General features: G+C 34.9%; 1 pseudogene; it reads left to right on the forward strand.

Annotated features, from left to right (window-relative positions):
- Window positions 1-9,748: 9,748 nt before the first annotated feature.
- On the forward strand, window positions 9,749-59,015 carry LOC130456957 (solute carrier family 25 member 16-like; annotated as a pseudogene).
- Window positions 59,016-72,089: the final 13,074 nt, after the last annotated feature.

The following is a 72,089-nucleotide window of genomic DNA, read 5'->3' on the forward strand; positions in this document are numbered from 1 at the left end:
CTTTGAATATAAAGGATCTCTACTTGAATGTAATTTACTGGAATTTTTGGTTTTGTTTTTGAAATCCTTATTTTCCATCTGAGAAACTATACTATGCATTGAATCCAAGGCAGAGGAACAGTAAGGGCTAAGCAATAGGGGGGTTAAGTTACTTGCCCAGCGCCACATAGCTAGAAAGTATCTGAAGTATTTGAACCCAGGACCTCCAGTCTCCAGGCCTGACTTTTTATGCACTGTACTACCTAGCTGGCCCTTTGAATATAGTTTTAAAAGATGAGTAGTTGGTTGACTCCAACATTACCTTTGGGGGTGAGAAGGCACTGAACAATAGTATGATAATCTCAATCTAGAAATATCTTTTGGGTTCCTTTAGTTAGGTGGCTTCAGTGCTTTCTTCAATAAACAAAAAGATATCACTGTACTAATTAATCAGTGAGGAAATGCAACATCTGAATTTTCCAGAAGATGGCAATCTACTTAAGTTAGTAGGCCAGATTTGTCAAGCCATCTGTTGTACATGAAAAGCAGATCTCTTCCTAAAATACAGAAGTATTTCAACAGCCCACCAAAGAAAGTCTAGTTAATTTTCAAATAACTAGCTGCTTTCCCTACTACAGAAGTGACACAGAGACAGTAGTTCCTGCATTGATTCTTCAATTAATTGGGTCCAAAATCCATGTACAAAAAGAGATGGAAAAATACTCAAAATGTATTCATATAAAATCTGCTATCTGGTCCTGTGGTTGAGTTTTCTTTCCATCTCTTCATTCACTCTCAGATCTTTCACTTCATTTTCTTTTAATTCAGTTCTTCTTAGCATTCATACATTTTCTTCCCAATCAGACTCCAGGTTTCATGCCATGTTGCCTATTCTCAGCTATCAACCCCATCTCCTTTCCATTAGTAATATGATCTCTGTTTATGGAATCCCCATCTCTGATAGGAAAGTTTTCATTTTTCTTCCCAGGTCCCAGGCTACAATACTATATCGCAGTTGATTCTGTAGCATATGGTCTGGAGTATATATAACTCTCCTTCCCCTACCACACCTCTTCTCTCATTAGAATGTGAGGTCCTAACATGGAAAGACACTTGAATTGATAAAAAGTGAAGTAAGCAGAACTAGGAAAATATTGTACACAATAATAACAATAGTGTATGATGATCAACTTGTGAATGATTTGACTGTAATCAACAAGGCAAGGATCTAGGGCATTTCCAAGGCACTTATGATGAAAAGGCTATCCACCATAGAAGAAGCATATGGAGTCTGAATGCAGATTGAAATATAAAATTCTTTTCTTTATTTCCTCCATGAACTTTTCTCTACTATAAACAATATGTGCCTTGTTTCATAACATGATAAATATAGAAAGCATGATAATATATGTACTACCTATATATCATATTACCTGTCTTCTTGGAGAGGAAGCAGGAGTAGAAGGAAGAGAATATGGATTGCAAAATGTCAGGAAATGAATAATATTAAAAATGGTATCAACATGTATTCTGGAAAAAAATTAAAATAATATTAAAAATTAAACTTGTAGTGAGGAAAAAAAAAACACATGAGCTCCTTGAGAATAGGAATTGTTTTGCTTGTCCTAAGAGCTTGCCACAATATCTAGTATATAGAAAATTCTTACTGCTTTCTCTCCCTCCCTCCCACTTTTTTTCCTTCTTCTCTCTCCCTTCTCTCTCTCTCTCTCTCTCTCTCTCTCTCTCTCTCTCTCTCTCTCTCTCTCTCTCTTTCTCTCTCTCTCATTTATTTAGCAAATTAGCATTCTTTGTTCATATTGGGTTACTGTACATAGAATTAAGAGAAAAATAAAACTAGACCAAACAATATTGTATGAGACATTTTTCCCTCCATCCACATTTGAACTATATTCCTTTATCCTCTTAGTTCTTTAGGTGTGATCCAGGGAATACATTAATAGTAGGTGGAAAAGAAATATAAAATAGGTATTTGCTTTTTTCAATATTTCAATATTTCAAAGGCAGTGTGAGACAAAGGAAAGAGCATAGTATATGGAATCACTGCTTCTGTTACTATCTGTGTAACCCTAGATAAGTAATTTCATCTCTCTTGACCTTAGTTTTCTCATTTCTAAAATACTTTTCAGTCATTTTTCAGTCATGTCTCTTTGTGACTCTACCTGGGTTTTGTTTTTTTTTTTTGCAAAGATACTAATATGGTTTGCAATTTCCTTTTCTAGCTCATTTTACAGATGAGGAAACTGAGGTAAATGAAGTAAAGTGACTTGCCCAGGAGTTGCACAGTTAGTAAGAATCCGAGGCCATATTTAAATTCAGAAGATCAGTCATTCTGACTTAAGCCCTGGCATTCTATCCATTGAACCATTTAGCTACCCTTTCTAAAATGAGGAGATTGAATTAGATAATCTCTGAGATCTCTTCCTCCCCTAAATCTATGATCCATTGTGACTTCAATGATCAAGGGATTAAAGAGAAAATGTAGAAAAAAGATGGAGGCATTTTAATTTACTGTCTGAATGGATTAAAAATTAAGTAACCTTTCTCAGCTTGAGAGAGAGTAGGAATTGTTTGGATTAACAATAACTAGCATGCGATAAAAATTCTGGCACTTTTCTCATTGAAGTTCCTGGCTACTGTCTATATTCCACTCTCATGAACTCTTTTAGCTAAACTGGCTTCTAGGTACATTCTTCTCAGTCTTGGCTTTAAAGCAACCTTGGTCCTGATGTCTATGATCCTCTTTGTGGTTTCTAGCTATTCCCCCTCTTTGCTCAAAGTTGAAATTGAAAGGAGAGAAGATGGAATGGAGAAATGGAGAAAACTAAATGAAACAATGTACAGCTATCCTGTTCTCTGACTTCTACCCTTTTGCAAGGAAAATAATAATTCAAAAAAAATTCTCTAGGGTTATATTCAAATAATTCAAAGGGCAAATTAATTCAGAATTATTCAAAAGACAAATTCTCCAGGGCTACATTTATTTGGGATGTGGTAGATAGGACTTAATGGAAAGAATTTTAAAGAGTATTCTACTTATATGAAGTGATGTCCTGTAGAGAAAGTATAATCAGGGTAACAATGTCTGTAAAGAAGGCAGCAATACCAAAAATACAGAGAAAGCAAAGAGTAAGACAGGGACATGGAAGCAACCAGAGTATTTGGTTGTTTATTTATTAAAGATAATTTAAATTTTGGAAAATTTAGAAATTATTCGGAGTTTATGGTTTTATGCATAGTCTATTTTTTCAATTTCCTTATTTAAACAACTTTTGGTTAATGGTTTGTAAGTTTAGAATTTTTAAAAAAGAATATTGTGTGATAAAGCTATACTGAAGAATTTTTCTACATAGTGTTTTACATCAGCCAAAGGAGAATTTTTTAGTTGAAATGAATTAAATAAAAATCTGAAGGGAATCTTTAATAAAAGAATATAATGTTCTCCTCTTTGTAAGCAAGCCCTAAACTGCTTTTTAATTCAAGACCATGAAGGTCTTAGTATCATGAAGGTAAGAAATTAAATGTTTTGTTTTGTTTTGTTTTTTCTGTAAATAAATGCTAACACCACACCCATATGCTAAATCCTTCAGTTTAGGCTTATTGTTAATCAATTAGTCAATCAGGTAACCAGCATTGATTAAGCTTCTACTAATTCTGGGAAAATAAGTTGAAATAAAATTGTTAAGGATATTAAGTCAACCAAAGGAATTTGCATTTTATAATTAGGGATAATAAGAAGCAACTGAAGATGATTGAGAAAGGGTTTGACAAAGGCACAGTAAAACTTTAGGAAATTTATTTCAACAGTTCTGTGGAGGATAGATTGGAGAGGTGGGAGACTGGAAACAGGGAGACCAGTTGTGTGAATATCATGATCATGTAGCTATTAAGTTATGGGAAGGTTATGTATATGAAGAATTTTGTGAAGGTCAAATTAGTAAATTGATATCTAATCAAATAAAAGAGGGGTAAAGGAAAACATGAAAATGACTGTGGGATTTTGGACTTGAGCATCTAAAATGATGGTAGGGGGAAAGGTTAGATTAGATGATCTCTAAGGTCCAAACTATGAGTCTTTGATTCTATGATCTTTCAGAACAACATAGGTATGTTTGGAAGAGAGATAGCATCATGGGGAATGAAATGAACTCCATTTTGTCCATGTTGACTTTGCAATCCAAATGGGACATCCAAGTTGTGGTGTTTAGTAGCCAGGTGGTGTGCTAGAGTCTGGGCTCAAGAGAATGGCAAAACCTTGATTTGGAAGTCAATCAATCAGTCAAGAGATATTTTTTTTTTTGTCTATTGATGCATTTGATGGCAATGTGCAATTAAATACAGTAAACTGCCTTTTCAAACGTTGTGGTATATCATTTCGACCCCCTCCTGGATGTATCATTGCTGCTATTATCTGTACATCAACAATTGTAGTGAAGTCTCCAGGTTTATCCAAGCTATACATTCCTTCCATTTCCATCATCTGTCGTACAATCTCATTAGTTACCTGATCTCCCCATTCATTAATTATTGGCATATTAATATCATCAATAAATACAGTCATTTTTCTCCCTCCTGGTGGTCCATATGTGCTTCCCATTCGCTTATCCACATAGCTTTCAATCGTTCTCTGAAACATCATTGGTTCTGTGGCAGATGAAAAGTTTAGTGATTTAGATAACTGTGCTTCAGGATCATACTTTTTCATATAACCTTTAATCATGACAGTTTTTGCTGTTCCCTGTTCTCCTATGAGCAAAACTGCTTTGTGTTGCTTTGCTATTGTATCCATCAAAAAACTAGATCTAACATTATCAACATTTGGAACCAAAATTGATAAATATTCTGGAATACTATCAGTTGGATAAATATATGGCTCAACTTTTTTGTTCCAATGCTCCCAGTCACCATAATCAGTGACAAAAAATTCATACATCGTTTGATTAGTTTCTTCAGGAATATCTGGCAAACTTATTTTGCTTGAATGTTTTCTCAAAAAGGCTTCAAGCTTTTCTCTGTTATCCAACTCCAAAAGGGCTCCTAAACTCCACATGAGGCCAAACACAAATAATTTCTCGAGATGTTCACTAGAAGCAATACCACCTTCTTCCTTGGAAGGAATTAAACCTTCTAGAAGATTGAGGGACTGCATAATGTAGTTACACTCTAAGAGTTGCATTTTTGGTTGAAGATTTAGGTTCATATAGACATATGTGTCTTCAAACACTTTATCGTACAGAGCAAGTAATATAGTGGCTTCCTGTGAACTGCGCTTTTTTAGCCATGCCCATCCTAGAAACAGTGGCAGGAGAGGCATTCTCAATGTTGTGCACTTCAAACAATAGTTTACAGCTAGGAGCCATGGGAATTCGATCCCCATTGGCTAATGTGAGAGTTTTATTGTCATCCAACACAGAATTCAAGTTCTCAATCCAAATGGCATCAACAGGTCCATCTAAAACCAAGAAGATATTTTCACCTTTTTTAGCTTTCAAGATTTTTCTCCATAAAGTAGAAAAAATTCCATCTGTCCAGTCATTAGTTGCTGTGTCCAGTCTGCCAAACATTTGAGGAGCTGTAATAGCTTTTGGATTCATGCGCATCTCTCTGTGAGGACGTCCACATTCTGTCATTGACTTCATCAGAACTGTTATAACAGTTGTTTTTCCAGAACCACTGGGTCCAAGAGTCATCAATCCATGGCGTACTAGAGATGTCTCATATAACTGTACCAGTTTAAGATTCCAGGGTGGGTGGTTAATTAATCCTTCTTCTTCAACCTGATGACTTACTGCATGTTGTAGGTCTTTATAGGTGCTGCTATCTAGCTGCAATCCTGGAAACAGGTCATTAATTAAACTGAGGAAAAGGGGTTCATCCTCATCAACCCAAAAGATGGAAACCTTTTGGAAAAGAAAATGGGAGAAAGCTCAAGAGATATTAATTAAGAATTTATGATATTCCAGCCAGTGTTAAATCCTACAAATATATAGAGAAAGAAAAACACTGCCCCTTCTCTCAAGGAACTTATATTCTACTGGGAGAGGTGACATGGAAGTAACTAGATGGTACATAAAGACATATACAGAGGAGAGGAAGGTAATATGAAAAGGGAAAGCTCTAGCGAATGGGAGGTTGGATGGGTGGAGGGAGATATCCTATTGCATAAGATGGGATTTGAACTGAAACATGAAGGAAATAAGGGAAGCTAAGAGACAGAGGGGAGGGAGATGAAATGGAATGTTTGAGGAGGCTGGAGGGAGTTTTTAATTTTTTGTTTTGTTTTTAAGTATTACTCAGACATTACCAATTGAAACTGCCATTTTCATTAAGCTCCGTAACTATTTTTTAAATGAAGACTTTAATGGAATAAGTACATTTAAAACATAGGAAATTTATCATGTACTTTAGAATGCTAACATTATACATATACATTCATGTGAAATGTGTGAAGGCATATGTTTGTGTATCCTTTGTATTTGGTACCTTTATATAACTAGCACTTTCTATGCTTATTTACTAAAAAGCCATTCATATATGATCATTTAACAATTGGTACAGTTTCCCCTGTGAGATAAATTCTCTTCATACTGAGAGTACTCAACAAAAAGTTACTTCTCCTTAAATGTTTAGCTTAATCTAATGTTCTAACAAGAGAATTTATCTAATTTTTAATAGATTTCTTGGTATCAGACTGTCTTGTTTGGTTTATAGTCTTAAGTGGCTCATCATAAATGAGGCAGGGAAATATGTTAAATATTATAGTGGTTTGGACTTAATATTTAAATAGTGGTCTCCAGGGATTTAATTTCTAAATCCCAAAATGAATTACTAAAGTAGAAATTATAAGTCCAAGCCAGGGGAAAGGAGTATCAAGACAATGGACTTTTTCCAGAGGTTCACACCTCCAGGAAGGCAAGGAAAGTAAGTCAGCCTTTCACTCACCAGGGTGAACATCTAAAAGGAAGCAGTTTGAGGTCTCTTGCAGGAGCTCCTCCAGGGGTCCAGTTCCACAGCCAAGTGTCTTCACTCCAAGTCTCAGCGTCTGTCTTCCAGTCTCTCCTCAAGTGTCTGTCTTCCAGTCCAACTCTTAGTGACTCTTCCAGTATCTTCTCCGAGTAACTCTTCTTCACTCGAAGCCCAAGTGACTGTTCCTCCTCCAGTCCAACTGTGAGTGACTGAATCATTCTTTATTCTCCCCCTTGTACCTTTGTTTCCTCTATTTAAAAATCTATTTTATCTTGTGTCACCTCCCCTAAATTTTATGTCTACCAATCACAGCAGATGCTTCTCTCCAGGACTGCCCACTCAATGTATGAAATGGGTGGTCACACCTTTTTAATTAGTTATACCTTTTGTGGCTAGTTAACATCTTTTTTGGTTAGTTCACCTTTTGTAGTTAGTTAACACCTTTTTGTAGTTAAAATGGGTAGATCTACTTTAAATACTGAGTTAACACTTTAGGGATTAAAATCTAAAAATAGACTGGGGATTACAATTTTATCTTCACTATCAAGGAAGAGCTAAGTACCTTCATTGTTACAATCAGGAGCCAGTCAAATTCAGTCTTCACAGAAAAGAATGAGAGGATGATCATTCTGAAGACTTAATTCTTCATGCCCCAGATGAAATCGCAACACACAATGATCTCAAACAATGTGATCTTAGAATGTATGGAGAGAAATAAAGTATGATAGGAAAAGAAAGGTGCTTATATGCAGTTTATATGAAGAACTCTAGATGTCAAGCAAAACAGGTTATATTTTATTCTGGAGATAATGTAGAGACCCTGCTACTCACTGGACATTCTAGAAACACAGTTAAGACTACACTTTGAAAAATTAGTTCATCAGCTGCTGTATGGATAGAAGTCAAAACAGATTCATGGAATTTTAGAGTTGGATAGGACCAGAGGCATCATCTACTCAAAATCCTCTCTGGAAAATGATCACCTATTCTCATAGTACCATCAACTCATCCAGTTTCTGCTTTGAGACCTACAATGATGATATCACCTCCTCCACCTCCTGAGGCAGTCTATTTCAGTTTTAGATAATTTAATTATAAGGAAATGTGTCCTGTCATGAAATTCAAACTCCTTTTTTAAAAAAAAAACTTTTATTCATTGTTATTAGTTTTCACCCCTGGGTCAAACAGAGCTAATCTCTTCTTTCATGTGACAGGTCTATTGAAAACTACTTTCTCAGACATTATGTAATCACAAAGAATTTATATTATTTTTATGGAGGAAATGAAAAAATATTCCACATGGTTTTGTTAGAGAATTTTACTTTATGTATTAAAATGAAATCCTACTTCAATGAGAAATTTCCCATGTCTTCCCTCAAGCAGATAATCATCTGATTTTAAAATAAATTTCTTCTGGAAATTTTGCAATGATTTGCAAATCTTGGAAAGTGAATACAAGTCATGACAACTTCCTTGCATTACATACAATATTCAGATAGATAATCTCATAGTACACTTATTTTAATTTTTTTTTACAATTAGATATATTTGAGTGGTACAATTCTTCTTCCAGTATACGTATTTTTGAGCTTATTTTATAGAATAAAAAGAGAAAACAAATTCAGTTCTGACTCAATATGTTTTTCTTCTGTCTCTTCTAAATGTCACTCCATCATTCTTTTTGGCTGTCTATTTCTAGTTTTGTTTCCCTCTATCTTTCCCCCCCTCTGTCTCTCATGCTGTCTCTATGTCTGTCTTTCTATTTTCACCCTTTGTCTCTGTCCCTCTGCCCTTCCTCCTCATCCTCACTCTTTTTTGCCTTACTCTTCTTCCTCATTCTCCCATTCCCCCAACATACTTAGGCATTAGTTTTGCTTAATTATTCTGTTACTCTTTCTTTTTTACATTATTTTTCAAGGGTAACATCCTCTGTGGGACTCCCCTAGCACAATGTTCACTCACAGATTGAGACTTCCAGGTGTTGGGTATGGCTAACCACAGGTTAAAAGAACTCCCTGGGTCTGCATTCCTAAACTGTAGCTCATGAGCCCCCATTGCATCATTTACATTTAAAAGTCAGCAAACAGGCACAATTGACTCAAAGCAAAAGGAATTAATTCAGATGACAATATAACAAAACATTTCTTATGAAGAAATGGAAGACACTTTCCAACAAATATAGATATCAACAGTGGGGGTAGTGGGTACACACACATAAATAACTATTAGAGAAACACACATGTAGGGAACACATTGGTTTAGTCAACTCATAACTCTATTGATGTGGAGGACTCTGATGCTCTTCTTTTCTCTTTTGGTCAACTAGATCCACTGTAAGGCATCCTGGCTGATTGTAAGAAGAGAGTAGAGGGTAGAAACCCCCTCACAAGAGTAAAGGAAATAGGTTCCTCTTCCAGAGGAGGCTTTCTTTCGCTATTGCTTCAGTTCAAGTTTCTCAGAACTGAATTCTTGACAAATAATTGACTATTTATTTAGGAATTGTGATATTATCTGTAAAAATTATTAGGAGTATGGCCAATTCTCTCAGTATGCCGTGGTTAACAACTCATTAATATCATCAAATTTTATTGAAAATTTTCATTCTCACTCCAAGAAGGTAGAGTAGAAGCCAGAAAAGATAGAACCACTTGAATCCTCTCCAACCAAGCTTAAATAATGCCTCAAAACAAAAAATGGAGTGAAAGAACCAACGAGGGAACAAAGTGAAGCAACTTTACTACAGAAAATAGTTGAAAAGTGGTTAGAGAGGGTCTGGTTCACTGGTATGAGGAAGAGAGCAAGATTCTACAAAGGAGTATTGGCAAAAGCCAAAACCAAGAGTCCACCTGCTCCATATTTACAATTCAAGGTCCTGAACCTTGGCCCAAGCCAACATCAAGACTCTGATACTCTGACTAAGCCAATAACAGTGCAACCTCACACATATCCCTTAATGTTCCAAGCCCTAGATCAAGCTTACAATGAGACCCCAAAACTTAGTGCAGGGCAGTCTCTGGTGTGCCTGGATGGGGCAGGCTATGAAGGAGTTCCTGATCCCCTGCCAAAGTCAAATCAAGTCTCCAATCCCAAGGATAAGGCAGTAGGCACGGTTCCTAATTGGTGTAAGCCCAAAGAGAAGCCCAGAGTTCTTTCCCAAGCCTGTAGTGTGGTCTTGAATCCCAATACAAGCTAGTCCACTAAATATCTGCTCTGTGTAAGTCCAGAGTGAGGCTGACAGCCCCAGCATAAGCCTGAAGTGAGAACCTGAACTCAAATACAATGCAATCAATAGCACACCCAGTTGGTGAAAGCCCAGAAGGAAAGCCAGAGCCACTATTCAAACTCAAGGTAAAATTACAAACTCCAGGTCAAGGTGTCTTTGACCTTATCAAAGCCAGAGTAAAGCCCAGAGCCCCTTCACAAGCCTGGGGCTAGATTTTGAGCCCCAGCACATGGCAATTCACAGTGCTTTGAGTTCTACATGACTTCAGCAGTCTCAGGGGATGACTGAATCAGCAGTGAGAGGGGACTTTTGGAGCTCCCAGTCAATAGGCTATCATACCACTTTGGAAGAAATGAAACTTGAAGAAACTCAGAACTAGAACTTAGGGCAAGAGCCAGAAAAGAAATAAAGTTTAAAGGAATGTTTCCTCTACTTTGAGAACAAAGTCCAGCTTTGTGATAAAAGTCAAGCTCAAGAAAAAAGCTGGGAAAATGAGCAAACATAAGAACACCACCTAAACATAGAAAATATTGGTGGAGAAAAAAGTAGAGCAAGGCACAGACTCAGAAAGAGATAGTGAAAGCAAAGCAAGTGCAAACAAAGCTTCAAATGAACATAGGAATTGGCCATAAGCTCTGGAAGAGTTCAAAAAAGAATTTCAAAACTCAATAAAGAGAGGCAGAGATAAAATGGGGAATAAAATGAAAGCAATGAAAGAAGAAAACAGCAGCTTGAAAAGAAAAATTGGGCAAATGGAAAAAGAAGCCAAAAGTTCACAGAAGAAAATAATTTCTTAATATTTAGAATTGCAGAATTGGACAACTAGAAACTAATCACTTTATGAGATGTTAAGAAGCAATAAGATAAAATAAAAAGAATGAAAAAAATAAGAAAACATGAAATAGCACATTGAAAAAACAACACACCTAGAAAATAGATCCATTAAAGACAATTTAAGAATTGTTGGAGTATATGAAAGCCATGAGCGAGGAAAAAAAAATAGGCCTATACATTATATGATAAGAAATTATCAAAATAAATTGCCTTGCTATTGTTAAAGAAGAAAACAAAATACAGATTTAAAGAATCCACACCTCATGAAATAAAGCCCCCAAAGATAATTACCAAGAATATTATGGTTAAATCACAGTGTCCCCAAGTCATGGAGAAAGTAATGCATGCAGCCAATAAAGAAAGAATTCAAATATCATGGAGCTACAGTAAGGATTACATGGGACCTAGAAATCTTGACATTAAAATTTTAGAAGTCTTGGACGATGATATTCCAGAATGCAAAAATACTATGTTTACAACCCCTATCACCTCCCCAGAAAAATTAAGTATATTATTTTTTGGGGGGACGGTGGGGGGATGGTCATTTAATAAAAGAGAAGACTACCAAGCATTCATGATAAAAAGACTAGACCTAAACAGATAATCTGATATCCAAATACAAGACTCAAGAGAAATATAAAAAGGTAAGAAAAGAAAGATAATTTTTAAAATTTTAAACATTATTTTTATTTAGTCAATTTCGAACATTATTCATTGAATACAAAAATAATTTTCTTTTCCTCCCTCGCCTCATGCCACCCCTCCCATAGCCGATGCACGATTCCAAAGGGTATCATGTGTCCTTGATCTGAACCCATTTCCATGTTGTTGGTATTTGTGCTAGGATGTTCATTTAGAATCTCCATTCCGGATCATATCCTCTCAGCCCCTGTAGTCAAGCAGTTGCCTTTGTTTGGTGTTTTTGTTCCCATGGTTTGTCCTTTGCTTGTGGATAGTGTTTTATTTTTTCTCATAGATCCCTGCAGGTTGTTCAGTGACATTGAATTGACCCTAATGGGGAAATTCATTATGTTCTATTGTACCACAGTGTATCAGTCTCTGTGTACAATGTTTTCCTGGTTCTGCTCCTTTCCCTCTGCATCACTTCCTGGAGGTTGTTCCAATCCCCATGGAATTCCTCCATTTTATTATTCCTTTGAGCACAATAGTATTCCATCACCAACAGATACCACAATTTGTTCATCCATTTCCCTATCAAAGGGCATCCCCTCATTTTCCAGGTTTTTGCATCACAAAGAGCACAGCTATGAATATTTTTGTACATGTCTTTTTCCTTTTTATCTCTTTGGGGTAAAAACCCAGCAGAGCTATGGGCAAATGGCAGACAATCTTTTCATGTCCTTTGGGCATAGTTAGAAATCGCCCTAGAGAATAGTTGGATCAATTCACAACTCCACCAGCAATGCATTAATGTCCCAACTTTGCCACATTCCCTCCAGCATTCATTACTTTCCTTTGCTATCATGTTAGCCAATCTTCTAGGTGTGAGGTGATACCTCAGAGTTGTTCTGATTTGCATCTCTCTGATTATCAGAGATTTAGAACACTTTTTCATGTGCTTATTAATAATTGTGATTTCTTTAACTGAAAACCGCCTATTCATGTCCCTTGCCCATTTTTCAATTGGAGAATATTTTTTTGATTTTTTGTACAACTGGTTTAGCAATTTATGAATTTGAGTAATTAGACCTTTGTCAGAGGTTTTTGTTATGAAGATTGTTTCCCAATTTGTTGCTTCCCTTCTGACTTTAGTTACATTGATTTTGTTTGTACAAAACCATTTTAATTTGATGTAATCAAAATTATTTATTTTACATTTTGTGACTCTTTCTAAGTCTTGCTTGGTTTTAAAATATTTCCCTTCCAAAATTTCCAACATGTATACTATTCTGTGTTCACCTAATTTATTTATAGTTTCCTTCTTTATATTCAAGTCATTCACCCATTCTGAGTTTATCTTGGTGGAGGGTGTGAGGTGTTGATGCAAACGTAATCTTTCCCACACTGTCTTCCAGTTTTCCCATCAGTTTTTATTAGTGAATTTTTGTCCCCAAAACTGGGGTCTTTGGGTTTGTCATAGACTGTCTTGCTGAGGTCACTAACCCAAGTCTATTCCACTGATCCTCCTTTCTGTCTCTTAGCCAGTACCAAATTGTTTTGATGACCACTGCTTTATAATATAGTTTGAGATCTGGGACTGCAAGGCCACCTTGCTTTGCATTTTATTTTTCATTATTTCCCTGGATATCCTTTATCTTTTGTTCTTCCAAATGAACTTTGTTATGTTTTTTTCTAGTTTAGTAAAAAAGGTTTTTGGAAGTTCAATGGGTATGGCACTAGGTAGATAGATAAGTTTGGGTAGGATGGTCATTTTTATTATATTTGCTCATCCTACCCATGATCAGTTAATGTTTTTCCAATTACTCAAATCTAGTTTCAGTTGTGTGGAGAGTGTTTTGTAGTTGTGTTCATATAGTTCCTGTGTTTGTCTCAGGAGATAGATTCCTAAGTATTTTATACTGTCTAAGGTGATTTTGAATGGAATTTCTTTTTCTAATTCCTGCTGCTGAGATGTGTTAAAGATATATAGAAATGCTAATGACTTGTGTGGGTTTATTTTGTATCCTGCAACTTTTGCTAAAATTGTTGATAATTTCCACTAGCTTTTTGGTTGATTCTCTAGGATTTGTTAAGTAGGCCATCATGTCATACGCAAAGAGTGATAGCTTGGTCTCCTCATTGCCAATTTTAATGCCCTCAATTTCTTTTTCTTCTCTAATTGCTACTGTTAGTGTTTCTAGAACAATGTTCAATAATAAAGGTGATAAGGGGCATCCTTATTTCACTCTTGATCTTATTGGGAATGAATCTAGTTTATCCCCATTGGAGATGATGTTAGCTGATGGTTTTAGATAGATACTTTTTATTATTTTTAGGAAGGATCCTTCTATTCCTATACTTTTCTAGTCTTTTCAATAGGAATAGGGGTTGTATTTTGTCAAAGGCCTTTTCTGCGTTTATTGAGATAATCATGTGATTTTTGTTGGTTTGCTTGTTGATATGGTCAATTATGAGAATGGTTTTCCATCCTTGCATTCCTGGTATATATCCTACCTGATCAAAGTGAATAACCCCTGTGATGACTTGCTGGCGTCCTTTTGCTAATATCCTGTTTAAGATTTTTGCATCTATGTTCATTAAGGAGATTGGTCTGTAGTTTTCTTTCTCTGTTTTTGGCCTGCCTGGCTTTGGGATCAGTACCATGTTTGTGTCATGAAAGGAATTTGGTAGAACTCCCTCTTTGCTTATTATGTCAAATAGTTTGTATAGTACTGGGGTTAGCTGTTCTTGAAATGTTTGATAGAATTCACTTGTGAATCCATCAGACCCTGAGGATTTTTTCTTAGGGAGTTCTTTGATGGCCTGTTCAATATTTTTTTCTGATATGTGATTGTTAAAGAATTCAATTTCTTCTAATAATAATCTAGACAATTTATATATTTGTAAAAATTCATCCATATCACCTAGATTGGCATATTTATTGTCATATAGTTGAGCAAAATAGTTTTTAATGATTGCCTTAATTTCTTCTTCATTGGAGATGAATTCTCCCTTTCCATCTCTAATACTATTAATTTGATTTTCTTCTTTCCTCTTTTTTATTAGATTGACCAATATTTTGTCTATTTTGGTTGTTTTTTTCTTTCAAAATACCAGCTTCTAGTCTAATTTATTAGTTCAATAGTTCTATCATTTTCAATTTTATTAATTTCTCCCTTAATTTTTAGGATCTCTAATTTGGTTTTCTTCTGGGGATTTTTAATTTCTTCGCTTTCAATTTTTTTGATTTGTGTATCTAATTCATTGAACTCTGTCCTCCCTAATTTGTTAATATATTAACTCAAGGATATAAATTTTCTCCTGAGTACTGCTTTGGCTGTATCCCATAGAGTTTGAAAGGATGTCTCATCATTGTCATTTTCTTCAAAGAAATTATTATTTGTTTCTATGATTTCTTCTTTGATTAGTTGATTTTGGAGAATCATATTATTTAATTTCCAATTAGTTTTTTACTTAATTCTCCTTGAACCCTTACTGATTGTTATTTTTATTGCCTTATGATCTGAAAAGGTTGCATCAATTATCTCTGCTTTTTTTGTAGTTGTATGCCATGTCTTTATGACCTAGTATATGGTCAATCTTTGTGAATATGCCATGTGCTTCTGAAAAGAAGGTATAATCCTTTTTTGTTCTTATTTATTTTTCCATATATCTACTAATTCTATTTTTTCTAAAAATTAATTCACCACTTTTATCTCTTCCTTATTTGTTTTTTTATTTGATTTATCTAAATTTGATAGTGGTAGGTTCGTGTCTCCCTCTAGTATGGTTTTACTATCTATTTTGTCCTTCAATTCTACTAGTTTCTCCATTAGAAATTTTGGTGCTATACCATTTGGTGCATACATGTTGATTAATGATATTTCCTCATTATCTATTCTCCCTTTTATCAGGATGTATTTACCTTCACTGTTCCTTTTAATCAGGACTATTTTTACTTTGGCTTTGTCAGATATCATGATTGCAACTACTGCCTTCTTTCTATCAGTTGAGGCCCAATAGGTCTTTCTCCACCCTTTAATTCTGACCTTTGAGTATATATTCACCTCATGTGTGTCTCTTGTAGACAACATATGGTAGGATTCTGGATTCTAATCCAATCTCCTATTTGTCTACATTTTATGGGTGAGTTCATCCCATTCACATTCAAAGTTAAGATTGTCTCTTTTGAATTCCCTAGCATTTTGTTATCCTCTCCTAGTTCTGACCTTTTTTCTTGTGCTATGTCCTTTTAGTCCAGTGGTTTACTTTTAGTCAGTCCCCCTATTCCCTTCCCTTGATATGCTTCCCTTTCTGTTCCCTTCCTTTTTGTTTCCTTCTTGTTGTTTAGGGTCTGTTAAGTACCCCCCTCCTTCTTCCCTCCCCTTTTTTATTTTTGAGTTCCCTCTCTCCACCCCCTTTGTTTCCCCTTCTTCCTTACCCTGTAGAAGAGAAAGACTTTAAGATCCCAATGGGTCTAGATGTTCTTTCCTCTCAGAATTGATTTCACTGAGAGTAATATTCAGGTATCACCTATTTGCACTCTCTTCCTCTCCCTCTTATAATAGTATTTCCCCCTCCACTTTCCATGTGTGTCGTTGTGTGACAACAATTATTCTATTTATTTTATTTCTTAAAATATCTCTTAGTACCATTGATCCCCCCTCATCCTTTCCCCCCTTTTCATTTTATAGCCTTTAATGCCCCAATCTTTTCTTATGAATGATTCTTCTATTTAATAAAATAATAATGAAAACATTTTTGAGAGTTACAAATTACATTTTCCCCATAAATTAATATATATAGTTTGACCTAATCATAGCCCTTAAGGAAGAGAGTTTGAATAAAATAATAAAAATGAGAACAAAAGAAGCATTTTCTCCTTTTCCCTTTCTTTCATAATTACCTTTTCATGTTTCTCTTGATCTTTGTGTTTGGATGTCAAACTTTCCACTTAGTTCTGGTCTTTTCCTTACAAATACTTGGAAATCTTCTATTTTGTTGAATGTCCATACTTTCCCCTGGAAGTATATAGTCAGTTTTGATGGATAGGTGATTCTTGGTTGAAGACCAAGTTCTTTTGCTGAATATCATGTTCCAGGCCTTGTGGTCCTTCAGTGTGGAAGCTGCAAGGTCTTTTGTGATCCTGATTGGAGCTCCTTTGTATCTGAATTGTTTCTTTTTGGATTTTTACACGATTCTCTCCTTGACTTGAAACTGCTGGAATTTGGCAATTACATTTCTGGGAGTTGTTTTTTGGGGGTTTAGTGTAGAGAGTGTTCTACAAATTCTTTCAATGTTAATTTTTCCCCCTTGTTCAAGAATTTCAGGGCAGTTTTCTTGAATGATCTCATGTTGTCAAGGTTCCTGTTTACCCTTGACTTTTCAGGTAGACCAATGATTCTCAAATTGTCTCTCCTTCCTGTTTTCTTGATCTGTCACCTTGTCAGTAAGATATTTTACGCTTTTTTCTATTGTATCAGTCCTTTGACTTTGCTTTATTAATTCTTGCTGTTCTGCAAGGTGATTGGTTTCCAGTTGCTCAATTTTGGCCCTTCAGGCCAGGTTTTTTGCTTTAATCTTTTGGCATTCAGCGGTAATTTTTTTGGTTCTCTAATATAATTTGTTGCTTTTCTATTTGATCTATTTCCCACTTCTCTTTCCAGAGGGCTTCTATCTTTCTGATGATAAGCTCCATTTGAGAGTCTTCCAGGGCTTGTGGACAATTTTAATTTTTTTTTTTTTGGTTTTGCCTTTGTTTGAGTTTTGTCCAGTATTTCCTCTGTAGCTTTGGTTTTTCCTCCATTAAATTTTTTGAGGGTGAAAGCTTTCTTTTTTGATTTCCTGGTGGGATTTTGAGGCTCCTGTGCACAGTTAGCCATTTTTTCTGGATGTTTTCAGTTCCTTCTTTAGTCAGAAATCATAATCTGCTGGGCAGGTTTTTTGTGTATGGAGTTAATGAGCAGGCTCTGGATTCTCCTCAGTCCTTTGTGGCTTTTCTTGGTACCTTCCTCCAGGGGGTGCTCAGTTTCTGTGCTCAGAATTTCTCTATATCTCCAACACATCTCACCAGCAAGAATTAGAAAGAGAAATTCCATTTAAAATTAACCAATACAATATAAAATACTTAAGAATCTATCTTCTGAGACAAACACAGGAACTATATGAACACAACTACAAAACACAACTAAAAATACATCTAAACAATTGCAAAAACATTAATTGCTCATGGGTAGGATGAGCTAACATAATAAAAATGACACTCCTACCCAAATTTATTTACTTATTTAGTGCCATACCCATCGAACTACCAAAAAACTTTTTTACTGATTTAGAAAAATTATAACAAAGTTCATTTTGAAGAACAAAAGATCAAGGATATCCAGGGAAATAATGAAAAAAATACAAAGGAAGGTGGCCTTGCAGAACCAGATCTCAAACTATAATGTAAAGCAGTGGTCATCAAAATAATATAGTATTGGCTAAGACAGAAAAGAGGATCAGTGGAACAGACTTGGGGTAAATGATCTCAGCAAGACAGTCTATGGCAAGTCCAAAGATCCCAGCTTTTCGGACAAAAGTCCATTATTTGATAAAAACTGCTTGGAAAATAGGAAGACAGTGTAGGAGAGACTAGATTTGGATCAACATCTCTCATCCTACACTGAGATAAATTCAGAATGGGTGAATGACTTGAACATAAAGAAGGAAACTATAAGTAAATTATATGAACACAGAATAGTATTCATGTCAGACCTTTGGGAAAGGAAAGATTTTAAAACCAAGCAAGACATAGAAAGTGTCACAAAATGTAAAATAAATAATTTTGATTACATCAAATTAGAAATTTTTGTACAAACAATATCAATGTAACCAAAATTAGAAGGGAAGCAACAAATTGGGAAACAATCTTCATAACAAAAACCTCTGACAAAGGTCTAATTACTCAAATTTACAAGGAGCTGAACCAATTGGACAAAAAATCCAGCCATTCACCAATAGATAATTGGGCAAGGGATATGAATAGGCAATTTTCAGTCAAAGAAATAAAAATTATTAATAAGCACATGGAAAAGTGCTCTAAATCTCTTATAATAAGAAAAATGAAAATCAAAACAACTCTGATGTACCACCTCAAACCTAGCAGATTGCCTAACATGAAAGCAATGGAATGTAAAAATGCTGGAGGGGATGTAGCAAAGTGGGGACATTAATTCATTTGGAATTTTGGATTGATCCAACCATTATGAAGGGCAATTTGGAACTATGCCCAAAAGGCACTAATAGACTCTCTGCCATTTGATCCAGCCATAGCTCTGCTGGGTTTGTACCCCAAAGAGATAATAAGGAAAAACACATGTACAAGAATATTCATAGCTGTGCTCTTTGTGGTGGCAAAAAATTGGAAAATAAGGGAATGCCCTTCAATCGGGGAATGATGGAGCAAATTGTTATATATGTTAGTAATGGAATACTATTGTGCTCAAAGGAGTAATAAACTGGAGGAATTCCATGGGAACTGGAACAACCTCCAGGAAGTGATGCAGAGCGAAAGGGGCAGAACCAAGAGAACATTGTATACAGAGACTGATACACTGTGGTACAATCGAATGTAATGGACTTCTCCATTAGTGGCAATGGAGTGTTCCTGAACACCTTGGAGGAATCTATGAGGAAGAACACTATCCACATTCAGAGGAAAAACTGTGGGAATAGAAACACAGAAATGTAACCACTGGTTGATTACCTGGGTCCAGGGGATATGGTTGGGGATGTAGACTCTAAATGAACATCCTTGTGCAAGCAACAACAACATGGAAATGGATTCTGGTCAAGGACATCTGTAATACCCAGTGGAATTGGGCGTCAGCTATGAGGTGCTGGGTGGAGGGGAAGGAGGAATAGAATATGATTTTGGTAACCAAGGAATAATGTTTGAAATTGACCAACTTTAAAAAAAAAACAACACTAACAAGTATAGGACTATTTGGACCATTTCTTATAATGATAAGCAGTATCTATCTAAAATTATCACCAAATGTCAATGGGGATAATTTAGAAGCCTTTTTGATAAGATCAAGAGTGAAGCAATGATGGCCAATATCACTATTATTTAATACTGTATTAGAAATACTGCCTTTAGTAATAAGAAAAGAAAGAGAAATTGAAGGAGTAAAAGTAGTCAATTAGAAAACTGAATTACCACTTTTTACAAATGATATGATGGCATACTAAGATAACCCTAGAGAATCAAAATAAACTACATAAATCATCAGTTTTTCTTTATATTACCAAGAAAATCCAGCACCAAGAGATAGAAAGATAAATTCAATTTAAAATAACACTAGACAACATAAAATACCTGGGAATCTACTTTCCAAGACAAAGGAATTATATGAACACAATTATAAAACACTTTTCATAGAAATAAAATCAGATTTAAACAAGTGGGAAAATATTAATTGATCATGGATATACTGAGCTAATATAATAAAATGACAATTCAAACTAAACTCATTTATTTATTCAGTGCCATATCAAATCAAACTACCAAATAATCAATTTATAGAACTAGAAAAATAATAAAATCCATTTTAAACAAAACAAGAACATTAAAGGAATTAATGAACAAAATAGGAAGGAGCACCAGATTTCAAACTACTATAAAGCAATAATCCTCATAATAGCCTAGTACTGGCTAAGAAATAGAATGGTGGATCAGTGGAAAAGTGGAAAAGACACAATATACTGGGCAAATAACATTAGGAAATTAATGTTTGATAAAGATTTCAGCTTTAGGAATAAGAAAGAACTCACTACAAAAACTGTTTGGAAAATTGGAAAACAGTGTGTCAGAAACTAAATATAGATCAAATCACACAACCTTATACACAGATAAGGTAAAATAGGTATATGATTTAGATATAAAGTGTATTAAATTTGGGGATAATAGAGTAGCTTACCTGTCAGGTCTGTAGAGAAAGGAAGAATTTATGATCAAACAAGAGATAGAGAACATTATAAGATATAAAATGAAAAATTCTTGATTTTATGAAATTAAAAAGCTTTTGTATAAACAAAACCAATATAGTAAAGACTAGAAGGAAAATCATAACAAATTATAACACATTTCTCTGATAAAGGTCTATCTAATCTCTTAAACTATAGAGAACTAGTCAAATTTATAAGATTATAAGTTATTCCCCAATTGACAAATGGTCAAAGGATATAAACAAGGATATAAACAAGCAATATACAGATGAAGAAATCAAAGTTACCCATTTTAGAAAAATGTTCTAAATCCCTCTTGATTAGAGAAATGCACAATAAAACAACTCTGAGTTACCACCTCACACCTGACAGATTGGATAATATGACAGTAAATGAAAGTGATAAATACTGGAGGCCATGTGGCAAAATTGGGATACCAATGCATTGTGTTGTGAACTTATCCAACCATTTTGGAGGGCATTTTGGAACTATGCTGAAAGGGTTACAAAATTGAGCATACCGTTTGATATTGAAAAGCCACTACTAAGCTTGTATTCCAAGGAGAGAATTTAAAAAGGGAAAGGACATAATTGTACAAGAATACTTTTGAGTTATTTTTATGGTGGCAAAGAATTGGAAATTGAAGGAATGCCCATCATCAGTTGGGGAATAGCTGAACAAATTGTGGTAAATGTTGGTGATGGAATTCTATTGCAGGATGATTTCAGAAAAAAAAAAAGCTGAGAAAATCTACATTAACTGATGCAGGGTGAAATAAGCAGAAGCAGGAGACCATTGTACTCATAACAACAATGAACAACTGTGAAAGAACTAGCTACTCTCAGCAATACGATGACCTGGGACAATTCTGAAGGTCTTATGACAAAGAATTCTATCTACCTCCAGAGAAAGAACTGCTGGAATCAGATGCAGGTCAAAGCATACTATATTTCACATTAGTTTATTTATTGTTTCATTTTGTTTTATATGTGTATTCTCTTATAACAATGACCTATATTGAAGTGTGTTTGCATGATTATATATATATATATATATATATATAATTCATATCAAATTGCTTACCATCTCCAAGAGGGAGGAGTAAGAGGGGGTGAGAGACAATTTAGATCTTGTAATTATAGAAAAGATATTTTGAAAATCATTACATGTAATTGGAAAGAATAAAGTATCTTTGAATTAAAACACTTTCATCTCTCATACAGGATTAACAAAGCACAGATAATTCTTTATACTCTAAGTTCTTAATATCTTCTTGTCTGTTATTTTCCTTTTAAATTATTTAATTTATTTCTTTATACTTTCAAAAAAAAGAATAAAGGACTTGAGGTTAATTGTTTGGGGTGTCTAGATCACCTAGCAAACCAATCAAGATACGATAAAATCTGTCCAAATTGATACCACAATATTTAGAGCAATGTAGATCTGCTCAAAAATATTTTTGTTTGTTTTTTAAGTTCATGAATGATCTTGTATAGTGTGTTCTAAGTGAGTCATTAGACCTTAGTACTCTAAAGAGGCAATGTCTATAAGGATCCATTCAGTCATCAAATGGGAAGACATTGGGACATAAGCATTTAACTAGGCAAAACTGCCTCAAAGAAAATGATCTGACATAAAGGAAGCATAAGAAAACTGCCTAATTATAGTCTGAAAACAAAGCAAAATAAAAATGCCAATTTTTCTCTGTTGAATCCTTGAAAATTCATTTAGTACTCAAATAGATCCCAAAGTAACCTCACAGTGTCGTCTCCTTTCTGAGTTATTCAGCAAATACTAGTAATAGTTTGGGTTCCCTAAGGGATAGTTTTGATAAGGATACTCTCGTTCCACACTTTTTAAACTATAATTCCATAGATACTAGCAATATGTTTACCTTTAACAGTTAGGTAGAGGACACAAATACCTTAAATCAAAGGTATTTACAGAAATGCTATTGCATAAACTAGAGTAAAGTATATCCTTCCTACAATTACTCTGGAGAATCAGTAAAAAGAATAGTCATCAGAAAAGCACAGAGCCAAGGTAGCTCAAATGCCCCACAATTCAGAGCTCTAGTGTCTTGTTTTTTCACCAAGGGAATAGCTGTGCTGGACACGCAAGTCACTACCGGAACTAATCCTTTTCCCAACTCTTCTTGACTTCACAGTTAGACTGAGTTGGTGCTCTGCTGTGACAGTGTCTTCTACCATGCTAATAACTATTGCAAGAAGACACAAGAGTATATTCAGAAAAGGAAAAGAAGCCTATCTCTTATCCAGGTGATGAAAAATTCCCTTTCAAGTATGGAGAGCTACATTTATAGCTGGCTCCCTTCTCTGTCTCTAGGGCTCTCACTCCTTAGGACTATATCTAGCCTTAATTTGCTAATAATACCTTTTGGTCCCTGGCTAAGATGGAAGTAAAGGCATGGTATACCTAAACTTTATGTTGTTTTGATGATGGTTTAGTTACTTTTCTGGTGTGGAATGAACATGAGTGTTCTTGGTGCTACTGCTATTCTGGTCTATTTTGGTGGTAACTTCTGTATCTCCTGACTCATTTCCTCTCTGAGTCTTCTCAGATTTCTGGTAATCTTGAAGAATAATGACTAGAAGGAGAAGTTTATAGCCTTTTCTTTTTAACTTTTTTTTTTAATCCTTCACATTTGCAGATGAAGTTCATGTGAAATTTTATTTCATTTGACTATGTACATTATACTATAATTATATTATAATTTTTTTTCAATTTGATGAAGGGAGTCAGGAAGAGGAGAGACAATAGAGGTAGGGTTGCCAAAAAAGAGAAAGAAATAGAAAAATCATAATAAAAACATTTTCAATAAAAAACACACACAGAAAAGAACATAAGGCAGGCCAAAGAAAATTACAGAATAATAAAGAAGTTACATGTTAACTTCAAGGTTACATGTTAAATTAATTATAGAATTAAAAGCAAATTGTATATAATAGAAACTTTCATGAATAAACCTATTTTAATCAACTTTGCATATGGAAAATCTCATTTTATTTGTCATTTCTTAAATTATGAATAGTCAGCTAAGTGGTACAGGGGATAGAGTGCCGGTCCTGCAGTCATCTTCCTGAGTGCAAATGTGATCTCAGTTACTTACTGGCTATGAGCTTCTTGCCAAGTCACTTAACCTGTTTGCCTCAGTTTCCTCAACTATGGAATAATCTGGAGAAGGAAATAGCAAAGTATTCCAGTATCTCTACCAAAAAAAAACTCCAAATAAGGTCAGTAAGAGTCAGATACAACTGAAAAAATGAATGAACAACGTTAAGAATGAAAAAATAAATAGAAGCTTTTTTAATGAATGTTTCTTCCTTTTTAAAGATAAAAAAGGGAATGTTGATTCTTTAACGCTAATAGAATGGCTGCATTGTCTAGATGCCAATAATTTCATCAAGATACCTACAGGAACTTTTTCGTACCCAACAAAGATATCAAACACTCTTAAGACATAAAGGAGAATAGATAGCTCACTAGATGGTGAAGAGAGAGAAATATTCAGAAAATAATGCAATGTAAACACAAAAAAATATTTCCAAAGAAGAGGATGGTAAGGGCTAGGTAATTGGATTGTGACTTTCATAGGGTCACACAGCTACTATATGTCTGAAGTCAGATTTGAACCTAGGACATCTGTTGTTTAGTCCTGGTTCTCTATCCACTGAGTCATTTAGCTGCCCCATTAAAATAAATTTAAAAGGAAAGTCTCCCTAACTTAAAATAAAACAAATTCCTTCCTTTGTTGCTACCACCCCTCTATAGTGTTGTTCTATATTCCTTCTCTAGTTCTCTGCTAACATTTGAAAAAGTCTAAATTTGTCTTCACTTCCTAATTATCTATTAGTCACTCCTCAAATCCCTAGAATCTGCTTTCCAACACCATCACTCAATCCAAACTGTTCTCTTCAAGATTGTTCTTAGAGGATTACCCTTAATTACCAAATCTAATTGCTTTTTCTCGGTCTTCTTCCTTTTTGAACTTGTTACAGATTTAACATTTCATCATTTCATGATCTCTCTTCCCTTAACTCTTATGACTCTGATCCCCTCTAGTTCTACATTTACAGATGTGTAAGGACACGAGATTTGTAGGGGTTGGGGCAGACAATTCTGCACTGATATGCCAATTATAGGGTGATATACTCTCCAGGGAATACTGAGATACTGAAGAAATGGGAAACTTAGTTATTAATAGGTTTTGCTGAAGTTTATTAGGATAATTGAGGGAGTTTACTCACAAAAGATCAGTCCTTGATAGTAGCAGGACAAACTAGCATGATGGATCCCCAGTCTGGGTTAGATATTATATAGAAACAGAACCAAGAAAGTATGGCACATTTATTGAGTGACCTGTGGTTTAGGTGCCCTAATCCTCTGTTTGCTTCAGTTTCTTCACCAATAAAACATGAAGGGAGAGGAATTACATGAACTCTAGGGAACTTTTCATCTCCTTGATTACCTCATTTGAGGTATTTGAGCAGAGACTGAATGATCATTGTTGAATAGATCATAGGATCTTTCTTTCAAATATGGCTTGGAATAAATTTTGGCTGACATCTCTGGTAACTTTCAACTAAAATTTTCTGTGAACTATCTCTACATGGATGTTCTGTCGGACTTTCAAACTCAATATATGCAAAACCAGAGTCTTCTTCCATGTTTATCAGATTTACGAAGACATAAAGTTAGGTGGCATGGATATTTTTTCCATGGCAGCAGAAACTCCTGCCTCAAATATGTAGACAAGCTAGAACAAATGATAACAAATTTAATGAAAAATGAAGTTTAATAGATTTAAATAGAAAATCTTTAATCATCGGAATTCTTATAACCACTTGCCTTTTCATAGCATCACAAATTTAAAATTGGAAAGGGTCATAGTTGTCATCTAGTCGAACATCATTACTTTATACATGGCTAAATAGAGACCCCAGGTGAGTTCAAATGCATACAAGTGACAAAGCCTCTTCGAATTCAGGACCTAAGACTCCAAATCCACTACTCTTCCCATTGCACTTATTTCTGTTTGTCATCAATACATAGTAAACTCCTTTTGTTTTATAGCTATGCATCCTGACTTATTATGATGCCTCGCATTTGAAGGCAGGGGTTCAGACCAGTGATTCAGTTAGTATTGTGAATCCCTAGCAAAGGAACTCCATTTACTAGGGCAGAGCTACTAACATTCTGTGACTCAGAACATTGTCTGAGAGTACTGACATGGTAAATGACTTGCCCAGGGTCACATAGGTAGTATCAGAGGTAGGAATTGAACTTAGAACTTTATTTCTCTAAACTCACCCATCTTTTATGTGCTCATAAGATTGACACTTAATGAATGTTTATTTAATTTTTGCAAAATCAAATGTCATTCATTATTATAGAAATAGAACAATAGAAAATAGAGACAATAGAAGATGAGGTCATGATAAAACTCCTACAATACAAAATGTGCACCTGGGTTCCTCTTAAATGATAACATGAATGTAAAATGATAGAATTAGAAATTTGACCAAAAACAAATCTTAATGCTGTGTGTTTAAGATAGCGATTTCTTAACTGAAATGAGTAATTTGAATAATAAGAAATAATAAGCACATTGTAAAAAGGTTGAGCTAATCAGCCACATTTTCTTCACTATAGTCTCTCTCAATTTAAATACAGTAGACAATGTTTCAGTTTTTTCTAACCTGTAGCAAGAGTGGATCTGACCTTCCCCAGAGATCTTGTCCAAAAGATTTCTCATGTTTAATACTTCTTACTATAGAAATGATTCTCCAGCCAGAGATCAGGAGCCCTGCAGAGGATATGCATGCTTCAGTGAAGGACAAGCACTTCTTTCTAATAGCTTTCCTGCTATGATTGGATGAAGGGATACAAATTTGTTGCCTCATTCAGGGCTTCTCATCTGGAAGAATAAATTGGTTCATGGTTGGTCATTAGAAAGGGAAGATTGATGAAACAAAAGAGAAGCCATTTTCCATTCCACTTTTCTCTTCCCCTCAAAAATAAAATTGAGGCTCTAATTGAAGATCAGTATTCAAATAAAATATAATTACAAGTTGATGCTTCATGAAACAATTTGTACAGCCTACCTTCCATTTATATAGATTTATAATAAAATATTAAATTTTAGCACCTTTTTTCAAATAAGAACCTCACCTCAAACCCTAGCTCAAAGTCAGATCTCATGGGTCAAATATTCTTAGATCATTTTGGTTGAATATTTTATTTCTTCTTATGTATTATATTTATCATTTTTGTACCTTTCATAATCCCTTTATGAAACTAGAATCTTAAAGCCAATGATGAAAAAGTAAGTATAATGAAAGAGTGTTAGGCTTCAGATAAACAATATAACTTAACATTATGTGTGACCCATAAATCACTTGACCCGGTGTCCTCTTGCTAATCATCCATTCCAAATTCCAGTCCTGGATTATTCCCACCATCCATCCACCTCCACTCCTCTAGTACTGCTAACTTCTACTGGAAGAAGTAGTAACTTTGCTGACTAGGTCCACCTCAACATCAACTATGTTCTTATTGCTACATACAAATATCTGTATCCATCCTTGATTCATTCTTTGTGATATTCTTTACATGTAGCACAGTAGATAGAACCACTCTGTCAGGAAGATCTGAGTTCAAATACAGCATCACATAGTTACCTGTGGGATCCTGGGTAAGTCACCCTGTTTGACTCGGTTCTTCATTTGTAAAATAAGAAGAAAATGGCAAACCTTTCCATTAACTTTGCCCTGAAAATCCCATATGAGGTCATGAATCTTTGGATACACTTAAAACAACTGAATAACAAATTTTTTACAATGGCCCTTTGAAACCTTTTTAAATCACAGCCACCCAACCCATCCACCATCATCTCTTCCTTCCTTCTCAGGATAGGGCTTCACCTTGTATTTCACTGAAAAATATATGCATTCTGACTCAAGTTTTCTCTCCTCCCAATCTAATCTATTCTTCTTACCAGCAGTACCTGAATATAAGGTGGGCTTTTCATGACAAATGCTAATCCTCTACTTGGACCCATGGTACCATCTTTTCCAATCTAATCCAGTAGTTTTTTCTTTGAATCACTCCTTTTCCTCTCCCTAATTTTAAAGTTCTCCTTATTCCCTGTGTGTTCCCAATGTAGGTTTTAAAATGTTGTGGACAAGGAAACTGCATCCCCCAACATGCCCTCCCCCTTATTTCCTGACATGGGATTTGTCTTGAATGGACTAATCCTGTGTTGGGGGAGGGACCATGCCCCCCTACTTCCTAGTGTGGGATTGACTTTGAATTGGACTAATACCATGATAGGGAGGGCCCACACTCCCTACTTCAGGGCACAACATTGGTCTATATAAGGACCAATCCCCCAAACAAGAAGGAACTTGGAGACAGAGGAGATTAACACTAGCAGGGGAGTTAATTAATTTCAGCCCAGGGAAACTCAGGTTTTTCTTATTTTATTAAAATTAGTAATATAAAAAAGTTTTTCTAGATTCACAAGTTAATTTTCTCAAACATTCAATGAACAACTGATCCCAATATTGTACAAATTATTTGACAAAATAAGCACAGGAGTTCTACCAAATTTCTTTGATGACAAAAATATGGTACTGATTCCAAAGCCAGGCAGATCAAAAACAGAGAAACAAATCTATAGACAAATCTCCGTAATGAACATAGATGAAAAAATCTTAAATAGAATACAGCAAAAATACTCCAGCAAGTAATCATGAGGATTATTCATCATGACCAGGTAGGATTCATACCAGGAATGCAAGGATACTTTAATATTAGGAAAACCATGCACATAATTGACCATATCAACAAGCAAACCAACAAAAATCACATGATTATCTCAGTAGATAGAGAAAAAGCCTTTGACAAAATACAACACTCATTCCTATTGAAAACACTAGAAAGTATAGGAATAGAAGGGTCTTTCCTAAAAATAAAAAACAGTATATATCTGAAACCTTCAGCAAACAACATCTGCCATGGGGATAAACTAGAAGACTTCCCAATAAGATCAGAAGTGAAATAAGGATGCCCATTATCACCTCTAATATTTAACATTATACTAGAAATACTAGCAGTAGCAATTAGAGAAGAAAAAGAAATGGAAGGCATCAAAATAGGCAAGGAGGAGACCAAGTTATCACTCTTTGCAGATCACATGATGGTCTACTTAAAGAATCCTAGAGATTCAACCAAAAAGCTAGTGGAAATAATCAACAACTTTAGCAAAGTTGCAGGTTACAAAATAAACCCACACAAATCATCAGCATTTCTATATATTTCCAACACATCTCAGCAACAAGAATTAGTAAGAGAAACTCCATTTAAAATCACCCTAGACAATATAAAATACTTAGAAATCTATCTGCCAAGACATACAAAGACACTATTTGAACACAAATACAAAACACTATCCACCCAATTAAAAATAGATCTAAATAATTGAAAAAAACATTAATTGCTCATGGGTAGAATGAGCTAACATAATAAGAATGACAATCCTACACAAATTAATTTACTATTTAGTACCATACACATCAAAGTACCAAGAAACTTTTTTACTAATTTAGAAAAAAAAACTATAACAAAGTTCATTTGGAAGAAGAAATGATCAAGAATACCAAGGGAAATATTGAAAAAAAATGTGAAGGAAGGTGTCCTAGTAGTACCAGACCTCAAACTATACTATAAAGCAGTGGTCATCAAAACAATATGGTACTGGCTAAGATAAAGATGGGGAGATCAGTGAAATAGGATTGGAGTAAATGACCTCAGCAAGACAGTCTGTGATAAACTCAAAGATCCCAGCATTGGGCGTGAAAATTTACTATTTGACAAAAATTGCTGGGAAAATTGGAAAACAGTATGGGAGAGATTAGGTTTATGTCAACATTTCACACTCTATACCAAGATAAACTCAGAATAGGTGAATCACTTGAATATAAAGAAGGAAACTCTAAGTAAATTAGGTAAACATAGAATAGTATATTTGTCAAATCTTTGGGAAAAATTTGAAGTCCCAGCAAAAGTTAGAAAAAAATCACAAAATGTAAAATAACTAAGTTTGATTACACCAAATTAAAAAGGTTTTGTACATACAAAACCAATGCAACTAAAATTAGAAGGGAAACAACAAATTGGGGAAAATCTTCATAACAAAAAATCTGACAAAGGTCTAATTACTCAAATTTATAAAGAGCTAAATCAATTGTACAAAAAATCAAGCCATTCTCCAATTAATAAAGGGGCAAGGGACATGAATAGGCAGTTTTCAGTTAAAGAAATAAAAACTATTAATAAGCACATGAAAAGGTGTTCTAAATCTCTTATAATCAGAGAGATGCAAATCAAAACAACTCTGAGGTATCACCGCACACCTACCAGATTGGTTAACATGACAGCAAAGGAAAATAATGAATGGTGGAGGGGATGTGGCAAAATTGGGACATTAATTCATTACTGGTGGAGCTGTGAATTGATCCAACCATTCTGGAGGGTAATTTGGAACTATGCTCAAAGGGCAATAAAAGACTGTCTTCTCATTGAACCAGTCATAGCACTGCTGGATTTATACCCCAAAGAGATAATAAGGAAAAATACATGTAGAAAAATATTCATAGCTGTGCTCTTTGTGGTGGCAAAAAATTGGAAAATGAGGGGATGCCCTTTGATTGATGAATGGCTGAACAAACTGTGGTATCTGTTGGTGATGCAATACTATTATGCTCAAACAAGCAATGAATTGGAAGAATTCCATGTGGACTGTGATGACTTCTAGGAATTATTGCGGAGTGAGAGGAGTAGAACCAGGAGAACATCATACACACAGACAGATATCCTGTGGGACAAACACATGTAATGGACTTTTCCAAGAGCAGCAATTCAATGATCCAAGACAATTCTGAGGGACTTAGGAGAAAGAACACTATCCACATTCAGAAGAAGAGCTATGGGAGTAGAAACACAGAAGAAAAACAACTGTTTAATCATATGGGTCAATGGGGATATGGTGTAACATTTAAAATTTAGGGAAACTGAGGCAGGTAGAAATCAGTTTCTCTCTGCAAGGAGTATGATATTTTTAGAGGCTTATTAAAGGTTTAGAATTTAAGAAAAATACAAGTAAGAAAGGCACGTGTCTAGGCCAGAGGGAAGCCTAGACAACCTCACCTACATCATGAAAGACCCATCTGCTTGCAAGTGGAAAAAGGAAAGAAATGAGAGGCCCAGAAGTCTTTCCAATCAGGTTAAATACCCCATCTTGATCTCGGCCCAGGTGAGAATTCAGTGATATTACAAAGCATTCTGGGGAAGTGGAGCAAGGACTTCTGGGGATTGAAGTCGTGGATTCAAGTCTCCATTTTTACATTCACCGTTTGATCCTTTGGGAAGGACTTCCCCAAAGGATCATGAAAACATAATCAATTTAAAGATTGCAATAATTTGAGGATAAGAGAAAAAAAAGAACAAAACCAATAATTGCTGAACGCATTGACAGAAAGCCAATTAGGGGGCAGTCCTCTTTGGCATGAAAGTATACATACAAATAAATGTTCAATCAACCACACCCAAAGTTCATTTTTGTGCAGCTTGTGGTCTGGAGGCTTCTTCATGGTGGCTTCTCCAACAGTTCAGTTTCTGGATTCAGAGAGGTAGCATCTTTCTTTGTCTAAAATTCTTCTCAAAAGGAATTTAAACTTTGCAATTTAAAATAATGATATTTTTTACATTCCCCCATTAAGAGGGTGATTGAAAAATACAGGATCACTTAGGGATGCATGGGTGATGTATGAGTTATATGAATTAATTGGCAAGAAAAATTAAAAAGATATCAGAAAAATCCAAAAGAAAAGAAAATACTGGAGGAAAATATAGGGTATCAAAGTCTTATGTGTAAAAATTCTAAGTAAAAGAAAAATAAATCTATAACAGGTCCTTGAATCAGGGCCCAATCAAAATGATCTAAGCAATGATGCATTTACCCAGTCAGTAGCTAGGACTACAGAAAGGTACCACACTATGAAAGACAGAAAAGGGACTAGATTATAGAAGCCAAGGTTTGGGGATACTCGTCTGTGAGTATTTTCAGAGTGAGTGTGGACACAAGGAAAGCCTATGTTTAACAATGTTAAACACAGTAACTAGGATCAAAACCTTTGCATTGGCCTAGAAGTGCATCAATCCATCCTGGATTGGTTTTTCTTTGGCCCTGTGCAATGGCTCTTTTGTGTATATCTTGTCCTGGAATCAGACAGAATCATTAAGCAAAGTCCCATAATTTTTAAAAAATAATTAGTGGCATCACTTTTATAGTCTCTAGCTTTTGGAGCATGCATTGACAAATGTATCTTAAACTTATATTACTGAAAAAGTCAAAAAGTTAAAGAAAACCTTAATGCTGGTGACATGTGCTTCAAATATATAAAAGAGAGAAAAACAAAAAAACTGAAATAGTATATTGCACATGCAAGAAAAATATGATAAAAGAGTTTTAAAAATTCAAAAATATAACTTATAATCATTGACACACTGTGTCAGCTAAGAAAATGTAGAATACAAGGCTTTCTCACCAAAAATGAGATCCATTTCCTCCTCATATCTGGCCATGATCCAGTGTGAGTGAAAGCAAATGAATTAAACAAGGTAACAATTTAAATTTTTAAAGAACAGTAGTACAAATGTGTAGTTATCAATATCCCCAAAATTCTCAATAGCCCAATTAATTACAATAGCAAACAAACCCACTATCATATTTCACATAAGTTGCTGTATAACATTTTAAAAGCCTATGAATTGATGGATATTTGTCACAAGATTTTACAATCATAGCAAATCGTTCAACCTTGGTATTTAAACATATTTTTAAACAAAGTAAAATTCATATTGCGTTAAGAACATAATCAAGAAATCTAGATATCATTCTGGTGGAAGTAAAGTGGTGAGCTGAAGAGTATAAATGAGGGATTTTTTGGTGGCTTTTTAGGGGTACAAATGCCCTGAGATTAAGTGCCCCAACTCCATTCATACATTCATATGTAGAAATGTGGGAAGGTTGGGGGTTATAAAATGTATCTCACTTCATCTATTAGAATGGGCCTTACCTTGTGGTAGGGGCAGGCAAAAATGACCAGAGATTGGTAAGAAATTTCTAAAATTCATGTTTAGAAACCCCTTAAAATAAGTTGAGATAAATTATTTAGCACAGTAAAATTTCCAAAGGTTGTTGTAACAATCGTAATCTGTTTTGACGAAGTCCATCTACAAAGTAAAAAATAGTAAAGCTGTTTTTTCACATATGGGCTTAATCACAATGATATTTGTTCAGTATGGTTATAGGGGAAAAGCAACAGAATTTAACAGTTAAACTGAGTACATTAAAATGATTCAGTGTAACAGAATAATATTGAATGCAGTAATATATGAAATTAAAATCACAAAGTTAAACCTTAAACAAAGCAAACAGTAAAATACAATAGAATACAGAGATTTTTTATAAACCATTGGAGTCTGAAATGCCTTAAAATATATAACCTCCATTCTTTAAAGTTCCTTGGGTTTGTTATCCATTTAGATGTCTATTGTCCCAAGTCAGAGTGCTAAGGGCTAAGCAATGGGGCGACCCATCCAGGGCTACACAGCTGGGAAGTATCTGAGGCCAGATTTCAGCTGAGGACCTCCTGTCTCTAGGCCTGGCTCTCAGTTCACTGAGACACCCAGCTGCCTCCCCAAAGTTAGCTAAATGGTTGTAGGGAGCTGAATCTCCTCCCTCACATGCAGGTGAAGTCAATAAAAGTATCAATGCAATTAAAAGATATCCTTGTAAAATAGCCATATTTTTAAGTTCCTGCTTGAAAAAACCTTTCTTCTTTCCCTCTTTTCTCTCTCCCCTCCTACTATCCACTCACGTGGTCAATACCCCTGTGTTTTACCAGCTAGTAGAAATGAGTCTTGAGTGATGAGCGGATCTGCTCCAAGGCTAGAGTTTGTTGAGCAGGCAGGTCACCAGGTGATTGCAATCTAGGTTGAATCAGGTGGGCCAGGTGAGCGAGAGAAAGACCAGGAACAGCAGCCAGAGCAGGAGCGGGCAGCCAGGGTGGGCAGGTGAGCTGCAATCTGGGTCAAACAGCAAACTGGACTGGAGTGGAGGCTGGAATGCAGGAAAGCAGGGCTGGGAGCCAGAGCGGTCAGCCTGGGTGGGCAGGGCTGGGAGAGAGTGGGCCTTATCAAGCAAACAGGTCCAGATTTACAGGCAACAGTAGCCAGGCCAGAAGGGCTGTGACCAGGTGATCGATATTAAATCAAGAAAATCCAAAGCTGATGGCTGCCTGCAGGAGCTGATCAAGATGGTTTTCCAAATAAAAGCATCTTGGAGAAACGTGGCTTAAAAAATTTTCTAGGCAGTAGCTATTAAAGGCTGAACTAAAGATCAGTAAAGAAAATAATCAGAAGATTGAGATATTTCATTTTCCTGAAGTGGTTATGCCAAACTGTAAAGATAATAATTTAGGGAAACTGAGGAAGGTAGAAATCAGTTTCTCTTGGCAAGGAGTATGATATTTTTAGAGGTTTATTAAAGATTGAGAATTTAAGAAAAATACAAATAAGAAAGTCACGTGTCTAGGCCAGAGGGAAGCCTAGACAACTTACCTACATCATGAAAGACCCGTCTGCTTGTAAATGGAAACAGGAAAGAAAAGAGAGGCCCAGAAGCCTTTCCAATCAGGTTAAATACCCCATCTTGATCTCAGCCCAGGTGAGAATTCAGTGATATTACAAAGCATTCTGGGGAAGTGGAAGAAGGACTTCTGGGGATTGAAGTCTTGGATTCAAGTCTCCATTTTTACAATGATTGGGGTTATAAACCCTAAATGATCACTCTAGTGAAAATATCAATAATATGGAAATCGGTCTTGCCAATGAAACATGTAAAACCCAGTGGAATTGTGCATCAGCTAAGGGAGGGATTTGGCGGAGGGGAGACAAAGAACATGATTTTTGTAATCCTGGAAAAATACTCTAAATTTATCAATTACATAAAATAAAAAATGAATAAAATTTTTAAAAAGAGTTTTTCTTATTTTAATCATTTCACCTAGCTGACAACACATATTCCCAGACTGACCCAATTCTTACTAAAAAATTTACTTGAGCCTAGACTCTCCTAAGTCTCCCTTTTCTAAAGTTGTATACACCACTTTATCATTTCCCACTCACTTTTCAAACCCTTTCAGTTTGGTCCACCTCATCACTGAAGCTATCCTCTCTGAAGGAAAGAAAGAATCAGTGTGGAGAATTTCTCTTCATTGCAATGGCCTTTTCTCATAGTTCTTCCTTTTAGACTTTTCTGCAGTACACTTTCTCCTCCCTAGGTTTTGTTTTCTGATGCTACTCTATCAAGTTTCTCTTCTTACCTTCCATACTGATCCTTCTCTGTCTTTTTTTTTGCAAGATCATAACCCATGTTGGGGTCAGCTGAGTGGATTGAGAGACAGGCCTAAAGAAGGGAGGTCCTGGGTTCAAATCTGGCCTCAGACACTTCCCAGCCATGTGACCCTGAGCAAGTCACTTAACTCCCATTGCCTAGCCCTTACTGCTATTCTGCCTCAGAATCAGTACACAGTATTGAGTCTAAGATGGAAGTTAAGATTGTTTTTTTTTAAACATCATAGCCGATATATTCCCCCACCTTTATTCATGAATGTGCCCTTGTGACTCTTCTACTTTTTTCTTCCTTCTTTCTCAACTTTTGTTGAGTCAGTCTCTCTTGGCATCTCTGTCTTTATTCCTCTCAGGGTTCATGATATAATACTTTTCAAACTTTGAAGCACTGATATTAATGATGATGTCATCTCACTCCTCTGTATCACCATATGCATCTTTTAATTTTCTCATTTATTAAATAAAAACAATATTTCCACAAATCCCTCATTATATCATTGTGAGGAAATATAAGCCACTTGTAATCTTTAGAATCTTGAAGAAAAATTACTTATCCATTTTTGTCTTTATATCCCAGAATCTAGCATGTAGGTAGATACTAAATGAATGTTTATTAGATTACATTTTAGAAACTGAGACAGAGGTTTGCCTAAGACTGGAGGCAGAAACTAGTAGGGACCAGATGCCAGCTTGAATGTTCATCAAGTCACACTGCCAAGGATCAAAGATGCCAATTATTCAATTGCCAAAATATATTTTAGATTATCAACCCCCCTTCTCCATTGGACACAAAGATATTGAAAATCTAGCAGTTACCTTCATTCAGAAAACACCAATAGCATTACTTAAAACTATGTTTTCTTTTTTATGTTGCCTTCAGTTCATGGACACTAGGTAGAAGCTTCGACTACATAACCCCTAAGGTTCTGGCTAACTTTAAAGGCATAGAAGTTAAGTAATTTGTCCAAGATCACATATCAGTGTCTGAGAAAGAATTAAAATTTATATCTTCTTGATTGCATATCCAAATAAACTCTTCCAATATTTGGAAAACAAAATTTAGGCTCTTAAAATAGATATCCTAAATTATTCTGATATTCTGAGTCAATTCAATTATTTTCCAATATTTTTCAAGTGATTGCTGCATTTTATAAGAACTTCAGAGAAGTAGAAGAAAAATCCATTTTAAAAAAGGACAAACCTCTGACTTATTAACAAAGGAAAATTGAGAATCTCCCATTTCTCAGATTTACAAATTTGCATTGAATCTTTCCTTCCATAGAGATGGGGGAAGGAAGTGGGCATAGATTGGCTTCTTAGTCACAAAGAAAGGACCTACTGAATAAGTTTCCTGGCCCACTAATCACACACACTGGGGTCTGTGTATTTTTGTATCCAATACATTCAGACAGTGAGGAAAATTGTAGAGTCAGTGATGAATGCCCAGCTGCTGCCTCAAGGAGACAGACAGCTGAACTTTAAGCAGCTGGGAAGACACATGTAATAACTAATAGGTCGAAGTCACAGAAAGAGAAATTTCACCCCATTCCCAGTCACCTTACTCAGTCACCCCATGGGTGTTCAGTACATCGGGGTTTCCCTTTGGTTGATTATCGACCTAAAGAAAAGAATATAAGAGGCTATCCTCATTTCCTTTCTAGAGATCACAAAATCAGAAGCAGACAAACTGGTGTGATTTGGAGGAGCAAAGGGAAAATAAGAAACCGTTATCTTTTTCAACAACCATTCCTACTCTACAGAAGATGGCTTCATCTTCCTGCTGGGACCCTTTGGATATTCTAGTGAAAGAAAAGATAGCTTTGCAAGAGATCTCCACTGACTACGACTCAAGGTGAAAACATAAGAGAAAATACAAGCATGTTTAAATGTGAAAAACAGCTGACAGTGGAATGTACTTTCCCCTTTTATTATTTCTCATATCCACAGTGAACAGATTCTTTCTTCCAGGTGTGGACTATTGAGAATAGACTCTAGTGGTGACCTCCTGCTCTTTAAAAAAAAAAAAGCACAACAGGAGATCCATTAGAAAAGCTGGCTCTTTCTTAGGGAATAAACATCCCCAGCAATACTTACCATCCTGGATTGTGGATAATCTTCCCACTACTTCCTTTGTTACCCAGATGACACTTTGCTTCATTGCGTGGCTTCATTCTCTTTTTCTGAGGCAACTTCTTTTTCTCAAGGGCACCATCCATTCCTACTGACTCAATGTTTGGGAGAATCATTTTGTATGCAGCCATTGAGTGTGATGGGCATCTGGCTTCCCATTCTCACAGATGTACTACAAGCAAAAATGATGTACTTAAGGACAAGCCTGTAGTCACAGGGCAGGCTGGTATCTTGTCAAAGGGAAAGAATGATGCCCTCTTTTCCTTGCCAATTATTGGTGCTTCAATTACTTGAAGCTTCTCTTCTCAGAAGTCCCCAGTCATATATTTTAATTCAATTCATTTCAAATATGCCACCATATTGAAGATACTCTACTCTAGGCTGGGAGGATGCAAAGATTCAATGGAAACCAGACCTTTGCCTCCCAGGAGGTTATAGTCTAGCGGATGTTCCTTCTACATTTACAAATGCAGCTTATACATCATCTCAGTCTTATATACATTCTCTAAGCATTTCAGCTAGTTGATCAATAAAAACGTATTAAGTGACTACTAAATGCCAGGCACTGTGCTAAGCATTTCATAAATGTCACTTTGATACCCTGAATTCATGTGTAATCACTAGGGGTTGATAATATACACTAACAATAATCTTTTCCCTGTGGTGTTTGTTGTTGGGGTTTTTTTAACCCCAAAACAATCTGTCACTTTTATAGAATATATTAGTTCCAAGTTAGCTTTTCCCTAATGATTTTTCATGGAAAGTCATCTTGAATATAGAACTTAGATTTGGAATTTTGTTCACTTTTTTTATTTAAAGGAATAGGCTTTTTTCTGTTTAACCTTTATAAAGTGGTGTCTTCTGATTTTATTGGATGGGTGACTAAATTTTACAACCTTGATATTTAAACGTGTACCCATTCAGAAATGTGTAGTTTTTCTCCAAACTCTTAATGTTTTTTTTTAACTTTGGAGAAATCTTTTATGACCTTCCCTCTCTTGTTTTGGAGAAATATTTATCTGAGGTTCCTTGGTTCTTTCAGTTTACTTCAGAATTTCTCTTTCTTTTCCTAAAAATAGGTAAAATTAAGTTTATTTTAATGTCCTGTTTAATGTTTAATGTTTTGTTCTGTTCGTGTAACTTAAAGACCAATAAAACTTGTTGCACATACAAAAAAGGTGCTTGGGAGATAGATGCTCTTATTATCCCCATTTTGCAGATGAGGAAATGGAGGCAGATAGAAGTTAAGTGATATCCAGGACAACTAAAGTAGAGGGCAGATTTGAAGTCCAGTCTCCCTGATTCTAAGTCTGAAGTTCTCTCTGCTATACTACTTCTTGGCAAATTCCTGTCTAATTCTTCATCTAGTCTTTACATTACCAAGGTCTTTGTCATCATCCTATAATTTCTATCACTAGATAACTGTGTGGTCTTAAATAAGCCATGGAATTTTTCCAGGACTCTTTTCTTTAACAATAAAATTATATGACTAGTTTGGATAATCTCTAAGGTTATATTTTAGCTCAAATACTCTATGGTTATAAGACATTAGCACGATATAATTCATTTGCAACCCCATATCTTGCCTATTGAAGACAGCTTGGTGGCTTAGTCTATAGAGTACAGTGCCTGGAATCAGTAAGACTTGAGTTCAAATACATCCTTAGAAACTTAGATCTCTGACCCTGAATGAATCATTTAATCTCTGTTTGCCTTAATCCTTTGGAGCAAGAAATGGCAAAACATTCCAGTATCTTTGCCAAGGAAATACTATGGACAGTAATGACTTATTATTGATAGCCCTTGGAGTCACAAAGAGTTGGTCATGGCCAAATGACTCAACAACAATGACACTCTTGCCTATTACTTACTATATGTTCCATTGAATTTGGATAGTTATTTTTCTATTTACCATTTTACTGATCAGGGCATCACAGATGTCATCAGATAGATGGATAAATTAAAAATAAAAAGATAGTTACTTACATATCAAGGACAGGTAGACAGATTGTGAATTCCACTGATCTGTAAATTACCAAGAGTTAGTCAGGCCCCCAATATTTTGGGTCTACTCTTTCTAGTATAAGAAGTATACAGGATGCACAGGTATAGTTGAAATGCATTGTACAACCCTGGAGGGAATACCCAAATCTATCATCTATAATCTAGCTACCTATTGGCAGTTTTGTGCCACAACTGATAGAGCACCAGTTCTGGAATCAGGTCGGATATGACCTCAGACCCTTACCAGTTATATAACTGTGGACAAGTCATTTAACCTATATTTGCCTCAGTTTTCTCATCTATAAAATGAAGATTATAATAGCGCTTGCCCCCCACAGTTGTTCTGGGGATCAAATGAGATCATAATTGTCAAATGTTTAGTATAGTGTCTGGCACACAGTAAGCACTATATAAATGTAAGTTGTTTTTGTTGTTTTTATTACTTGCTGTGATTATGAGATTACAGCCCCCTTTGGGTATATGTGTTGTTGCTACTCATTCATTTTAATCACGTCTGGCTCTTATTGACTCTGGAGTTTTCTTGATAAAGATATAGGAGTGGTTTCTTTTACCAGCTCATTTTACAGATGAGGAAACTGAGGCAAAGAGGATTAAATGACATCCCAGAAGCATAACGCTAGGGTTTCAGACTAGATTTAAACTCAGATCCTCCTGACTCCAGCATTGGCACTCTCAATTGTGCCATCAGCTGCCCCTAACCTAACCTGGGTATAGATAGATCACTCTCTTGCCAGATATCTAGGCATCTGACAGATACCACCAATTGTCCTGATACATGCTATTAGTTTCAAAGGATTCTCATGTTCTGGTAAACAGGGCATATACATAGTTCACTTACATAGTCTTTATGGAAGGATATATAGAATTACAGTGGAGTTAACTATCGCTCTATGCCCTTAAAAAGTAGTTGCTGTTCCACATGTCTCCTCAGGACCTGCCTTAATCTCAGAGGTGGAAGGGTATGTTGGTAAATGTTTAACCATCAGCTTCCCCCCCAAATGTAAACATGGCACACTTTTAAACTCAACCCACATTATTAGTATCGTCTCCATCATTTTCTTAAGTATAGTAAAAAAAAAATGAATCAAGCTCTGATTTGCAGTGTTTGCCAATTTTCAAACTGTAAATGTCTACTTAGAAAAACCATTGGCTCCCCTCTTGAATTGACTCCAGAATACCTCTAGCATAGAAAGTTTTGCTTCCTATGTCCATACTTCTGTTAGAGCTCAGGGACCTGAGCTTTGGAGTATAAGGTACTTAAACAGACTCTAGGTCAAAAGTCATCCATGAAAGAGAATTGGTTCAAGCTTAATCTGGCTCAAATAGGGTTAACACAGTACAGTTTTCTCCATGATGGGACTGAGTGCTGGGCATTTCCCCAGGGCTTGTTGATCTGCCTGTGCCTCAGAGAGCTGGAATTATTCTAGATATGGACTTATTCTGCAATAAAAACATGCACAAAAAAGAAACCAGTTTTGTTAAATCCAAGGCAGTTTTGGATTTAATATTATTATCTTAAGGTTTTTTATTTTTATGTTACAAGTTATACTTTACAACATAATTTTAGTGGCATCATATTAAATCATATTATAATCTACAATGATAGCTTAGATCTTTCTGTCAGATTCAAACACAATAAGTCATTTCCATATCTACATGATTATTTTTCTTCCCAGTGTGCTCTCTTGCTCTCTTCCATTTAGTCCCCTATAATCGCTTATTTTTTATGATCAATTTTTTAAAATTTCCTCTTTAAAATATAACTGAAAGCATTCAGTAGGAAGACATGCAAATATAGTAATAACAAGGTTACATCTAGAGGTGAAGACCAAAATGAAAATGAGGCCACATATTGGTGGTGATATTGGATTTCATGTGTTCTTTGGTCTATTTGTCACCGTAATAGATTGCTGTTGACAGGCTAAACCTGTCGTCTGCTGTTTCTTTTGATAAAAGCCAATTTGTATGCATGCTGTAATGCTCCATGGGTAGGTTTCTCATCACGTTTTGACTTACAACAACATAAGGATATCACCAGGTTGAAGGACATCTCCTCCTGCAGTCTCAGTGCCTTGATGGCTTTTACAAGAAGGAATTTCTTTTAGAAAACTTGATAAACGAGACAGCTCTCTTTTCACTTTGAAATACATGGTAATCAACTCTATCTTCAAAGGTAGAGGATCATCATAGAAGTTCTATCCATTGCTTCTTTATCGAATGGAAATGGAAGGGGTCATGCATTTTTTTAAGGACAGGTGATAACAGAGACTGATGCTTTGACTGATCCTATGAGCCTGGAGATCATTAAAGTAGGAACACAGCAATAGACCAGTTTGATTTTTAAGGACTTGTTTAACTGAGGATAGAAGGCTCTTCATGATCAGGTTGGCTGCCAGATAGTAGAATAATGTTGGAACCAAGCTCTGCCATTTCTAATACATAATTCCAGGGTAACCTTGGGCATAAGTAACTTAGCCTCTCAATTCTCTAGCCAACTCTTTTAAGACCGTATAAAAATAAATAAAATAAGGTGCTGACCTGCACTGGGAGAGGGAATTTTCTTTTCCAGAACTCCCCTCTATCAATTAAATTATATTGTACACATACAAAGAGACAAAGATATCCCCACAGGTGTATATTCTATGTGTATTATTATTATCATTATCACAGTTAATTGTGTTTTTTTTAACTGAAGTAATGAATATACATTAATCGTTCTCTTTCATTTATCATCATCAACCTATATTATTGATCTTTTTGGACAGTTTAAAGAGGCTGCTAATATTAATCATTATTGGTCTGTAATATTAAGTTGCCATATGAGTACCAAGTATTTCCATATATATTATCCCACATGATCCTCATAAGAACCCTGTTGGTAGATAGCAGAAGCATTGTTGTCATCACTTTATTGACAACAAAAAGAGACTGAGTAAAGTCAAGTACAGCAGAAAAAAATATCATTGGCCTTGGAATCAAAAGTCCTGGATTCAAAAACTGACTCTAATTTTATATTTTTGCACCTTTAGGGAAGTCATTAATCTTTCTAGATTTGAATTTTCTTTTCTGTAAAATAAGAAACATAGTTGCATGACTGATCCCACAAGGTTATCTTGAGCATAGCACTTTATAATTTGTAAAGCATAATAAAATATTATTATCATTAAAGTCAAGGATCAAATAGGATTAGGGCTTAAACATTGATGCTTTAACTTCTAATTCAGTGCCCATTCTACTGATAATGAATCTGAATGATTCAGCTTAATAAATATCAAATGACTACTGCTTGGATGGGAAAAGTAGCAAGGCTTAGTGGATAAAGGGGTAACCTTGGACTTAGGAAGATACTGATTCAAGTCCTGTTTTTGACTGGCAGATGTCTGTTAAGTGAGCATTGGCAATTTGAATATCTTTCAGTTTTGCAGTCAAATCATTGGTATGATGAATTACAGGTAAGTTGTCAGTCTGCATCAGTGGAAGGAGTTTCTACACATAGATGAAGTGGGGAGAGAAAGGAAAAGGGAATAATAATTTATATGCCCCATGCTAGGTGACTATCTTTTCATTTGAACTTCATTACAATCCTGGGAGGTAGCTAGTATTATTGTTCCATTTTACAGTTGAAGAAAACTGAGATAAACAGAGATTGTGGCTTGCCCAAGATTGCACATAATGTTAAAACCTGAGGTCAAATTTGAACTTAGGTCTTCCTTACTGACTCCAGGGCCAGTATCCATCATACTATCTATATCCAGTTATCCAATTATATACATTGTGACACCTCTCTCTCAGTGTTAAATGAAAACACAGATCTGGAAATATATATATATATATATATATATATATATATATATATGCATATATATGTATACATATACACACACACATATATATATTCATATACTGTGTTAGGTCTCAAGAATATAAAAAAAAAGAAAAAATGCAGCAGAAGTTGCCCTTAATGAGCTTACATTCAACTCATAATTGTGTGATTCCCATCTGGGTATAATAATCATGGTGCCATGAAACTTAGAAAAATGAGAGTGGTGGAGGAAATTACTCTCATTTCTTGTAATAATGACTAATCCCTAAATTCAATGCCCTGCACATAGTAGGCATTAATGCGAGCGTATTGAATTGAGTAAGGGTTTGCAGCAGGAGGTCATGTTAAACACCATTTTCCAGGAAGGAGCTCTGCTGAAAATGGTTCTTGCCAATAGCTTGCTGAACAATAGAGACACAGTTCTGAATATAGATGAGATAGAGATGGCCATCCTTCTTTCCCAAAGTTGTTATTCTGAAGCAATAACTGAGTGGAAAAGTCTTGTGACTTTTCTATCAGAAATATGTAAATAGAAATGATTACATACAAATATTGCTGTTAATTTTGTTCTGGTTTCTGTGTCTGATTTCTGAGTTTCTCAAGGACATAGGAAATTGAATTGCCTTGTTTTGTCTCAGCTGCCCCACTGATGATAAATAGAGATATTAGAAAAGACATATAGCACACAAGAGAAACTACAGAGACAGGCTTATTTAAAATTAGGATTTTAATTAATTTTATATGATCTTAATTTGTGAGCTCATAGATTTAGAGATGGTGAAATTTAGCAAGCATATCCTCTGTCCTGTTCATATTTTAGATGAGGAACTGAAGCCTAAAGAGGTTGTGACATGCTAAAAGGTTGCATGGATGGTAAACAGTAGAGCTAAAATTCAAACTCAAGACTTCTTATACCAAATCTACCTTAGATCTTGAAGGATGGTTCGGATTTCAATTGCTAGGGGGAGGGAATGCAATCTAACCTTAATATAAACTAATAGTAATAATGAAATGAATTCCTTCTCAGAAAATTCTTCTGTCTTCTCCACATAAAATATCTTCAGAAAAATGGTGTTATGAAAAAGCTGCACACTGAGAGCTAAGATGGCTGAGCAAAGAATGCTCAGCTCCCTCAAATCCTTAAACACAGGAAAATAGAAAATAAAGGAAAATAGGAGGGATACCTCTTATTGGGGTGAGAGAGGAGATTAGCCCAATAAGTGCTGCATTGAGGGAGGCTGCAGAGCAAGGGGGTTGCCATAATAGCTTGGCCCAGAGCACTTCCACATGGCCTCAGGCAAAGAAACAGCAAATGGGGATGATTCTGAGACCAATCTTAAAGAGAACTGTGAAAAGGAGACTTCAGATTTGGGAGCAGATTTATGAGTGGTCCAAGGCAATGAAAGTGGCAGGGAGTTGGGGAGAAGGAACTCAATGCCATCCCAGACCCACTTCCACTTGTCCTGAGGTAACATAATATCAACTCAAGAATATCAAAAGAATTAATGAAAATAAAAGAAATAAGGAGGGCTAACCACACTAGATCCCAAGCAATATTACAAAGTGGTACTGGATAAGAAATAGAGAGTAGAGGATCAATTGAATAAGTTAAGTAATCAACCTAATAATTAATAACCCAATTAACTTAGTGTTTGATAAACTCAAAGATCCAAGCAATTAGGAGAATTTACTTTTTGACAAAAAAAACAATATTAGGAAAACTGGAAAACAATATGACAGAAACTACAAATATGCCAACATCTCATACCATATATGATAAAGTTAAAATGGATACCTGATCTAGAAATAAAAAGGGATACCATAAGCAAATTAGAGAACACACTGAAAAGTTCAACTATCATCAGACTTAAGGATAAGGGAAAAATTTATAACCAAGAAGAAACAGTTAAAGCATTGCAAAAGATATAATGGATAAAAAAAATCTGCACAAATAATCTCTGCAACTGAAATTAGAAGGGAAACAACAAATGGGCAAAATTTGTAAAGCAAGTGTCTCTGACAAAGGACTCATTTCTCAGATATATAGAGAACTGAATCAAATTTATGAGAAAAATGCATTCCCCAATTGAAAAATTGTCAAATGATACAAACAAGCAGCCATCAGATGAATAAATTAAAATAATCTGCAGTTGCATGAGGAAATGCTCCAAATCACTATTGATTAGAGAAGTGCAAATTAAAACCATTCTGAGATACCACTTCATACCTATCAGATTGGCTAATATGACCAAAAAGGAAAATGATAAATATTGAATGAAATATGGAAAAATTGGGACATTAATGCAATATTCATGAAACTGTGAACTGACATAACTATTCTGGAGAGTAGTGTGGAACTAGGCTCAAAGGGCCATAAAACTATGCATATATTTTCAATCAGAAATAAAACTACTAGATCTTTATCCCAAAGAGGATCTGAGATGAGGGAAATATTTGTACAAAAGTATTTTCGCAATTCTTTTTAATAGTGGCAAAGAATTGGCAATTGAGGGATGTCAGTCAGTTGGGAAATGGCTGAACAAGGCATACAGTTGTAATGGAAAACTATTATTCTATAAATGATAAACAGGACATTTTCAGAAAAATCTAGAAAGAATTATATGATCTGATGCAAAGTGAAACAGCAGAATTAGAAAAATAATGTATAGAGTAAAAGAAATATTATATGATGATCAATTGTGAAGGCCTAAACTATTATCATCAAAGGGTTCCAAGATAACCCCAAGGGACTTATGATAAAAAATAAAGTACTATCCATACCTATAGAATGAAAATTAGAAAACTAATAACCAGCTAACAATCAAGTTTCTCAGGAGCAAAAGGGAAAATTGGAATGGATTATCCTGGGAGGAGGTGGGTTCCCTTTTCTTGGGGATTATCAAGTAATGACTGGATGGTCACTTGCCCAGGATTCTTTAAAATATTCTTAGGCACAAGATGTACATATTGCCTCAGAGGTCCCTGCCAACTTTTAGATTCTATGATTCTATGAAGAGATCAAAGGATCCATGTGTGTTTGAGTGGACATGCATATTTTATTTTATATGACTGAGAGATGGTCAAGAATGTGGAGTGGGGAGCTTTATAACTATTAAAAATGGATTCAATATCATTTAAGAAAGCAACATTTCAAATGTAGGGGGTTTGCATGTATATTATTAATCAATATGATTCAACATTTATTAATTGTATACTATGTACTCTGCTATTTCTTGAGCTAAAAAGACAAAATGAAATGTATTTTGAGATCAAGGAAATTACATGCTACTGAATGATTTAATAAATATGTTAATAAAGAAATACAAAATTACCCAATGTAATTTCAAGAAGGAAGGAATACCAGCAGCTGAGAGATCAGAAAACCATGTCAGTTTGGCTGAAACAGAGAATATGTGAAAAGGAATATTTTGAGATGACTAGAAATATAGATCATATCTATATTTTAGAATTAATGAAAAGGATTTGCTAATTATTTACTTTGTGCCAAGCACTGTGTTTAACTTGGGGAAGATTACAAATTCCAGGCAGAGGAATCCTAGCTTCAATATAGAGCTACAGAAGATTTTATTGAACAGAAGTAACCTTATCTGGTCTATACTTTAGAAATATTAGCTTATTATTCTTATGGAAGTTGACAACTGACATGGGAGAGACAGAACCAAGAAAAAAAATTAGTTAGCATTTATCAACTACTTACTTATGTGTAAAGAGCTGGGGATAAAAAAGAAGGCAAAATCACCATTCCTGTCCTTAAGGAGATCATGTTCTAATGGAGAAAACAGTGAAATAATTATATACCTGGAAGATATAGACAATGAAATTGAAAAATAATCTTAGATGAAAAAGGAAGAAAAATCTCCTGAAGAAGGTGATATTTAATCTGAATCTTGAAGGAAAGAAACTAAAAGTCAAAGAAAAAGAAAGAAAATTCAATATGGGTTCAACAGGTAGAACACATTCAGTCTATAAATCAAAAAGGCCTGATTGTGAAAAATTTATTTTCCAGAGAATTTTCTATTCAATCCTAGAGAGAATAGTGAGCCATTGGAGTTTATTGAAAGGGTGTATGTGAAATCAGTAGACCTGTGCTTTAGGAAAGTCATACTGGCTGATGAGTAGAGGGTGGGTTAGAGAAAAATTATTGTAATTATTTCAGATGAGCAGAAGAGGATGATAGTTATGATAGTGGTAATTAAGAGTTTTGGTTGAAGATTTTTGTTCATCTTTAATTTTTCAAAGAAGAACAATGATATTATAGTCAAGGTTTTGGATTTAAGTGAGGCAGAATTGCACAAATCTTTTAACCTCAGTATCTCTCCCAGAGTTATCAAAGTCCAGTAGCAAGACAAAAGTCAAGAAGAATGCCAATGGCCCAGGATACATTGGCATCTTTGATATATTAACAAGCTCTAATATTCCCACATTGTATGATTAACCACCTTCATGGCCATTATAACAAATTGTTCTCATCTATTCCTTCATCTAGAAGTGTTCACCAGTGGGTTTGAGGACTGTTAGTTACCCTCAACCTAGTTTAGCCTGTCTGTCAAGTCAATTTTACCAGTGTTTGATTGCTGCCCATGCTATAGCTTCCTGGAGCCACAGGTAAGAAGATGAATAAAAACAGAAATAAAAAGGATATTGTCATCAGCATATGCAACAGGACCCTGGTGGGTGATGGACAAAGGAGAATAAATAGATGAAAAATTCACAAAATAGTCACAACCTAAGCATGGAAGACTAGAAATGGGGGACTTCAATTCGATTTCTCTGGTAAATTAGAGTAAAAAATAATTTCTTGATGTACTCTAACCATAATTATATCTTTTTAAAGAAGAAATAACCAAAGAAAAATCTTACTCTGGGTCTGATTATTACCTCAAAGTAAGATTTTTTTTATTGAAATAAAAAAAGGTTGGGAACTTCTGGGTGAAGGAGGTTGGGAACAACTAAACAATTTTACAATTTGTGTCAAAAGATAGGAAATCCTGTCATAGTTTGACAACACATATTCCAGATTTGCAGAGAACAAAAGAAATAGATTATGCAGACTGAAATTTGAAAAAGTAACTCAGCCCAAAAGGAATAGGAAACTCTCAAGAATAAAATTCTCAAGGAACAACAACAACAAAAAAAAAAGCAACCTCATTTTGAATGAAATAAAGGAAGGGCATTTGTTTAGTTTGGTGTGGATCTAAAGGGAAATCATCCATAAACTTAGATTTTTAAAAGGCACATCTAACAGAATAAATACTTAAGCATGACATTATGCTCTAGGAATAGTGTTAAAATCACTGAAGCACAAAATAGGGTGAGAGGGAGTGAAGAAAACAAACTCTTAAAAAATCTATTGAAAAAAAGTGGGCAAAAAAGGAATTAGATAATTCCACAGTGGATCACATGACAATGATGAACAGCAGACTTGCTTAATGTTATACCTTTTTTTTTTTTGCTTTCTCTACCAAGGATAATTATCTTTGAACTTTTAAGGAAAGGGAAATATTTCTAATACAAATAAGATTCAAAATATAACTAGTGAAATTAAAAAGCAACTCACTTTGATAAAAAATCACTCAACATATATAAATTATATCTCAGAATACTGAAATATCTGGTAAATATGATAGCTGAATCACTGTTAGTGATCTTTGAAAAATCATGGAAAATGGAAGTAGTACACAGGACAGTCAAAGAGTATTTATTTTTAAGGCAAAAAGAATGAAGTCTGAAAAATATAGATGAACACATTTGACTTTGATTACTAGAAAAATTCTTGAATATATCATTAATTACATTTACTAAAAATATAAGAAAAGAAATGCTACTTGTAAAAATCCAGTATAGCTTCATCTATCTAGAACAGGGAATGTTGAACTAATTTTTTTTTTCATAGGAACAATAGATTGGTAACTCAAGGTAATAGGTAATATATGGCACAGTGCATAGTGTTCTGAGCCTGAAGTCAGAAAGACTCATCTTTCTGAGTTCAAATCCAACCTCAGACACTTACTATGTGACTTGGGAAAGTCACTCAATCCTATTCATTTCAGTTCCTCATCTGTAAAATGAGCTAGTGAAGGAAATGGTAAACCACTCCAATGTCTTTGCTAAGAAAACCACAAACAGAGTGGTGAAGAGTTTGAAACAACTGAAACAAGTGAACAACCACAGGTCAAGGTGATGGTGTAAATCTACGTTAGATGAGTATCAGTCTTATTAAATACCGATAACCAAAGAATAACCATTTATGATTTTCATTCAAATCAGAAGGTTGTCTCCATTTACTCAGGAATTTATGGTTGGCCTTAGGCTATTGGACCTAAAAAACACCCAATAAAGACATAGGTATCATTGGCATCAATGTTTCTTTGTATAATTCAAAGGTAGGTATGAGCATAAATATATTATTTTCCAGAGATAAAAAATTGGCAGGTTAGAAAATTAAGCCAAATAAAATAATGTGAAATTTATTATAAATAAATGGATAGTTTTTTGGTTGTAGTGACAGCATTTTGTTTCCAGATGGTTTTGCTTAATTTATTTTAATGAAATAGCAAGAGAAAAACTTTTGGTCCTAAGGAATTCACAGAATAATTATATCAAACTTTTAAGGAACAATTTGGTATCAATACTAAAAAATTAATGTGCAAAATTGAGAAAGAAAGCACTCTACTAGATTCATTTTTATGAGACAAATAGAGTTTTAACACTTAAATCATGCATTGATAAGGCACAAAAGGAGACCTTGAGCAGTATCACTAATGAATATTGATAAAAAATGTTTAACAAAATGCTGTTGAAGAGACTATAGCAATCTATCTAAGAAATTCACTACCACTAAATTGAAATGGTGCTGTGGTGTGAGAATCGTTTAACATTAGGAAAGTCATCAAAGAAATTAATCACATGAAAAAAAAATTTGAAAACACATGATTATCTCAGTTGATTCAGAAAAGTCTTTTAAAGAAAAACACTCATTTATCCTAAGGTCCTTATAGATTTTAGCTTTGAAAGGACTAATATCATAAAGATTCAATTTCATAAAAGTATCTACTTAAAATCAAAAGCAAGTATCATATGCAAAAAGGATAAACTAGTATTTTCCCCTACAAAGAGTAGTACTCTTTCTCCCCACTAGTATGTGATGTAATTCTGGAAGTATAGCAATGAAGCAAGAGAAAATAAATTAAAGGCATAAAGAAAGGTAAAGAGAAAAATAATATTATTTCTATTTTCTAATGATGTGATGGTACACTTGAAAAATCCTAGAGAATCATAAAAAAGACTAATGAAACAATAGTTTTAGAAGTGGTATAGTAGTAGTAGTCTCTCCATAACCGAGGATGACGTTTGTCTTTGTGCACTTTCATCTGTGATGTAGATGAATATGCACAAAAACACTTGTGCGTGAAGGAGATTTAAGTGGAAAAGTCAATGCACAGAGACAGTCCCACTCTCTCGGCATTGGAAGCCTGTGTCCTGTGGCACGAAAAGTCATTACACCTGGAGACTTCTTCAGCTGCATTGTATGACCGTGTTGTCTTTTGTGCTCTAACACACCCTAAGCACTCCACAATGCTTTGCTGCGTCACCTTCTCAGCCCACTAAAGCCCTCAAAAATTGAAAGTATTTTGATATGATAATAATAATACTCAAGATATATAATAGAAAGAAAACTTCATTTCAAGTAACTACAAAATTCATAAAATATTTTGAAATTAACTTAATGCACTTAAAAGTCATGTATAGATTTATTTACAAAATTCTTAAATAAAGATTAATCTAATAGCTGGAGGAATATTCAGTGTTCATAGTTGGGTTGTACCAATATAATAAAAATGACAACACTACCAAAGATAATTTACATTTTTAATGCCTTCTTAATAAAATTACCAAGGTGATACTTTATAGATTTTGATAAAATAACAAAATCCATTTGAAAAGCAAAAGATCTAAAATATTGTGAAAAATAATGAAAAGAAGTAAAGATGAGGAAAGCAATGGCACTTTCAGACTTTTAACTATATTATAAAGCAGTAGCCATCAAAACTATATGATACTGGATTAAAAGGAAAAAACTAGAGAAATCAATAGCACAGACTAGACAAGGGAGAATCAGAAACAATGGAGCTAAATAATTCAGTGTTCGGTATACCAGAAAATATATATTACATGATAAACGATAAAGAATTCCCAACTTGATTAAGAAATGTGAAATCTTGAAAGAAGTCTGTAGAAATGAGGCTTGAACCAATCACTTTAAATATGTTCTATAATACATTTTCAATGTATATGTGATCTTAATATTAAGGGTTATATTATAAAAACAATTAGAAGAGGAGCAAATCATACATTTTCCATAGTTACGGATATGAGTTGTATTCTTAATTAAGAAAGGATAGAGTTGTCAATCCCATTTGTGTAAGATACTCCTTATTGGTGGAGGATGATTACTTAACATTCTGTGACTAAGGACTGAAGTTGGTAAGAGCTTAAGAGAAGAGAAATCTTGTTATTTTGCATCTTAGCTTTAAGAAAGAACACACACAGATTGAGATTCTCTTCAAAAAGTCCCTGAAGGAATTCAATAACTCTAGGGGAAAACCAACATGTGGAAAAAACTGGCATCTTGAAGCCACTATTCTCAATTCACTACTCTAGAGACTTTGGGGAATGTCCCCTTGGGAAAAATTTGGGATTCTCTTCTTGGTTTAACTGAAACATATTGCTCTTAGAAGGAGAACTCATTCTTTCTGTATATTTTCTGGCATATTCTCATTTTGTATAACTTCTCTTTTTGTGCTTGCTATCAGCTTGGATGAATGGATTTATTTGCTATTGATTATGTATGGTATATGAATAACTAGTTTTTTGGCAGCAATAAAGCCTATGATATATAGCTTTAGGCACCACTTCCCTGGTTTGAACCTAGACTAGTCATATTTAGGGGGAAGATAGATGTAATTATAGCTTATTACCTCTCTGTGTGAGATCAGATATTTCATCCTCATGGATCTGATTTCCTATTCCCTTTTTGGAGGGAATCAAAGGATTTCTTGGAAAAGGATAGGCAAAAGGGCATCAAAAGATATTAATTTGTGAGCTGCATTTATTCTTCGAGGTATTCGATTGTTCTTATTTCTTTGATACACATACATACCTACCTATCATAGAAATTTAAGGCAATTTCCCTATTTGGTTGCTTCCCTTATATTCCTAGGTAAACTATTTTTTGTGTGCAGAAGCTATTTAGTTCATGTAATCAAAGTTATTTATTTTGTCTTTTGTAATTACTTCTAGAGGCTATGTGTGTTACCTATATAGATTGCATGTTTCCACAGAGGTCTGTCTAGATGTTGCTCAAAGGGAGGTGTGACCATGAATTCAATATGCATCAGCACAGAGATATACAAGAAAGCTAACGTAGTCTTCAGCTACTAGGACTTGTGAGGTGACAGTCTAACAAGTCTGGTTTAGTCAGATCAGATCTGAAGAATCACATTTAGTCTGGGTAGCATATTTTAGAAAGGAGATGATTAAGCTCTAGAACCCCAAACCTAGAGCAAAATGATTAAAAAAAACTGCCTAAGTTCATGCCATAAATGTCTTTGGTAAAGCAATATGGCATATTTAATTCAGAGAATAGAAACCTTGAGAGAGATAGAACTCGCTATAAATATAAGAATTCTGCATATTATATATATAATACAATATACAATACAAATATATCATTTGGAAGAGGGATTAGCTGAGCTCTATTTGAACCCAGATGACACAACTAACAATAAATGAAAGTTGCAAAGATGCAAACTTATGTGTGAAATGAAAAATTCCTAGAATCATACATTTAAAGCTAGAATGATCTTAGAGAGTTGTACAGTCTAACTGACTAGCTTCATAGATGAGGAAACTAAGGCCTGGAGAAAGCAAATAACATAGGTAGCAAGAAGAACCAGTATTAGAAACTCTTTTCTCACTCTAAATCCCATGTTTGCTTGGTTTTTTGTTTTGTTTTGTTTTTTAATTTCATCATGCTGCCACCATAATTAGAGTTACCTCAAAATGAACTGGGATTACATGGAAAGTAAGTTTCCCCTGACACTGGAGATCATTTAAAAAAGACTGAAGGGTTTGAAGTATTTGTTTGAACATTTTTCAGGGAACAGAATGTGGGCTGGACTAGACGGTCACTTTCCAGAGAATTAAAGTTCTGATAATATAATGGAAGCATCCAGATTGCCCTCCTTTTGGTTTTCTCCAGGTTTTAAATGTCTTTGTTAAAATTGAGGATCCAAAACCAGCCTCATAATATTCTACTCTACTGTAATTAATTCCAATTGTTCTATTACTCCCCTTTGCCAGAACCCATACTTCTCTTAATTAATTTAAAGGGTGTTGTCATTAGAAAGAATTAAAATACATTAAAACATGCAAAAACTGGAAAAATTTGTGGGGGAGGTAAAGGGGAAATGAGAGGGATGAAAAAATTAATTATCTGGAGATTAGCATAAGGGCAAATGTAAATCAGGAAAAGTTTAAATCATAATCTCTTTGAGCATGACAATGACATGAAGACATCTTCAAAAAAAAAAAAAAGGATCCAGTGGATTAGTGCACTAGTTATTGGGATATGTCTTGAACACTTATAATGTATTAGCTGAAAAGAGCATTTCATCAATTAAGTGTATCAAGATGAAAACGCTTCTTTCTGAATGAAATTTGTAATAGGATTAATTACCTAACAATAGTAGAGGAGACATTTGAGGAAACATTAACTTCTTCAATTGGGTCTTTGTCATTTAGAGATTTTCTTTGGCGAAAGTAGAAAATACCAAATCCTGGATATAAAACCTACTGCAGTAAAATCATTTCTCCAAATGTGATTTAAACATTAATGCTCCCTCAGACTTTAAACAGACAAGACAAAATCACCAGGGCAACTTAGTGGCTTAGAAGGTAGTTTGACATTTTTATATGTCTAAGGCTGAAAACTTAAAAAATATCCAGTGCACCTAATATGCCAAATAAAGAGTCATCTCCATCGTCTTTTCTGACCATGTCATTTCTCCATGACTGTTAGGCTTAAATGTTTCCTAAATATTTCACTTTCATTGAAGACTGCTGTCAGTCTGGGGAAAGGTTGTAACTGGGAAAGTTATGCACATTGGAGTGATGGACAGGTTTGATATGGCATCATATGATATGTCTTCACAGCAGGGCTTGGATATAGAGTATCATGAATTTAGAAAAAATAAGCTTATTATTTATTTATTACATAAGTGGATGAAAATATATGGGGAAATGGGGAATCTCCTGGTGGGCAAAGCAGGTTGCTTACCAATGAAGACCTGTAAAAAAGAAGGTAATAAGATATATCATATAGAAAGCGTATGATTAGAATTGAAGCTGAAACAAACATGTAGGCAGTAGTTGGGTACGGCTGAAGTGGCATGTGAATAACCAGGGAATTTTCAAAGACTTTGGACTATACTCTATTGCATAGGTCTTCTATAGAGGATTTGTAGGAGGACAGAGTCAAGAATTTCACTGGATTAGGATGAAAGGATGAGTGGTTTGAAATCATAGAAGGGATTCTCTGTCAGGCATGCGTGGGATTTGATAGTCTCTGAGAGCCTTTCCTAATGCAATATTTTTGATTGTGTGATTCTGAGAAGTGGTAGAAAAACCCCAGAACACTGAACTCTATGGATAGGCATACAAGAACTCCATCTGGTCATTCCTGGGGATTTTTTAAGAGGAATACTGGGATGGAGAGGGATCAACATGGAACCTGGCTGGGGCTCTGTTTTCTTATGATGTGCGGCAAGTGGGAGAAAATGCTTCACCTGATAGTTTTATATTTTTACTAATAATGGAAACATCAGAGCAGGAAGTGTTATTATTAATACTAAAATTTTTGAATTGTCATTTCGTTTTGTGGTGATGAGGTAATCCACAAAAACAAGTTTAATATATAGTGTTTGTAGCAGCAACAGAATGTAGAAGGGTGAAGTAAAGATATAGATGTATCTTTTTAAATTATGACAAGAAGAGAGGCAAGAGTGTTAGCCTGACTAATAGTATTTGTCTGATGGTTGCTATACTTTATGTTGCTGTGATGATGATATTATATATATGTATATAATATTATCATTAATATAATAATCATAAATCATAAAATATAATGATAGCCTTTTATTAAATAAAAGTTTGCTGGAATTCTTTAAAGAATAGCCATTTGGAGAAAAATATTTGCACCATTATAAAAAGCACCATCTATTTCTTCATTCAACAATTGAGTAAGTTCTTGCTAATGAGGAAGTGAGCTCAGGCTTTTTCTCCTGCAAAAGGAATACATACACCAACATTTCATGACTGTGGAGCAAAGCCCTGATCACCCTACTCTGACTCCAGTTCTATGGAAATAGTCAACTATGCCTGAGAGAGAAAATCAGTTCAGCATTGGAAAAGCCATTAAAGGTGTGGTTTTTGAGATCTAGTAGGATAGAAAACAAATGAATATGCTTTTAAGTTTCACATCACTGCACCTCTGGCATAATGATACTAGGGAGAAATTCATAAAAACCTTATTTTCTCAATATCAAGCTCTGTTTATTACAATGTATTTTTCAACCAAGAACAGATGGCAAAGATTTATCTTATTTAGTGAATCTTTGGTTGTTAACTGAAATACGTTGTATCCAATAAACAATTTCCTGTTATGGCTGCATCAGCAAGATTAGACAGTAGCATCACGCAAGGTCATCGGCAAAATCACTATCCAAACAAGTTCTGTTTCTCAGGGATACCAGAGGCAGCTCAAGGCCTCTCTCTCCTGAGAATCTATTGGTTTTGTAATGAAAATTAAAAAAAAAAAACAAGAATGCCCTAGTTATTGGGTTTTTCTCACCTTAATTTATTTAGTATTTATTTAGCATATGCCTATATGCATGTGTCTTGTCATCCTGATAGACTGGGAGCTCCTTGAAAAATAGAAATTGTTTTAATTTTTATCTGTGTATCCTCCACATCTACAACATAACTGATGACCAGTAAGAGCTATTTGATTGATAAATTGTTTAATTCTTAGGAAAGGCTTAGAATTTAAAATTCTATAATACTTTTTGAGGTTCTTCATAAACTGTGGAATTATGCTTACCGATGACAATTATCTAATGTCATAATGAATAATAAATTCTAGAGTGTCTGGAAACATGTGAGAGAATGTGTTTTGGAGAGAAAATGTTTCAATTTATCCTTACAAAATTTTCTACATATTAAAAATAATTTTCTGGACACAGAGAGAGTAGTTTAGAAGATTACAACTTCTTCTTTTCAGTTCTCATATGCAATAGTTGCCAAGTCTTCATTTTGTTCTTCGTAAAACATATCTTTCAAATCCATCCTCATTTCTCCACTTACCATAATACATAGCCATCAATCTATAAGCATTTAAGTACTGACTATATGTAAGGCAAAGAACCAATTTCTGGGAATACAAAAGAGAGAGAGTACTTATTCTTGAGTTTACATTCTGTTTGATAAAAAAGCAGATGTATGTTTGTGTGTGTGTAGCATAAATACATGTAGAATAAATATGAAATAAATGCAAGACAGTTGAATACAAGGTAGTTAGGGAGAGAAGACACTTAATCTCAAATGCACTATTGGAATAGCCTTCTAACTGGTCCTCCTGCTTTAGTCTTTTCCTTTTCCTAACTGATCCTGCTTACACCTGTCAAAAACAAATTTTACTAAGACAAATGTCTAATTAAAAAAGTAAAGCTCCTAATAGCTTGAGTATAAAATCTACATTCCTCAGCCTATTCTTTTAAGTTCTCCATAATATCATTCTAACATGTTGTCTAAATGTGTCAATCTCTCACTCATCTCCTTGCAAATAGGGAATGTTCCATTCTCTGAGGTGGCCAGGTGATATAGTGGATGGAATGCTGGACCTGTAGTCAGGGATATCTGAGTTTTAAAACAGCCTTAGAAACTTTCTAGCTATATAACCTTTAGGTCACTTAACCTTGATCTGCCTCAGTTTCCACATCTGTAAAATGAGAATAGAACTTCTGGGCTAAGATGGCTAAAGAGTATAAGGAAGGGACTTCACACAAATGACTAATATAAAGCATCTCAAAAGGACAAAAATAAATATTAGATGAGTGAAGGGGCTCTGCTGCAGAGAGCAACTTTAAAGGTAGACTGGGTCTGGGCATTTCCATACTATAAAGGGGTAAAATTACACCTCCCAAAGCATGAGCTCATCACCCCTACCTCACAACACCTACCATGCCAGAGTCAGAGAGAGCAAGGTGAAATCTCTAGGTTCTTGGGGGCTGACTGAGGGCACCACAGATTTACCCCTGAGAATAGTGCAAGGTCTTGGTGGCCAGACATAGGACCCAAGGCTGAGGAGTATGGAGTGCTGACACAGAGATTGGGTAGAGACAGGCTGCCCATAGCAGATGCAGCAGAGACTAGAAAATTAGCCTCAGGGCAAAAACTGCTTGCTGCCTGCCCTCTTCACTCAGAGTTCTGGCTGAGAAAGGAAGAGAAAACTAACACAGCAATGGCCACCAACACTCAAGAACTACAATTCACAACCTCTAAAAATAATAAGATACAACAGAAAAAGTCTCTGCCTCTGGAAAACTTCTATGGAGAATAATAGCAGAGTACATAGGTGACAGCAGAGAGCAACAAACAAGAAAATACATCCAAAGATTCCAAAAAGAGAGAAAATTGGTCATAAGTTCTTGAGGAACTCAAGAAAGAGTTAAAGAACCAAGTAAAAAAGATGGAGAAATAATGGGAAGAAAAGTGGGAGAAAGAAATTAAAGTAATTCAGAAAAAAAATAACAGTTTAAAAGACAGAATCTCCCACTTGGAAAAAGAGGCACAGAAATCCCCTAAAATAATTAGCAAATTGGAGACCAGAATTGACCTGATGGAAACCAAGAAAAGCAGAACATACCAAATAGAAAAGGAAACCATAAGATCATAACTGAAAACCATTCTTTAAAAACTGAAATTGGGCAAGTAGAAGGTAATGATCTCATGAGACAGCAAGAATTAATATAGCAAAGTCAAAATAATGACCAAATAGAAGGAAACATGAAATATCTCACTGAAAAAAACAATTTACTTAGAGAACTGATCTAGGAAAGACAACTTGAGAATCACTGGTCTACCAGAAAACCTGGAAAAAAAAACAGAGGCCTTGATATCATATTACAAGAAATTATTCAGGAAAACTATCCTGATATTCTTGAACAACAGGACAAAATAGACATTGAAAGACTCCATAGACCTTTGGTGGCAGAGAGGTGGCTTGTGGCAGCGTGCTGGGCCTTTTGGCATCTTAGTGTGGCTACAGCTATTGTCCGGTTCGGTGGAGTATTTTCTACCTTGTGTGCTGTCCCTAAAAAAGAAGGGTATCTTGGATTGTATAAAGGAAATGGAGCAATGATGACTAGAATCTTCCCATATGGGAATTTATTTAATTCATTGTGTCCTTTAGCCATTATAAAAAGTTAATTACCACTAAACTTGGGATTTCTGGACATGTACATCAGCTAATGGCTGCCTCCATGGAAGGCATGACAGCAATCATTTGTACTTACCCACTTGACATGATTAGAATTCGTCTGGCATTCCAGGTGAAAGGAGAACACACATGCACAGGAATTGTTCATGCATTCAAAACAATTTATACAAAGGAAGGTGGTTTTCTTGGGTTTTACAGAGGATTGATGCCTACTATTATAGGAATGGCTCCTTATGCAGGAGTTTCATTTTTTTTTTACTTTTGGTACCTTAAAGAGCATTGGTCTCACTCATGCTCCTACCTTTCTTGGAAAACTAGCCCCGCACTAGCCAGGCGGGAGAAATACTAACCCTTTCCTTTTACCTTCTTCTTAATTTCTTTCCACTATATCAATTAAATCACCATAAATTTCCAGCTGATTAGGTTATATTTTTTTTTATATTTGGGATATCCATGGCAACCAAATAATTAACATAGTTTAGGTCACAATGCTAAAATTATCCTTTACATCTTTCTTTAGGAAGCCATTTGTCCTGTTTCTATGAATCAATCACCCAGCCATCGTGTCTTCAAGAGAGATCCTGATTTCCTATTATACTGCCCACCTTGTGTTCAATCTAGCCTTTTACCTGAATTCTTGAGATCTGGTGTTTAAGTGTTGTGACAGCTAAGAAAAATTATACCATAGCCCAGTGTCCTATCTGTGTGAGAGAGAGGCCAGAACCATTTTGGCTGAGGCCCAAGAGGATGAACCACTCAAAGATCAAATCCAATCTGCTACTGATAAACTATGAAGTCATCAACCATCAAGTTTGGAGGGCCAGTATATCAGGAAGCCAGATAGGGTTAGGTTTTTAAGACAGAAAGTATAAGAGAGTTAGTAAGAAGACAAGAGGAGGATTTTGTGAGAAATCCATAGACAGGATAGAGGAGAATTAGAGGAAATATATTAGGGAATCAATTCCCTTGTCCTCTTTCACTTCCCTGTGTTGAAAGAAGTTAATAAACCAAAATACTGTTTCATTATAATCATGTAAACAGTCAGATAACATTAAAACCTTCAACATTGGCATGTGAGGCCAACATATCAACCTACAGCCTGTTATAAGCTAAACAGAATACAGTACTAGACAAACCTCTATCATCATGATAGACTAGACTCAAGTAATTACCTTATTTCAACATTCAAAAAGATTTACCATGTACTAAGGCATAAGATCATTGCAAATAAATTCAAAAAAGCAGAAAAATAAATACAACCTTTAATTCAACACATTAATTAAATAAAATTATAATTAGTAAGGGTACATAGAGAGGCAAATAAAAAATATAAAAGGAAATTAAATAATGTGATTCTCCAAAATTGGCTGGCTAAAAAACAAATCATTAAAATAATTAATAATTACATTGAAGAGAATGACAATGAGGAGGCATCATATCAAAATCTATGGAATGCAGCCAAAGCAGTCGTCAGGGTAAAATTCATATCCCTGAGTACATATATCAACAAATCAGACAGGGAAGAGATTGATGAATTGGGCATGCAAATTAAAAAAAATAACTAGAAAATGAACACATTTAAAATCCTCAAATAAAAACCAAATTGGTACTCCTAAAAATCAAAGGAGAAATTAATAAAATTGAAAGTAAAAGAATTATTGAACTAATAAATAAGACTAGAAGCTGATACTTTGAAAAAACAAAAAAAATGATAAAGTACTGGTTAATGTAATTATAAAAAGGAAAGAAGACAATAAATTAATAGTATCAAAAATGAAAAGGGCATTCTCATGCCTAATGAAGAGAAAATTGAGGTAATTATTTAAAACTATATTGCCCAATTATATGGAAATAAATATTGCAATCTAGGTGATATGGATAAATATTTTTAAAATATATAAATTGCCTAGATTAAAAGAATACTTAAATAATTCCTTATCAGGAAAAGAAATTGAACAAGCTATCATAGAACTCCCTAAGAAAAATCCACAGGGCCAGATGGATTTACAAGTGAATTCTATCAAATCTTTAAAGAACTAGTAATCCCAATTCTATACAAAGCACTTGACAAAATAAGCATAGAAGGAGTTCTACCAAATGCCATTCATGACACAAATGTGGTACTGATTCCAAAGTCAGGCAGACTTAAAATAGAGAAATAAAACTATAGATCAATCTCCTTAATGAACATAGGTGGGAAAATCTTAAATAGAATACTAGCAAAAAGACTCCAGCAAGTGATGGCGAGGGTTATTCATTATGATAAGGTAGGATTTATCAAGAAATGCAAGGATGGTTTAATATTATGAAAACCATGCACGTAACTGACCATATTAACAAGCAACCCAATAGAAATCACATGATTATCTCTGTGAATCTTAAAAACTACTCAGACTGTACATTAGAAGATTTGATTTAGCTATTTCCTTATTGTAACAATGGAGATACTTGGTCTAACAAGAATCAGGAATGTCTTGGGATCTTTACATTACTCCACCCATACTTAGACATACTTTAGGGGAAGATAAAGTTGTAAACTCCTGATTGAACAATGAAGGTACTTAACTCATACCTTATAGTGAAGCTAGAACCTTAAGCTAAGTCTATTTTTAGACCTAATACAAAAAGGTGTTAAGTACTTGTAAAGGTTAAATTAAATCACAAAATGGTCAAGTAACTCACAAAAGGCAAGCTTAACAAAGAAGTGTGAAGTACTCAAAAGATATACCAGATAAAAGATACCAGAGAAGGTGAGAACTAAAGAGTGGTGAGAACTAAGAATGGGCAGTCCTGGAAAAAAAGTATCTACTGTGATTGGTAGACTTAAAATTTTAGGGGAGGTGACATAAGAGAAAATTCTCTTTAAAAGGAGGCTAAAAGTCAGTTCATGATCTTTGAGCTCATTTCAGGAGATTGAGTTTAGTAGAGGACTGGAGCATCCTTGGAGACAGTCTCGTGGTGAGTGGTAAGACTGACTCTCTTTCCCTTAGGCTCAGAGAGGCCACTTTGGCCAAGGTCTTTGACTACTGCCTGGCTCAGCCTGAGCCAGAGCAGTTTAAATTAATTCTCTCTCTCTCTCTCTCTCTCTCTCTCTCTCTCTCTCTCTCTCTCTCTCTCTCTCTCTCTCTCTCTCTCTCTCTCTCTCTCTCTCTCTCTCTCTCTCTCTTTCTCTCTCTTTTTCTCTCTCTCTTCCTTAATTCTGTCTCTCTCTATTAAAATCTCCATAATTCAAAGCTGACTTGAGTATTTTATTATTTGGGAATCACCCCTGATGACCAATTATTTAGATTTCAAGTCAAAACTCTAAAATTGTCTTATATTTCAATAGATGCATAAAAGGCCTTTGACAAAATACAACACTCATTCCTATTAAAAACACCAGAAAGTGCAGGAATACAGGTGTCTTTCCTAAAAATAATAAACACTATATATCTAATATATATCTAAAACCATCAGCAAGCATCATTTGCTTGTTAAGTGATAGTTAAGTTAGAAGCCTTCCCAATAAGATCAGGAGTGAAGCAAGGATGCCCATTTATCACCTCTATTATTTAACATTGTACTAGAAACACTAGCTGTAGCAATTAGAGAAGAAAAAAGAAATTGAAGGGATTAAAATAGACAATGAGGAAACTAAATTATCACTCTTTGCAGATGATATGAAGGTCTACTTAAAGAATCCTAGGGAATCAACTAAAAAACTAATGGAAATAATTCACAACTTTAGCAAAGTTGCAGGATACAAAATCAACCCACATAAATCATTAGCATTTCTGTATATTTTCAACACAACTCAGTAGCAAGAGTTAGAAAGAAAGAGAAAATCCATTTAAAATCTCCCTAGACAATATAAAGTATTTAGGAATCTACTGGACATGACAAACACAAGAAATTTATGAATAGAACTACAAAACACTTTCCATACAATTAAAACTAAATCTAAATATTTAGAAAAACATTAATTGCTCATGTGTAGGATGAGCTAACATAATAAAAATGACAATTCTACCCAAATTAATTTACCTGTTCAGTGCCATACCTATCAAACTACCAAGAAGCTTTTTTTAATTGAATTACAAAAAATATTATAACCAAGTTCATTTGGAAGAACAAAAGACCAAGGATATCAAGGGAAATAATGAAAAGAAATGTGAAGGATATGGCCCTACTAGTATCAGATCTTAAACTGTACTATTAATCAAAACAATATGGTACTGACTAAGAGACAGGAGAGAGTATCAATGTAATAGAATTGGGGTAAATGCCCTGTGCAAGATAGTATACAATAAACCCCAAAATTCCAGCTTTTCTGACAAGAACTCACTATTTGACAAAACCTGCTGGGAAATTTGGAAAATAATATGGGAGATATTATGTCTAGATCAGCATCTCACATCCTATACCAAGATAAATTCAGGATGGATAAATGACCTAAATATAAGGAATGAAACCATATGTAAATTATGTGAAAATAGAATAGTATACCTGTTATATCTATGGGAAAGAAAAGAATTTAAGACCAAGCAAGAAATAGAGAATATCACAAAAAGTAAAATGAATATTTTGATTACATTAAACTAAAAAGGTTTTGTAAAAACAAAACCAGTGCAACCAAAATTAGAATGGAAGCATCAAATTGGGAAAAAATCTTTATAACAAAAACCTCTAACAAAGCTCTAATTTCTAAAACCCATAAGGAGCTAAATCAATTGTACAAAAAAATTAAGCCATTCCCCAATTGATAAATGGGCAAGGGAAATGAATAGGCAGTTTTCAGATAAATAAATAAAAACTCTCAATAAGTACATGAAAAAATGTTCTAATTCTCTCATAATTAGAGAGATGCAAATCAAAACAACTCTGAGGTATCATCTCACACCTAGCAGATTGGCTACTGTAAGAAGAAATGTAAGTAACAAATGTTGGAGAGGATGTGGCAAAATTGGGACACTAATGCATTGCTGGTGGAGTTGTGAATTGATCCAACCATTCTGAAAGCAATTTGGAATTATCCCCAAAGGGCTTTTAATGATTATCTACCCTTTTATTCAGCCATACCACTGCTGGGTTTGTATCCCAAGGAGATGATAGGGAAAAATACATGTACAAAAATATTCATATAGCTGCAATCTTTGTGGTCGCAAAAACATTGAAAATGAGCGAGTATCCATCAATTGGGGAATGGCTGAACAATTTTTGACATCTCCAGTAGATGTAATATTATTGTGCTCAAAGAAACAATGAACTGGAGGAATTCCATGTGAACTGGAATGACCTTGTGAAGATTAAATTTAACTTTCCCCTGATTATAACAATGAAATTAATTAACTCCCCCTAATAGTGAAGATTAAATTCTGACCCCTGCTTATTTTTAGATTTTTATCACCAAAAGTGTTAACACCCTACTTACAGTGGTGGGGAATTCGGTCTATTTTTTAGATTTAGTCACCAAAGGTGTAAACACCATATTTCACACATTGAGTGAGAGGTCTGTGACCCAATTGTGAAATAGTGGGTAAAGAATCAAAAACCTAAGGACCAAATTTCCCTGCCAGGCTTAAGCCAGGGACTGGGAGTAAATTATTTAGTGCTTAGGCTAGATATCTTACCTTATCCTCTCTCTGATTTTCTTACTTGACTCATATATTTTTTAAATAAATTATAAATAAATCTCTTTGGAATGAATTAAATTCCTGGAGACCACACTCTTAACAAATCAAGTCCAACCCTTTTAAAAATCATCCCTTTCCCCCCTTACAACCTCTAGGAAAGATGCAGAGAGAAAGGAGCAGAATCAGAAGAATACTGTACACAGAGACTGATACACTATGGCACAATCGCACATAATGGACTTCTCTATTAGCATCAATGCAATGATCTAGGACATTTCTGATGGACTTATGAGGAAGAACGCTATCTACATCCAGAGAAAGAACTGTAAGAGTAGAAACTGAAAAAATTAAAATTAGTCTCAATAATAAAAATATTATATTTTAGGAGATTTATTCATGATCATTAGAAATCAATGAATAAAGAGAATACAAGAACTTCCGGGTAAGCATGGCTGCAGAGTAGATGTGGCTTGCTTCCTCTCCTCAGAGCCAATGACACAGATAACCTCAAAAGACCCTCATAAAATAAAAAAAACAACCATCCTCATAAGAACGGAATGACCCCACAACAAGGCAAAGCTCTGAAGGTAGGTGGGATTTCGGCATATCTACAATATAAGGGAATGAAAAGCTGACCCAACCTCCCCTCCCCCACCAAATAGCCGGAGCCAGAGTTAAAGGCAACACTGGCCAGAATCAACAAGTGAGGGAGGGGCAGCCCCAGGTCTAGGGACCTGAATAAGATCACCAAGTTCTTCTCCTGAGAGTATTAACACCCCAAACCCTGGCAGGTGGGCTAGGGGAGCACAGATCTCAGACGCCCAGAACTAGTGCACTATAATCACCAAGTGCGCGAAGGGATCCCCTGATGTGAGCAAGGGGCACCTACAGGTCTTGGGAGTTAGCTAAGACCACCAAATATTTTCACCTGAGAGCACTAACTCCCAAAAAAGGAGGGAAAACACACACACACACACACACAAAACAGAGGAAATAACAGAAGACAAAGCAAAACAAATGTTCCAAAACCTCCCGAAAGAATCCAGAAGCTCTTGAAGAATTTAAATTGGAAGTTATCAAAAAGATAGAAGCCTTCTGGCAGAAAAATAGGAAATAATGCAAAAGGAACTCAGCAATCTGAAGCACGAAAAAACAACTACAGAAACAGCTTGAAGCCTCAAATACCAGGATAGACCAAACTGAAAAGGAAAACTAGACTTTAAAGGTCAGAATCAGGCAACTGGAAGACAACGATCTTGCAAAAGATCAAGAATTAATAAAGCAAAGCCAAACGACTAAGAAATTAGAAGATAACACAAAATATCTCAATGACAAGGTGACAGACCTGGAAAATTGAGGAAGGAATGACAATCTGAGAATAATTGGCCTACCAGAAAAGCCAGAAATAAATACTAATCTCGACGTCATAATATAAGATATCATCAAAGAAAACTGCCCAGATATTCTAGAACAAGGAGCCAATACAGGCATTGAAAGAGTTCACAGAACACCCTCTACACTAAATCCCCAAAAGACAATTCCCAGGAATGTAATTGCCAAATTCCAAAGCTTTCAAGCAAAAGAAAAAATCTTACAAGAAGCCAGAAAAGACAATTTAGATATAAAGGAATGCCAATCAGGGTCACACAAGACCTTGCAATTTCCACTCTGAATGACTGTAAGGCATGGAACATGATTTTCAGAAAGGCAAGATAGCTGGGTCTTCAACCAAGAATCAGCTATCCATCAAAACTGACTATATACTTCCAAGGGAAAGTATGGGCATACAACAAAATAGAAGATTTCCAAGTTTTTGTAAAGACCAGAGCTCTGTTGAAAGTTCTATATCCAAACACAAAGAGCAAAGAAAACTTGAAAAGGTAAATATGAAGGAAAGGGAAAAGGAGAAAAATGTTACCTTTTTCTTTTATTCAAACTCTCTTCTATAAGGACTACATTTATATCAAATTATATATATTAATATGTGGGGAATTGTATGCATCATTAGAGTAGTTAGAAGAATCACACAGAGGGAATGATTGGAGCATTAAGACAATATTGAGAAAGGGGGGGTGAAAGAAAGAAAAGGGGAGGAGGTGAATCGTTGATGGTACTAAGATATACTTCAAGAAATAGAGATAAATCTAAATAGAATAATCTTTCTTACACAAAGATACACATAAGAAGGGAAGGGGAAGAAATTTCCTATAGGGAGGAGAGGAAGAAAGTGCTAATTGGTATTACTCAAACCTTATTCTCAGTGAAATCAACTCTGAGAGCTTAGAACATCTAGATCCATTGGGATCCTGAACTTTATCTTATCCAACAGGGTAAGAGAAAAGGGGAAATTAAAGAAGGGTCAGGGGTAGGGAGTATAAAAAGGGAGGGAAGGAAAGGAGGGAGGGGAAGGGAACAAAAAGGGAGGGGCTAGAAAGGGAAACATATCAAGGGAGGGGACTAGGGGGACTGACCTAAAGTAAATCACTGGTTTAAAAGTTTATACCTAAAGAAGAAAGGTGAGAATTAGGGGAGAATATCAAAATGCCAGGGTATCCATAACTGACAATTGTAACTTTGAACGAGAATGGGATGAACTCACCCATAAAACATAGACGAATAACAGAATGGATTAGAATCCAAACCCCTACCATATGTTGTCTTCAAGAAAGACAAATGAGGCAGATTGATACTCACAAGGTTAGAATTAAAGTATGGAGTAAGACCTTCTGGGCCTCAACTGATAGAAAGAAGGCAGGAGTTACAATCATGATATCTGACAAAGCCAAAGCAAAAATAGACCAGATCAAAAGGGATAGGGAAGGTAATTATATTCTGTTAAAAGGGAGTATAGACAATAAGGAATTATCACTAATCAACATGTATGCACCAAATGGTATAGCACCCAAATTTCTAATGGAAAAAACTAGGACAATTGAAGGAGGAAATAGAGAGTAAAACCATATTAGTGGGAGACTTGAACCAACCACTATCAAATTTAGATAAATAAACCAAAAAATAAATAAGAAAGAGGTAAAAGATGCAAATGAAATCTTGGAAAAATTAGAGTTAATAAATATATGGAGAAAAATAAATAGGGACAAAAAGGAATACACCTTCTTTTCGGCAGCACATGGCACATTCACAAAGATAGATCATACACTAGGTCACAGAAACATGGCACACAAATGCAGAAAAGAAGAAATAATAAATACAAACTTTTCAGATCATAAGGCAGTAAAAATAATGATCAGTAAGGGTACATGGAGAGCCAAATCAAAAATTAATAGGAAATTAAATAATATTATACTCCAAAATCGCTTAGTTAGAGAAGAAATCAAAGAAACAATTAATAATTTCATTGAGGAAAATGACAATGGTGAGACATCCTTTCAAACCTCATGGGATGCAGCCAAAGCGGTACTCAGAGGAAAATTCATATCCCTGAGTGCATATATTAACAAATTTGGGAGGGCAGAGATCAATGAATTGGAAATTCAAATCAAAAAACTTGAAAGCAAACAAATTAAAAATCCCTAGAAGAAAACCAAACTAGAGATCCTAAAAATTAAGGGAGAAATGAATAAAATCAAAAGTAATAGAACTATTAAACTAATAAACAAGACTAGAAGCTGGTACTTTGAAAAAAAACAGTCAAAATAGACAAAGTACTGGTCAATCAATTTAAAAAAGGAAAGAAGAAAGGCAAATTAACAGCATCAAAGATGAAAAGTTGTACCTCACCTCCAATGAAGAGGAAATTAAGGCAATCATTAAAAACTACTTTGCCCAACTATATGGCAATAAATATACCAACCTAGGTGATATGGATGAATATTTACAAAAATATAAATTGCCTGGACTAATAGAAGAAGAAATAGAATTCTTAAATAATCCCATATCAGAAAAAGAAGTCCAACAGGCCATCAAAGAACTCCCTAAGAAAAAATCCCCAGGGCCTAATGGATTCACAAGTGAATTCTAGCAAATATTCAAAGAACAGCTAATCCCAATACTATACAAACTATTTGACATAATAAGCAAAGAGGGAGTTCTACCAAATTCCTTTTATGACACAAACATGGTACTGATTCCAAAGGCAGGCAGGTCAAAAATGGAGAAAGAAAACTATAGACCAATCTCCCTAATGAATATAGATGCAAAAATCTTAAATAGGATTCTAGCAAAAAGACTCCAGCAAGTAATCAGGAGGATCATTCACTATGATCAAGTAGGATTTATACCAGGAATGCAGGGCTGGTTCAATATTAGGAAAACCATCCACATAATTGACCATATCAACAAACAAACAGACAAAAAAATCACATGATTATCTCAATAGATGCAGAAAAAGCCTTTGACAAAATACAACACCCTTTCCTATTAAATAGACTATTAAGCACAGGAATAGAAGGGTCATTCCTAAAAATAATAAACAGTATATATTTAAAACCATCAACTAATATCATCTGCAGTGGGGATAAGCTAGATGCATTCCCCATAAGATCAGGAGTGAAACAAGAATGTCCATTATCATCTCTATTATTTAACATTGTACTAGAAACTCTAGCAGTAGCAATTAGAGAAGAAAAAGAAATTGAAGGAATCAAAATAGGCAAGGAGGGGACCAAGCTATCACTCTTTGCAGATGATATGATGGTCTACTTAACGAATCCTAGAGAATCAACCAAAAAGCTAGTTGAAATAATCAACAACTTTAGCAAAGTTGCAGGTTACAAAATAAACCCGCATAAGTCATCAGCATTTCTATATATTTCCAACACAGCTCAGTGGCAAGAATTAGAAAGAGAAATCCCATTCAAAATCACCTTAGACAAAATAAAATACTTAGGAATCTATCTCCCAAGACAAACACAGGAACTATATGAACACCACTATAAAACACTCTCCACGCAACTAAAACTAGACTTGAGCAATTGGAAAAAACATTAACTGCTCATTGGTAGGACGAGCCAATGTAATAAGAATGACCATCCTACCCAAGCTTATTTATATAATTAATATAATATAATATAATTAATATTTAATGCTATACCCATTGAACTTCCAAAATTTTTTTACTGACTTATAAAAAATCATAACAAAGTTCATTTGGAAGAACAAATGGTCAAGGATATCCAGGAAAATAATGAAAAAAAATACAAAGCAAGGTGGCTTTGCAGTCCCAGATCTCAAACTGTATTATAAAGTAGTGGTCATCAAAACAATTTGGTACTGGCTAAGAGACCGAAAGGAGGATCAGTGGAATAGACTTGTGGTAAGTGACCCCAGTAAGACAGTATATAACAAACCCAAAGAACCCAGCTTCTGGTACAAAAACCCACTATTTGACAAAAACTGGTGGGAAAACTGGAAGACAGTGTGGGAGAGATTAGGTTTGGATCAGCACCTCACACCATACACCAAGATAAACTCAGAATGGGTGAATGACTTGAACATAAAGAAGGAAACTATAAGTAAATTAGGTGAACACAAAATAATATACATGTCGGACCTGTGGGAAGGGAAAGACTTTAAAACCAAGCAAGACATAGAAAGAGTCACAAAATGTAAAATAAACAATTTTGATTACATCAAATTAAAAAGGTTTTGTACAAACAAAACCAATGTAAGCAAATTGAGAAGGGAAGCAAAAAAGTGGGAAAAAATTTTCATAACAAAATCCTCTGACAAAGGTCTAATTACTCAAATTTATAAAGAGCTAAATCAATTGTACAAAAAATCAAGCCATTCTCCAATTGATAAATGGGCAAGGGACATGAACAGGCAGTTTTCAGCCAAAGAAATCAATACTATTAATAAGCACATGAAAAAGTGCTCTAAATCTCTTATAATCACAGAGATGCAAATCAAAACAACTCTGAGGTATCACCTCACACCTAGCAGATTGGCTAATATGACAGCCAAGGAAAGTAATTAATGCTGCAGGGGATGTGGCAAAGTCAGGACATTAATTCATTGCTGGTGGAGCTGTCAATTGATCCAACCATTCTGGAGGGCAATTTGGAACTATGCCCAAAGGGCAATAAAAGACTGTCTGCCCTTTGATCCAGCTATAGCACTGCTGGGTTTGTAACCCAAAGAGATAATAATGTAAAAGACCTGTACAAGAATATTCATATCTGTGCTCTTTGTGGTGGCAAAAAATTGGAAAACGAGGGGATATCCTTCAATTGGGGAATGGCTGAACAAATTATGGTATATGTTGGTGATGGAATTCTATTGTACTAAAAGGAATAATAAAAGTGGAGGAATTCCATGGTGACTGGAACAACCTCCAGGAAGTGATGCAGAGGGAGAGGAGCTGAACCAGGAAAACATTGTACACAGAGACTGATACACTGTGGTACAAGAGAATGTAATGGACTTCTCCATTAGTGTCAATACAATGTCCATGAACATTCTGCAGGGATCCAGGAGAAAAAAAAAAACCACTATCCACAAGCAAAGAACAAACGGTAGTAATAAAAACACCAAAGATAAGCAACTGCTTGACTACAGGGGTGGAAGGGACATGAATGAGGAGAGACTCTAATGAATACCCTAATATAAATACCAACAACATGGAAATGGGTTTGAATCAAGGACACATGTGATACCCAGTGGAATCATGCATTGGCCAGGGGAGGAACAGTGGGAGGGGTGGAGGAAAAGAAAAGGATCTTTGTTTCCAAGGAATATTATTTGAAAATGACCAAATAACATAATGTTTAAATTGAAAAAATAAAAATAAAAAATAAAGAGAATACAAAATAAAAACCATGTGCCCATGGATGATTAGCCCATTTAAAATTCCAAGCTTAGCTTTTCACTACCACCATGCTGGCTGCAAGCACAAGAAAGAGACCCCAGAGGGTCTCCCACTTGCTAATATCTTCTGTCTATAGGAAGTATGTAACAACAGGAAGTCAGTGGGCTCCTGGGAAATGTAGTTCTTTTTTAGGGTAACAGATTTTCAATTATACAAAACACAGAAGAAAAACACTTCCTTGATCACATGATTTTATGGGGACATGAATGGGGATGTAGGTTCTAAATGATTACTCTATTACAAATATTAATAATAAGGAAATAGGTCTTGATCAATGACACATGTAAAACCAAGTTGAATTTCTCATTTGCTACTGGATAGGTGAGGGATGAAGGGAGGAAAAATATATGAATCATGTAATCATGGAAAAATATTCAAAATTAAATAAATAAATAATTTTAAATAAAAAAATAAAATGAGAATAATAATAGCATATGCCTTCCATATTTGTAGTGAGGATCAAATGAGGTATTTGTAAATATATTTACAAAGCTTTGCAAACCTTAAAGCACTGTACAAATACTAGTTATTATTCTTTGTACTTTTAATCCTAGAATCTATCACATATTAACCAAATAAATCTTGATGGATTCACACAGGTGCCCACCACGCGTGGAATATATATATATATATATATATATATATATATATATTTTTTTTTTTTTTTAATCTCTGTCTCTTAGAAATCATATGTTCCTTTATGGCTTGGTTTAGATACTACTTCTGACTTGAAGCCTCTCACTTAGTTATTAGGTTTTACTCATTCCACAAATCGCTTTGTTTTTACTTAGCTGTGTGTAAATTGTATCTTCCCCTAATTTGAATGCAAGTTCCTTTAGGGTAAAAATTCTTCTGTGTTGGTCTATGTAAGGTCAGTATATATCACACTATATGTATCATAGGTAGTTAATATATTCTGAGTCAGATTGGATCTTTTGAAACCCCTCTGGCTGGCACTTAGA

The sequence above is a fragment of the Monodelphis domestica genome, chromosome 2, assembly GCF_027887165.1.
Source record: "Monodelphis domestica isolate mMonDom1 chromosome 2, mMonDom1.pri, whole genome shotgun sequence".
NCBI lineage: Eukaryota > Metazoa > Chordata > Mammalia > Didelphimorphia > Didelphidae > Monodelphis > Monodelphis domestica.